This window comes from Pan troglodytes, chromosome 8 (genome assembly GCF_028858775.2).
Source record: "Pan troglodytes isolate AG18354 chromosome 8, NHGRI_mPanTro3-v2.0_pri, whole genome shotgun sequence".
Lineage (NCBI taxonomy): Eukaryota > Metazoa > Chordata > Mammalia > Primates > Hominidae > Pan > Pan troglodytes.
This window is the reverse complement of record NC_072406.2, coordinates 101,582,322-101,651,209: the sequence shown is the minus strand read 5'-3', so window position 1 is coordinate 101,651,209 and position 68,888 is coordinate 101,582,322. Positions and strand designations below refer to the sequence as shown.

General features: G+C 41.4%; 4 protein-coding genes across 5 annotated transcripts; all 4 read right to left on the bottom strand.

The window, feature by feature from the left end:
* Window positions 1-9,769: 9,769 nt before the first annotated feature.
* IFIT5 (interferon induced protein with tetratricopeptide repeats 5) lies at window positions 9,770-15,979 on the bottom strand. The gene is made up of 2 exons (XM_003312756.6): window positions 14,900-15,979; window positions 9,770-12,490 (listed from the first exon to the last, which is right to left on the bottom strand). Exons 1-2 carry the CDS (start codon window positions 14,902-14,904, stop codon window positions 11,047-11,049), a joined length of 1,449 nt encoding a protein of 482 aa, XP_003312804.3. The 5' UTR covers window positions 14,905-15,979; the 3' UTR covers window positions 9,770-11,046.
* A 9,694-nt stretch (window positions 15,980-25,673) lies between these two features.
* Window positions 25,674-37,230, bottom strand: IFIT1 (interferon induced protein with tetratricopeptide repeats 1). 2 transcript variants are annotated; one of them, XM_009458875.3, is made up of 3 exons: window positions 37,059-37,166; window positions 29,663-29,771; window positions 25,675-27,387 (listed from the first exon to the last, which is right to left on the bottom strand). In XM_009458875.3, exon 3 carries the CDS (start codon window positions 27,297-27,299, stop codon window positions 25,956-25,958), a length of 1,344 nt encoding a protein of 447 aa, XP_009457150.1. In that variant the 5' UTR covers window positions 27,300-27,387; window positions 29,663-29,771; window positions 37,059-37,166; the 3' UTR covers window positions 25,675-25,955. The 2 variants fall into 2 exon arrangements, with proteins under 2 accessions (NP_001192276.1, XP_009457150.1); NM_001205347.1 differs by lacking the exon at window positions 29,663-29,771 and having other exon boundaries at window positions 25,674-27,387; window positions 37,059-37,230.
* Window positions 37,231-44,662: 7,432 nt separating this feature from the next.
* Window positions 44,663-54,474, bottom strand: IFIT1B (interferon induced protein with tetratricopeptide repeats 1B). The gene is given in 4 exon segments (XM_054660084.1): window positions 44,663-45,280; window positions 45,282-46,375; window positions 46,378-46,502; window positions 54,440-54,474. Coding segments are annotated over 4 exon segments (1,452 nt in total). The 3' UTR covers window positions 44,663-45,082.
* An 11,933-nt stretch (window positions 54,475-66,407) lies between these two features.
* Window positions 66,408-68,182, bottom strand: LOC101058893 (interferon-induced protein with tetratricopeptide repeats 1B-like). The gene is made up of 2 exons (XM_063780507.1): window positions 68,155-68,182; window positions 66,408-67,069 (listed from the first exon to the last, which is right to left on the bottom strand). The coding sequence occupies exons 1-2, from the start codon at window positions 68,180-68,182 to the stop codon at window positions 66,408-66,410; spliced, it is 690 nt and encodes a 229-aa protein (XP_063636577.1).
* Between the last annotated feature and the right edge of the window lie 706 nt (window positions 68,183-68,888).

Genomic DNA, 68,888 nt, shown 5'->3' with positions numbered 1-68,888 from the left:
GGGTGAATTGGGGAGCATATTTTGTCCCAAAAGTGAGCTAGTTCCACTGTCTGCTTTCCACATTACCAAAGTCAGGCTTTCTCAGTTAGGAGTTGAGTTCTTTTTGAAGTGCCTTCACCACTGCCAGTGATAATGAAAATGGTAATGTCTATTTGGCACTCCCCTTCCTGGTCCCAGTAGGTCTAATTCTGAAATTGTTTACTGAAATGAAATAGTACAAATTCAGGGTGGATATCTGAGTTTCTTTTCTCACACTTGAAAGTTTGAGTAAAAAAAAAAAAAAGTTTTTTTGTTGTTTTTTTTTTAACTCCGTCAAACAATAGATTTTTATATCTGTTGCCAGCGCAGCTACCAATGACAGATAACTGAGGTTTTGTCCCATAGCACAGAAAACTATTTGGCTGGGGAGTGGGAAGATATAAATAATGATAAAAGGACTGACATTTAAGACAAAACATTATGGTACTTTTCAAATATATACAAAAGTAGAATGAATAGTGTAAAGAACTTGAGGTACCTATCCCCCCACATCTACAATTATCTACCCATTATCCTCTCCCTTGAGAAGCAATTTGAAATATATTAACATGTGGGCAGCTCATGTTTCCTTCAGCTGCCAGGGAATGCCTGAACTTGGCAAGAATAATTTGTTCCTGCTAACGGGGACATGTGTGGTTAGTATCACCTATTAATGAGCCACATCATTACTTAGCTGATTGGGGCTCCTTTCTTGATATGGGCTTTGAGTGTCTCAATTGAAGATTAAAATTTTCTCCTTTTCTCCCCAGCCCCTAAGGATCTATCTACCTGAGGCCCAGGGCTGTATTAAATAAGTTAAAAGAGGCTTTTTTTTTGTTTTCTCTCCTGACCCAAGAAAGTCAAACCAGTGAAAAGGGATTTTGAGGTTTAGATGAGAGTGATCATTATTAGTCTCATTATTGCTCTTAATTGTTTAAGGGTCAGAAGTCTTTTTGAGGGATCTGGGACCTAAGATTGGTCTAGAATTAAGTAAAAAGCAGTTTATTTTTGAGTTGAGTTGGCACTAAAAGGCTTTAGAATTAGCATTTCAAATGCAGCCCTTTTCAAATTTTTCCATAAATATGTTTCTTTTGTGATGACAAGTTAGGCCTTTTCCCACTGACCAGTGTAATGATGGAAGAGTTCAAGGACCTTGTCCTACGAAAGGTGAAGACCTATGTTCATTCTTGGATAGCTTATTTTTGCAACTGTGGGCAGAGCAAGGTGCGGGTATAGGTCAAGGTAGGGAAGAGTTCGGGAGTGGGAGAAAGGTTGGGGGGCAGCTTCTGTGTGGTTACCTGAGGTTCCGGCCCACGTGCAGGTGGATGAATCCAGATTTCTGACCCTAAGCTCAAACAGGGAAGAGCAAACAGCTCAAACAGCTTTCTAAAGCTCAAACAGGGAAGAGCAAAGCCTTTTTCAGAATCGCAGAACTGACAGGGCTGGTGTGAGCATTCAGTGCCCACACTGGACCTACGAGGTCTCACAGGGTGTAGTTCCTGATGTTAGGCTACATCCCCCATCTTCTACTACAATCTAGCGCCCAGTTTTTCTATCAGTTCCTCCAAGTACCAAGCCTCCCCTTTATACCCCTGACCCTGGGGCATTTTGCATATGTTGATCCCTGTGATCACTCTCTTCTCATATTTTGGGTCTCAGTTTAAATGTCACTGCCCTAGAGAGTCCATCTTTAACCACTGCCCTTATCTAAATTATACATCCCTCCCCCGCCACTACCACCCACATTCTTCATGCTCATAGCATTCTGTTATTTTCCTTCAAAGAACATCTTTTAGTTATGATCATATATATTGATGTGTGTTTTTATTTTTAAATTTCATCTGCTCCACAAAACCACAGGCTTTCTGAGGATAGGGATCATACTGACTCATTCACTATTTAGAGCAGTGCCTGACCCAGAGTAGGCATTCAATGAATACTTGGTCAATGAATAAATGAGTGTAAAGAACAAATAAATGAAAAAACTGCTAAGGAGAATTGTAACATTAGCGAGGGTGGGGCGGATTGAAGGGTTGGGGTGCAGGTTTGTTTGGGTGCAAATTGCTCTTGTACCCAGAACAGACAGGATACATTAGATGTTCCTAATTTGGTGTGTCAAAATAGGGCACCTTGTTAGAAGTGTCACCAAAACAGTAGAAGCTCTGGAGCATTGACCATTATGGAGCAGGTTTTGGAAAGGGAATAAAAGTGGCAAAGTAAAGAGTTGATCAAAAGATATTAAATAACAAACTTTGGATTGAGGCCTGAATGTAAAAAATGATACTACTGTGTTCAACCCAGACAGGCTTAATTAAATAGCTGTTGTGCACAAATGAACGGAAACCCAAGGGAAGAGGAACTGTTCACACAAGGGAGCCCTGGAACGTTGGGAAAATGTGGATTGCACATGCCCCAAACCTGAAAAGACAGGGTTTCAGTTACAGGCACCACACAAACTGCTTTTACACAAAATATTTATGCCAGGGTTTTGCTAGGTGCAGGAGATGTTTCTGACTGAAATCTTTGTCCTGACCAGACCTATGGCTGCCCCTAACTCATAAAGCATTATTGAAAATTAGACAGTATGCTGGCAGACATTTTTAAGAGACGGTGAAAGGAGTTAATCAACCAACTATTTATCAAGCACCTCTTTGGAATCTGGAACCATGTTATATATGGTGGAGAATTAAAAATACACATAGGACCCCCTCCATGATCTCAAATTTACTACCTAATTGGTAAATTGAAACCAACTCAGGTTAGAACAACACCAAGAAGTTATTAAATGTTGACCTGAGGCTAAGGGCATGTGTAGTACTTTGAGGGTTAGGAGAGGAAGAATTCATTATGGGTTGAAGAAATTTGATTCTGGGGAATTTGAAGACAGGATTGAACAGATTGGAATCAGCCCTTACTTTTTTCAGGGCAAGAGGCTGGGAGTGAGGGAAAGAGATGTGAGGCAGCTGCTTTGTGTGGCTCCTTGAGGTTCCAGCAGGCATCTCAGGCCGGTGCAGAACCAAGCACACGTGGACATAAATGTTCCGATGACGGGTCCGTAAAGGTGTCTGGGACTTTTGAGGATTGCAGTTGCCTTCTTTAAGTACAAAGCAGGGATTTTCAAGGCATTCATCTCTCAACTGTAAAGAGTGTCATTCTCTTCTTAAGGATCCAAACTTTGGATCCTTAAGCACAGAAGAGTTTTAAAATTGACATATTATGCAGCACTGCCATCTGCTGGAATTAGCAAGAACACTTCCCAGGAGTAGGGGATCTCCAATTGTTCAACTCCCCAAGGCCTACCTTAAAGGCACAAACATTAAAGTTTGTTATTGTTTCCTCCTCTTCCAACTCCCCCTTGCTCGTTACCCATCCCACATTTATCCTGTTCCTCTTGCAAGTATAAACACGGGGATAAAGATGCTGTGTTGCAGTTTTCAGCTTTTGGTTACCTATATCAGTTCTGTAACATAGAGTATCAAAGTTAATATGAATGATGATTTTGACTGGCTTGACTAGGGATAGCCACTGGTAAAACATAACGTAAAAAAAATTTGAAGTCCTCTGCCTTTCTCTGGAACCCAGATTGTCAGCCTTCCATTCTTGTTCCCACTGTGACCCTTACTAATGTGTTAATTTATTTGATGTGAGTTGATGAAGGAGTTAAAGTGTGAGACACAGAATCTCAGTTATACCAGAAGCCAAATGTTAGAAAATGTTGAAACCAAATGATATAGAAGAATGGATTCCATGTCAATTTGAAAACATAAAATATCGGATTATACTGTACAGCAAACATGACAAAGTTAGTGATTAAATTTACTTTAAATGTGTAGTGCATGTGGAATCATGTGGGGATTCTATTTATTTATAACTGAAATTGCTTTCAAAGGAGAGTGGATCATGTTAAAATGAAAGTTCTTATGTAGAACTAAGAACTAAGCAACTCATAGTTGGGTTTGTGACTGAGTATGAGGATAAGAGTTAGAACTGAATTGCTCTGTTTAAGAAAAATGGAAGAACGGTTTTGAAGGGAGAAGAGACACAGGGAAACAGGCAAAGCTCAGAATCACAGAAAGAGGCAGGAATATCAATAAATGGTTGGGGATCTTTCCTTCTTTTCTTCTTTCTTTGCTCCCTCCATTCCTCTTTTTTGTTTCCTGTCTCCCCTCTCCCAATATCCCTCCCTCTCACTTCTCTCCCTTTTTCTTTCTGAAAAACAGAGATTACCTAATATTAACTTTAAAGTTGTAGATTCTTCTGTCTCCTAAGATCTTCTCAATAAAGGGTTTTTATATAGAAATGACCTGTAAGTGATTTTAGTTTTGGTGTTTTGGTTTTTATATTTGTTGTTGTTTGTTTGCTTTGGCGAGATTTGCTGGAGTTGATGTGGTATGGAAAGGAAAAGCATATGAAGAGAGATGAAGTTACTCTTGAACAAAATTAATATTTAATAGAATTAGGGACTCGCAGCCACATTCCAAAGTCCATGGCCTGGAGGCTCAAGGCAAACTCAGGGGATGTTAAAGCGCAGGTGACCCCAGCCCTAGTTGTTACATGTGTTCCAGCGCCCTCCACCCCTCCCCATCCCCTCCCCTCCCCTCCCCTTTCCTTTTTAAATTGACAAATAAAAATCATGTATATTTATCATGTACAACATGATGTTTTAAAATATGTATACATTGTGGAATGGCCATATCAAACTATCTCCTTGCCTTCTTATTTTGCTCTCCACACTGGGTGAGGGTCTGATGCTGGTTGGTGTGTGCACAAGGGATATATCCTTCCTTCCAAGGACAAAGGACTGGGTACGTGTTCTGGCTTCTAATTGTTTACTGGTTCTTCAGTCTTCCAAAATACGTGGCTTCCTTTTTTTGAGGAATTTATTCCAAATCTTTGAATTCCAAAATCCAATTCTGGAAACAAACCCTCACTTAGATGGAGTCCATCAGTTTCTTAGGTCATTCTCCCTGGGGTTTCAGAACAGCTTTTAATCCCAGCATCAAGAGGCAGCTAATGTACATAAATAGTTCCCTTTCCTAGTTCCTTCCAGGGAATTTCGGGGTTCTGTGTACAATAGTGTCTGGTGACCTATGATTGTAGAATGTGGGCTTGGTGTGATCCTCTAGAATCTCTCTCCTCTGGTCTGTAAAGATTTGGTCCTATCTTCCCATATCCTTCATTCCAAATTTTAAGACTATTTACAAAGTATTATATAGTAGTTAAGTGCTAGATTCTAGAACCAGACACCCAGAGTTTGAATCCTTTTCCCACCTCTTATTAGGTATGCGACCTTGGGCTTGCTTAATATGTCTAAATCCTAATTACTCATGTGCGAAAGGAAAGAATAAAAATGCCTATTTTAGGGGGGTTTGTAAGGATTTTACAAGATTACTACATGCCCTGCACTTAGAACAGCACCCGGCAGATATTGTGTACTATGTAAGAGTTAGCTATAACTATCATTGCATCACCGGAGTCAAGAACACTAGTGTTCTATGTTAAGTGTTCAATCCAAGTGGCTTCAGTCTATGCTTGCCCTTCAGAGTTTGTTGTCTGTGAGGCACCTGTGTGCTCCCATTGAGGCATGGCTTTCCCAAAGCTTATTCATGTCACCTTCATTATTTCTTTAGTTACTCAGCTAGGTGCCATCATGAAAGGAGGTATTGAGAAATCCAGTTCATCACTTACAGAGGAACCCCTCAGTTCAGACAGTTTTGGGAATATATACATGGCATTTCTAGTACATTTCTAGTAATTAGATGCTGTTTTATTCCTCAAAGTGAAATACAAAATGTTGAATGAACAAATTCAACTTAGTAGATATGAAGTTTCCGAAGAAGGGGGTAGTTGTGGTTGGGGTGGGATCCAGTCTGTGTGGCTTGATCTTAGGAAAAGAGAAAGCTAAAGAAGAAGAAACCACATCCCAGTGAGGCAGGGAACTTTGGCTCAGAAGAGAAGTAGAGAGGAATGCGGAGGCTGGAGTCCTGGGAGAAAAGGGGATGTACAAGCAGAAAGAGAAGGGATGTATGAGCAGAAAGCTAAGTGATAAACTTGTTTTAAATATACACTTGCTATGTTGTTCTGAAGGGATAGAAAGAGGAAGAAAGTTAGTTTTGTGAGAAGGGGCTATCCCAATCTGTGATGGTATGTTTTACAATGTTATTTTTTGATCTGTTTAATATAGACTTTATCTATTGGTTTTCTGCTATGTTGTTAGGATTTAATTAACTGAATTTAAAGAACTCTTCTCATCCCACAACTCAATTTTTACTTAATTTGTTTTATAAGTTATACTAACATATTTAATTCTTACTCCATAAAACCTTAACTGTATCTTTTGAGTCTCTATTCTTCTGCTATGGTTTGAATGTTTTTGTCTCCTCCAAATTCATAGATTGGAAGCTTAATCTCCAATGCAACAGTATTGAGAGGTGAGGCCTAAGGAGAGATGTTCCTGAGGGCTCTGCCCACATGACTAGACTAATGGTCTTATGAAAAGGGCTTGCAGGAGTGAGTTCTTGCTCTCTTCTGCTCTTCTGCCATGTGAGGAACAGAGTTCCTCCCTTCCAGAGGGTGCGGCATTCAAGGTGACATCTTGGAAGCAGAGACCAGGCCCTTACCAGACACCAAACCTGCCAGCTCCTTGATCTTGAACTTCCGGTCTCCAGAACTGTGAGAAATAAATTTCTGCTTGTTAAAATTACTCAGTCTTAGGTATTCTATTATAGCAGCACACCAGAAACTAAGACAATTTCCCTTACCTCTCTTCCCCATTCTCTTTTCCAAATCAAATATTATAACATTGGAAAGATTTATTTATTTATTTATTAGACAGAGTCTCACTCTTGTCGCCCAGGTTGGAGGAGTGCAATGATGTGATCTTGGCTCACTGCAACCTCTGCCTCTTGGGTTCAAGTGATTCATGTGCCTCAGCCTCCCAAGTAGCTGGGATTACAGGTATGTGCCACCATGCCTTCCTAAGTTTTGTAATTTTAGTAGAGATGGGGTTTTGCCATGTCGGCCAGACTGGTCTTGAACTCCTGCCTCAAGCAACCTGTCCGCCTTAGCCTCACAAAGTGCTGGGATTACAGGCATGCGTCACCACATCCAGCCATGTTTTGTTCTTTAATCATAATTACTCATTCAGAAAGTTGAAGAACAATAAATGACATTTATATTATGTAAACATTATTCACCTACTGCCAATTAGAGTCCTCTAATTAAATTTCTTTCACTAGATGTGTCAGTTTGATCCAAGATGGGATGTTGAACATGCAAGAAATGTAATGGAAACACCTCTGAGAAAAAACGGGAAGAGAGCAGACAGAGGCTGGGAGAGCCATCCAACTGTGACGCAGGTCTGACCCCATATGTAGGAGAGACAGAAGGAATAAAAGTTGGGTAAAAACATCTTAGATTACAGTATTGTTTTAAGGAATATTTGGCAAGGCTGGTGGGGAGTCCTTGAGTTTAAATTGCTCATCAGAGGAGTACTGCATCTCTCAGGAGAGGACATGACTTAGTAACCTTGCCACACTGGGAAGCATGGCCTCAGTGTAAATGTAGTGATAGATTTCAATGTGTAGAGATGGGACCTTCAGACAATTATAATCCTTGTAGCTAGAGATCTGAGAGGTGCTTCTCATTGCTACCACATTAGGGTTACAATGTTATTACACTTGAACTACTCAAAGGAGACTGTTCTAATTGTCAAGGCTAAATGGATTTTCATTTCTTGTAATTCACCAATTATATAAAAACATGCCACATTGTTTTATAGTTCTGTCATGTACCTTAATCTCAGTAATGAACATATTCCATAAAAGGACTATCCTTGGGCCTGCCTGTGTTGTAGGTGATGTCACATAAGCATAGTCACATCATGGCCAGATAAACTCTGTCAATTGAGTTTGACAGACTCCAACAAATGGAGTCTGTTGCCTCCAACAAATGATTATCGGTAGAAACTGTAAAATGGGCATGAGTGCTACTGAACCAGCAGCCAAGAGAAAGAAATTATGGTCCACAAATTAGTTGTGAAACCTTAAGTCATATCACCAGTCCTGGTCTCAATCTTCATATCAATAAAGTTGGTTGGAGTAGGGATTTTCTCAAGGTCCTCCTGATTTTAAAGCTCTGTGTTGTCTACAAGGTTGTTCCTGAACTGAAGTAATCAGCATCGTTGACTCAATCTAGAAAGGAATAGTAACAGCTTATATTGCTTTTGAAACTGGCTGATAGCATGTGATCAACTGGTAAGACTATTTCTGCACCCAGAAAGGAAGCAAATATCTTTAAGAGCTCCATGACTGGGAAGCCAGTTTTTCTGCCAGCTGATTTATCATTTGTTGAAAGGGCTTTTCTCAGCTTTTGTGAGTCAGGGAGCGTACCTTTAGTGCTGAATGAAGTAGTTTCCAAGAGCACCTTCAAGATTTGGAGAGGCAGCACTTCTTTTCCGGAAGGGTCAAATTACCCTGAAGAGCAATCACAGCCACTTTTCTGGGCATATTTATGAGTTTGTCTAATAGGCAACAAAACAACTTGGGCCTGGCATCATAGGATTCTTATCAGGCTTGACAGGATGAGTTCATCTAACTAAGTACGATTTGGACCCATTTCAGAGACTTTGAGTCAGTTGGTAAGGGCAGTTTTCAGAGGTAGGTGCAGGACAATATACAATTCAACTCAGGCAGCCTTTATTAGAGTATTATATACCAAGTATATGATGAGGAGTCCAAATGCAAACTGGATATTCAAGGAACTTAGGATTTCCTGGGTTAAGCCTACTAGCCTAATTAATTTTATTCCATTTATACTTACTTTTCACATGTACATCAGTAGCTCCCAAACTTTGCTGCACAAGTTCCAACTGGGAAATCTAAAAATCATGATGCCTGGACTGCACCCCATGCCAATTAAGTCATTCTCTATGGGGCGGGACCCAGACATCCATGTTTTGTTTTAACTTTTTAGGTGATTCCAATATGTAGCCAAGTTTGAGGAACAATGCTGTAGACCTTACAACTCAAAATGTAATTAGAACAGCCACAGCATCCTCACCTAGGAGGAGCTTGTTTAAAGTGCAGAAATCTCAGGCCCCTTCTGTGTATGAACACAGCCCTGATTTATAAAAACAAGTTAACTGATGAAGCAAATAATCTTTTCTATGAACTGATGAAGCAAATAATCTTTTCTATGATTAACTGTCTGAGTAACCGCTTAATGTGAGTTTTTTTAATTATGTGGCAAGTGATAGAAGTTATGTACTTTCAGGTGGGAGAAATGGCCTGCTTTGCTAGAATATCCTAAAATATTTGAAAGGGACAAATGTGTCTACTGACAGGTCAGGACTTCAGTGCTGACTTTCTGAAATTCTTGAGTAAAGATCATTCCCTTCCTTGTTCTTCCTTAATAGATCAAACAAAATAATAATAATAATAATAAAAACAGAATTAAGTAAAACAAAAGATTTTTAAAAATTAATACGTGAGATACACTGCAGTATATATGTATGTCTGATTACGTATAGAAAAAAGATCTGGAAGGATACATATCAAATTATAAGTTATAAGTTTACCTTGAGGGTGTGGAACTGTGGTAGGGTGAGGGGACTGCTCTCATTTTTAAATTCACATACTTTTGTAATTTTTTTTTGAAATTTACAGTGAGAATTCATTATTTTTATAATAATCAAACCATAATAGAAATTTTAAAGATGATAACAAAAAGTAAAACACACACACATACATAATAATTTTAAGAGTTACATTGGAGGAATGGAGAATTAAATCACATGGTACTTTTCCACTAATACTGTGATGGTACATAATTGTGTAGTCGGTAATCAAAGAAACAACATTAGAGAAGCCACATTAAGTAACATCCGAATTAAAAGGTCCCCTGGGATAAGAGCCCTCAAGCAGCGACCCCTCAAGGTGGATATTAAAACTGAAAGCAGTGCTTAACTCTTCCTGGAGTATCTACATGAAAAAAACAACATTCTGAAAATTTCACATTAAAAAAAAAGCTTCATAGAAGTCACTTTGAAATGCTAAAATAGCCAAAGGCCAGAAATTAAGGGTATAAAAACTCCATTCAGAACAGATTCAAAACTAGTACACTGAAACCTTGGTAATCTATGGGTGTAGGTTAGGGACATCTTCTTTTTCCATTTGTTTATCATTTCTCCCAATTTCCCAATGGCTGCTTTATATCTCAATAATTTTAACCTAAAAATATTGTAATTTTAGTTGGAAGGAATAAAATTAATTGCATCTAGATTCATTGCAGATTTGTTTTAGTTAAAAAAAAAAAGAGAACAATTTGAGACTCACTATTTTCCATTATTCATTTTTTTCCACATAATTATTTCTAGCTACTTAATAAACATCTGGAGATTGAATCCCTGAAGTTACATATTTAAAATTTGAGGAAATCCTTTTTCTCCTCTTCTAGTTTTTCTTTTATTGAAGTCACTAGAAATGACAAACTTTTTTATTATAAACTTTTTTCCAACAAAAAAGATATTTTAGGTGACTATTAGATTGATAGCTAAATATCCTCATCAAAGTCAAAACATCTGTAACTAAAAAGTGCTGTCTTTTGCAAGCTACACAATTAAGAGCTTAACTATCAATAATGTAATTTTGTACTCCTGGAAGAATATTCCTGATCTAGGTATCAAAGGTTTACGTAGGAATATATTTACTATATAATATGAGAAATTTAAAGAGCAGAGATAAAAAGCACAGATCTAATGGCCATACCATTTTTAGAAGTTACAATAGCTAGAATATTGCTATTTCTCAATGGATTATAGTATTTTAATTAAAAAGAAAAAAAGAAAGAAAACCGCACAAGATTCATCATAATGCATATAAAGTATTTAGCACAATGCTTGGTACACAATAACTATTCAATAAATATTAGCTCTATAATAAACAAGGGATTAAAACAATAAAAAAAAAACAAAACAGGAGAACCCAAAATGGAGGGAAAAACTTAGAGCTAATTTCCTAGAGTATGTATTTAAATGGAAAGTCGGAGCTCACAGAGAGCAGTCAGGAATTCTGCATTTTCTGGATCTATCTTTTGTGCCTTCTCATAGTACTCAGCAGCTTGCCTCTTTTCTCCTTCCAGCTTGTAAACAAACCCTAGGGCACTTAAACTCTGCACATCTAAAGCATTGTGACAAAGTCTCTTGGTAGACAATTTCTTCAGAGCACTTGTCAGTTTGGTGCGAAGGGGTGATCTGTCTTTGACCTTTAAGGCTTCTAAATAATGATGGATGGCAGTATTTTCTGATTTACGGTGAAATTCCTGAAAGCGGCCATAGTGGTAATGGATCTGATGTTTGTGATCATCGGTTATGTTCTCCAGACGAAGAGCTTTCTGGAAAATGTCCTCAGCATTGCTATACTGGCCTCCTTCAGCATACATGTTGGCCAGGTCTGTGTAGGCAAATGCAAACATAGAGTCTCGTTCCATGGCTGCTTTGAAATGAAATATAGCAGATGAAATCAGCTCATCAACCTTTAGTTTATCCTTTCCTTTAGGTCTGTTATGTGTGGCCTTCTTGATTTGGATCATTTGTGCCCTGTAGCAAAGTCCCATCTGGTGATGCAGGAAAGAAGAAGTTGGTGTCACCTCCAAGGCCTTTTTTAAAAGTTCGAGAGCTTTGTTCCAGGAATTTTTTCTCCTATAGAACTTGGCTGCATAACGAAGGACGTAAGGCTGGGATGATATTTGGTCCAGGATTTCTTCAATATACTTTTCCCCTTCAGCTTCTGCATGTACATCTTGAAGCTTCAGTGCCAGAAAAACCTTAATGTAGCTGTTATCTGGGTTCAGGGTAACAGCCTTTCTCAAAGGCCCCAGAGAAAAGCTCTTTACAGACCCTTCTCTATCAGAATCATCCAGCCGATACACTGTGATAGCATAGCCGATGTTAAATTCTGGATTGTCAGGCTCCACTTCCAGAGCCTTCTCAAAAGCCGCTTTAGCCTTTTGATAATACTTTCCTCCAAATTTCAAGAGTGCCCAGCCTTTCTCACAGTCAGTCTCAGGACACTCCAACTTGTAGTTAGAAGGACTGGACAATTTCTTACAGACATTCCCTATCTTACCTGTATATTTCTGGGCTTCTTCAAGCTGGTCCATGTGATAATACACCCAGGCATAGTTTCCCCAAGTGACCAGGCTTCGTACTTCTTCTTTGTCTGAGTGTTCTTGCTGGATTATTTCTTCTGCTTGTTCCAAGCACTCAAGGGCGTCTTTATTTTGGCCTTTTAGGTGTTTCACATAGGCCAATAGGTTATAAAGAGCAAGTCTAGATTTTGTGGTAAGAAATTCAAGCTGTTGCCCAATTGTATCTTCTACCTCAAACAGATCAATGTCTTCCTTAAGTAAATTCCACGTAAAATGACATTCTAACTCCAACAGAATGGCCTTCAAGGTGTCCTTAGGAATTTCACTGTCAAAAATAAAATACTTTTTAATTTTTGAAGAAATACAAGAAATAATTTTCTAAACCTTAAATATTGTTCTTTGCATAACAACTAATTTTATCCCTATTTGATCTTACAGTTAAAACATTAGGTTCCCATAACTTTATACTAGTTTCTTCTATATACAGTTATGTCCTAGAAATATTTCATTTAAATTCTCACTATTTATTGCAAAAACAGTTCTGGAGAGATGACAGAGCTTTCTGTATTACATGTATCTATTTCCTTTTGGCAATCACTAAACCATTGAAAATTAGGAATGAATATATACATATTCAATAATTAATATGAAAATTCCATTTTTGTATTATGAGTACTGATCCTGACTAGGAAACCTGGTAAAATTGCTCCTTGGTAATTGTTCCTTTCTCTAGTGTAATTGTACCAAAAATATGGGCAAGATATGCCATGTCCTTACAGCCTGCTTAAATCCACAACAACATGGCTTTACCAGCCCCCTGCCTAAAACAAACACCTGTTTTGAAGGTCTCTACCAGCCCAGCCCAAGGAGGATGAGGAGGGCTGCTCAGGTATTATGGATATGGTTGTAAGATCTCAAAGGGACATTCAATCAGGTACTGACGTGGTTTGTCCAGGCTCTGGAATTTATGCACAACTGGACACCATGAGAATTTTTATTGTTTAAACTTTGTCTACTTAATTTTGTAACTTTGTCTTTGGGAAGCTGATAAGAGAGAAGCTATTGCATCAGAAGAGGTAACACGTATCTTTCGGTAATTCTGTTCTTCTGCTAGGAAGAAGCAGTCTTTCATTGTCCTTGGGAGACAGTCCCCAATGGGGCTGAGCCCTTTTCCTCCCCATCCTGCATATATACGGTGCACGCCACCGTCTTTTTCTGTTTTTTTTGTTGTTGTTGTTGTTGTTGTTGTTTTTTATTGTTGTTGTTGTTTTCAAGCCCCTTCCTGATAGCACTCTCCTTTCTTACAAATGTTAGATGTGGCCAGGCGTTGTGGCTCACGCCTGTAATCCCAGCACTTTGGGAGGCTGAGGCGGGTGGACCACGAGGTCAGGAATTCGAGACCAGCCCGGTCAACATGGTGAAACCCGCGTCTCTACTAAAGATACAAAAAATTAGCCAGGCGTGGTGGCACACGCCTGTAATCCCAGCTACACGGGAAGCTGAGGCAGGAGAATCGCTTGAACCCGGGAGGCGGAGGTTGCAGTGAGCCGAGATGGAGCCATTACACTACAGCCTGGGTGACAGGGCGAGACTCCGTATCAAAAATAAAGTTAGATGTGTGGGTGGCACTTAAACTTTTTTTTAAACTTATAATGGGAATAATTAACATTTATTGTGCAAGTATTATGTGCTAAGCAGTCAACTGATAGGATTTATTACTGTCCTTTTCCACAGTCCCAAGAGATGGCCACCATTAATTTTTACAAATAAGGAACAGACTCACAGAGTTTGAGAAACTTTGGGATCACTCAACTAGTAGGAGTTCAGTCGGGATTTAGAACAAGGGACTCTCTGCTTTTAGAGCCCAAGACCTTAACATCTCATTCCTCAACTCATTAAATGCGGAAGGTTCACTAACCACGTGCAGGGCGGGGTGCTAGCCCCTGGGGATACAAAATGATCAAGAAAAGGACGCCATCATACTAAATCAGTAAAGGAGACAGATAAAGAAATCCTCATAAAACAGCGGATTGGGTGGGACGATAACAATCTGCTTGGTACAGAGGTAGCTCCCGGGAAGGGAAGAACTCAGACCCAGAAATCAGAAACACAAACTGGCAGTGGCAGGCGAATGTGACGCCTGGAGGGTTGCCGCGAAACCGCGTATGCCACACCGAGGGAATGGCAGCTGGAAAGAGAGGCACGCGACAGGCCTAAGGAGACCCGTGGCACGTAGCAGCTGCCCCCGGAACAGCGCCTGGGGGCTCTGCAGGCGCTGACCAGTTTCCCGGAGGCGGCGGCCGCGGGCCCAGCACGGTCACCGTCGCCGCTGCCGAGAAGAGCCGTCGGGTCGCGATGGGTGGACAGGCCTCCCGGGGGAGCGTCGCCCGGCACATACCCTGACAGTCCCGACCGCAGACGCCAGGGATGGGACAGGCTCCCGAGGAGCATCTCCTGTTCCTCCTCCCTGACCGGCCTTCTTAGGCGCTCGGGAGGGACCGGACTCCGGAGAAGCGTCCACTCGGCCACCTTCCCCGACAGGCCCGACTTCAGACGCCGCGCGCCGGGACAGAGCGCCCGGGGAGGGTCCCCAACGCAGATGCCCGGTTGCTGGGCGCGAGGGGCTTGGCCCCTGAAAAGGCCGCAGAACTGCGCTGGAAATGAATAAAAGAAGCCCGGTTTGAAACAAAGGCCGACGCAGGGCTTGGGAGGAGAGGCAGAGGAAAACCCTTACCTCATGATGGCAGCGCTCTGCAGGCCGTCCGGACGGCGCAGTCCCTCCGCTCTCTCTCTCCTCAGCACGGGGGACCGCGGGAAGCCGCGCGGTGGGCGTGCGCGTGCGCGCGCGCGCGCCAGGCCTCTGCAGCCCTGGGACTGGGCCGCGCCGCGTGTCTTTGTTAAAAGAGAGACCCCAGCCCCAGCAAGAACAGGAAACTGGAAATTGAATCAGATGCCGAGCGCTCAGAAACTGAAACTTAAGAAATCGAAACTAAACGTAAGCTTCAGAAACCGAAACTTAATAGAAAAGCTCAAGAGCCGCGGCCAGACGTTTGCGGAGTCCAGGGTCTTTCGGAGTTGAATTTGCAGCTGTGCTCCCTCACTTTGGTCTCGGCTTTTATCTGCCTCTCTGAGTACGCTGAGTTCGCATGCTGCCCGTTTAACTGTTTGTTTGTTTGTTTGTTTGAGATAGCGTCTCACTGTGTCACCCAGCCGTGATCTCAAGGGATGCGCCCGCCTCTGCCTCCCAAGGTGCTGGGATTACAGGCGGAAACTGAAGTCCCTGCTTCCACTCCAGTCTTTTGATTCAACAAGCAACACTGCAATGCTATACATCTATGCTGTTATTTCTGTTGGGTGTAAACCGAGAAATTTGGAGCTAAAATCTATATACATTTTAAGTTTTGACGGATATTGCCAAATAGCTTTAAAAATCCACTCTTACCCACAATTGTAGGAGACTGCTTCTCTTCCATACCTTCGCCAATGGTGCTTTGTGTAATAAAGACCCAATAAAGACAAGAGTGGTATTGGGGATCTAGGCAGAAAATGTCAAACACCCATACCTTAAACATTTTGTCCCCTTTGAATTCATTCAGCAAATATTAACAAACAACTGTAAGAGCCAGACTTTGTTCAAAGTACTGTCAATATAACAATAAAGAAAACAGACACGGGCCTTACCCTTATTGAGTTAATGTCTGTATTCAAAACCTCAATATCTGTCCATAATTCATCTTTTGCATTGATTTTGATTTTTTTTTTTTTTTTTTTTTTGAGACAGGGTCTCACTCTGTCGCTCAGGTTGGAGTGCAGTGGTGAGATGACAGCTCACTGCAGCCTCAACCTTCAGGGCTCAAGCGATTCTCCCACCTCAGCCTCCTGAGTGGCTGGGACTATATGCATGCACCACCCTGTCGGGCTAATTAATTTTTTGTAGAGGCGGGGTTTTGCCATGTTGCCCAGGCTGGTCTCCAACACCTGGGCACAAATATTTTTCTAAACTTTAAATATTGTTCCGCCCATTGTGGCCTCCCAAAATGCTGGGATTACAGGCATGAGCCACTATGCTTGGCCTGATTTTGAATTTTTAAAAACATATTGCATTGAAATATTGTCTACCTTGATCACTGAGCTTCTGGCACCCCACCCCCCAAGACTTAGTGCCTGAAGCGAGTGTCTCATTTAAAGCAATCACTTCTAACAGTTGTACTGTCTTATACAGAAACTGCTGGTCACATGTGGCTATTAAGAACCTGATTTTTAATTTAATATAAATTTAAAAACTGATAATAGAAAACTTACATTTGGAAAAACTTAGGTATACGAATCTGCTTTTTTTAAGTTGCAAATTTTATGAAATCTAAATACAGAGCAAGTATTTCCAATGATTATCCTCAGCAAACTAATGCAGGAACAGAAACCAAACACTGCATGTTCCCACTTGTAAGTGGGAGCTGAATGATGAGAACACATGGACACAGTGGGGAACAACACACACTGGGGCTTGTTGGAGTTGGGGGTGGTGGGAGGGAGAGCATCAAGAAGTATAGCTAAGTGATGCTGAGCTTAATACCTAGGTGATGGTGTGTCCGGAATTGGTTCCTTCCAGTAGGTTCTTGGTCTTGCTGACTTCAAGAATGAAGCTGCGGACCCTCGTGGTGAGTGCTACAGTTCTTAAAAATGGCGTGTCCGGAGTTTGTTCCTTTCGATGTTCAGATGTGTCCGGAGTTTCTTCCTTCTGGTGAGTTCGTGGTCTTGCTGACTTCAGGAGTGCAGCCACAGACCTTCACAGTGAGTGTTACAGGTCTTAAAGGTGGCGCGTCCGGAGTTGTTCGTTCCTCCCGGTGAGTTCATGGTCTCACTGACTTCAGGAGTGTCTCACTGACTTCAGGAGTGAAGCCGTAAACCTTTGCGGTGAGTGTTACAGCTCATAAAGGCAGCATGGACCCAAAGAGTGAGCAGCAGCAAGATTTATTGCGAAGAGTGAAACAACAAAACTTCCACAGCATGGAAGGGGACCCGAGTGGGTTGCTGCTGCCAGCTGGGGGTGGCCTGCTTTTATTCCCTTATTTGGCTCCACCCATATCCTGCTGATTGGTCCATTTTACAGAGAGCTGATTGGTCCACTTTACAAAGTGCTGATTGGTCCATTTTACAGAGTGCTGATTGGTCCATTTTACAGAGTGCTGATTGGTCCATTTTGACAGAGTGCTGATTGGTGCGTTTACAAACCTTTAGCTATACACAGAGTGCTGATTGGTGCATTTACAATCCTTTAGCTAGACAGAAAAGTTCTCTAAGTCCCCACCTGACCCGGAAGCCCAGCCAGCTTCACCTCTCAATCCCCTCTCTAAACAGGACACCCCAATTGCTGATGGGAATTTGGCCAATGACCGCTCTAGCTACTTTCTGCTGGATAGGGGCGAAGAAGGGGCCCTGCAGGTGTATTGTCCTCCAGAGGGGAACTCTTTCAGCCAGTGGAAGGGCCAGCAGGTCAGTCCAGGGGTCCTCGGTAGAAGTTGTTAGTTGAACTCATTTGGGGTTCCATTTGTAAGACCATCTGTAGCTTGAGGGCCTCAATTCTAGAGGAAACAAATTTGACAAGAAGGTTAAAAACACAGGGCCCAAAGGCAAGTAACAGCAAGATGGCTGCCACAGGACTTAGAAAGGGGAGAAGCCATGTTGCCCAACTCTAGAGGTTGGTATAAGAGTTTGAAAGGTGTTGTCTGATTTCAGAAGCCTTTTCCTGTAAACACCAGGCGGCATCTCATGCTATCCCTGACTGGTTAGTGTAAAAACAACACTCTTCCCCTAAGAAGCTGCACAGTCCTCCTTTCTCAGCAGTGAGGAGATCTAGGCCTTGGCGATTTTGGAGAGTCACTGCTGCCAAAGAGTCTGTTTGGGATTGTAGAGTGAGGATAGATTTCGTTATTTCATGCGAACCTTTGAGAGTGTGTGGTGGTAGGATAATGCATGTTACACTGTTAACTTTTAGCAAACTTTACGTTAGTTGAAAACCTTGTAAGTTTGGGATTTCAATTATTCTTTGCTATTAATACGACCTCGTTCAGTCCATATTAACTTAGAATTGGTATAGATGGCTCCTTCCTCATTCTGTAAGTATTTTAAGGTTTGGCTGAGTGCAAACAGCTGGCACATTTGAGCAGACCAATTATTAGGCAATTTTCCTAACTCTGCTTCTACAAGAGTTTCCTTATTATTTACTGAATACCCATTGTTTTTTTTTTTCCTTAGTTGCCCAGGAGGAACCATCTATCCGTCCTGTCCTGAAGGGAGTTCCTCCTAGATCTGGTGGGACCTTTGTATGGGAATTAATTAAGATTTAGATCCCCTGTTAGGAAACCTGCTGGGTAAGGATTTTTGATAGGAAGGCTACTGGTTGTCAGTGGCCTCAGTGCTTTCGGGCTATGCCCTTGTTTACACTGACAGCAAGGTGGTATTGGAGTGTTATAGGGTTACTGAGAAGACCTTCAGTTATCAATTATAGGTTTTAAATTTACCCTGGCTTTTAAAGGAATAGGGTACACTGTTTTCTCTTTACTACTTCTATCTCTCTTTCTCTTTGACTTCTTCGTCTCTCTCTTCCTCTCTCTGTCTCTCTCTCTCTCTGACTTTCTGTCTCTTTCTCGCTTTCCTTTCTGCTGGTGTTTCCCTGCCTCTGCCAGTGGCTTATGCTGCTGTTCTCCCCTCTCCTTAACCTTTTGATGGCTTCGGCAGTGTAAGACTGCCACCTCCTTGGGTTTTTGCACTGCGTGCAATAACTCCATGGTTTCCTTGTGTTACTTAATGGGGATTCCCCCAGAGGTTAGGAACTCCCTTTCTTTCCATATTGCAGCATGGGCATGTAGGATTAGATAAGCATGGTTGCTCTCTGTATACACATTTATTGCTTTTTCCTTTCCCAGTTCTAAGGCTCGGGTAAGTGCCACTAGTTCTCCTAACTGGGTGCTGGTCCCTGGGGGAAGAGGCTTACTTTCAAGTATGGTTACATCGCTAAATATGGCATAATCTGTCCTTTGTATCCCATTCTCCACAGATGAACTTCCATCGGTATATAGGTTAAGGTCAGGATTAGCTAAGGGGACTTCTAAGAGATCATCTCGGGCAGCATAAGTCTGGACTAATTTGTTGGCAGTCATGCTCAATTGGTTCCCCGTCCTCTGGGAGAAAAGTGGCGGGTTGAGGGCCACACACATAGGTATTTGAAGCACCGGTCCCTCAAGGAGTAGCGCCTGGTATCTAAGTAGGCAGTTGTCTGATAGCCATAAACTTCCTTTGGCACCTAGTATGCCATTTACATCATGAGTATCCAGACAGTGAGACCCTTTCCTTATATTATTTTGATAGCCTCTGACACTAAGATGGCCACTGCCACAACTACCCTTAAACAGTGAGGCCAGCCTTTTGCTACTATATCAGTTTCCTTACTTAGGTATGCCACTGGTTGTGGGGTTGTCCCACGAGTCTGAGTAAGGACCCCAGGAGCTATTTCTGCTTTCTCTGTGATGTTTAAAGAAGAGTTTCATCCTTTGGGAAGGCTTAAGGCTAGAGCTTCAGTTTGTTTCTTCCAATGCCCAGATTTCAGGGTTGATTCCCCTCTCAAGTAGGGGACAACAAATGGGTAACTTATTCCTCATATTCATGTAGATAATAGCTCCAGCTTTGGCTAATATATCCCTCCCTAATAAGGGTGTGGGACTTTCAGGCATAACAAAAAAGACATGTGAAAAGAGCAAAGTCTCCCAATTACATCTGAGGAGGTGGGAGAAATACCTGGTTACAGGCTGTCCCAGGATTCCTTGGATGGTAATGGAACTTGAGGACAGCTGTCCAGGACAGGAGATTAACACTGAGAAACCTGCACCAGTGTCCAGGAGGAAGTCAATTTCCTGCCCCTCAGTGGTTATACAAATACCTGGGGCTCAGTGAGAGTGATGACATGAGCTGGCGCTTGCCCCAGGCACCCTCAGTCCTGTTGTTGGATCATCTGGTTGGGGGCTTCTGTCCCAGAGAACCTTTGTCCTCTGGGGCAGTGTGCCTTCCAGTGATTGCTTTGGCATAGTGGACATGGGTGAAGGGGCAGCTTGTTTCTCATAGGACAGTCTTTTTTAAAGCGTCCTTGTAAACCACACTGATAACAAGCCCTACTGGGTGATTGGCATGCTCCATTTTCTGTCCTCTCTGAACCACCAAGGTTTGTTTGTCTGAGGGCCGTGACTAAGGCTGCGGTCTTTCTCTGATCTCGCTTTTCCTTTTCGGCCTGTTCCTCTTGGTCCCTATTATAGAACACCAATGTTGCCAGGTTTAATAATGCCTCCAAATTTTGTTCAGGGCCCAGGGCTTGCTTATGGAGCTTTCTCCTGATATCTGTGGCTGATTGGGTAATAAACTTATATTTTAGAATCAATTGACCCTCTAGTGATTCAGATGACAGGGGAGCATATTTTCTTAAGGCCTCCCGTAGCCGCTCAAGGAAGGCAGAAGGATTTTCTTCCTTTCCCTTAGTTATGATGGACATCACTGAATAATTCGTGGGCTTTTTCCTAATTCTCCTTAGTCCTTCTAGAACACAGGTCAACAGATGTTTACGACTCCAGTCCCCATGATCTGAGTTGAGGTCCCAGTGGGGATCCATAATGGGGATGGCTTGCTGACCAGTAGGGAATTTGTCCCTTTCTTGGGCTGTCATTCTATCATTTACCTGACTAAGATACCAGGTATCTCCAAACTCTCAGGCTGCAGCTAAAACCACATTCTTTTCATTAAAGGCCAGGGTTTGATCTACCACTAGCATGACATCTCTCTAAGCGAGATCGAAGGTTCCCCCTAGGCCCTGTAGGACATCTGTGTACCTATCAGGATCATCTGAAAACTTCTCCAGGTCTGCCTTGATCTGCTTTAAATCAGAGAGGGAGCAGGGGACATGTACCCAGGTTGGGCCAAATTCCCCTCCCCCTACAGCTTGAAGGGTACCTAACCAATAGCCCTTGGGTTTTTGTGGTCCTTTGGAGATTTCTTTGCTTATTTCCTTCTGGGCAGGGAAGATTAGAGGAGGCTTATCATTAATAGGAAGGGGAGCTATAGGAAGGCTAGGATATGGGGATAAGCTGAAAGGTCCTCCTGTGGGATGTAAATTGCAAGCTTTGCATAGTTGTGTATTTTCCTTCAATGAAAAGAAAGCTTGGACATAAGGTATTTCACTCCATTTGCCTTCCCTCTTACAGAAAATGTCAAGCTGAAGGATAGAATTGTAATTTATACTTCCCTCAGGTGGCCATTTTTCCCCATCAGAGAGAGAATATTGGGGCCAGGCCATAGCGCAGAAAAAAATGAGCCACCTCTTTTTCAGGGTTTGCAGGTCAAATTGGTCCCAATGGCTTAGGATGCATTTCAAGGGTGAGCCTGTTGATACCTGAGTGTTTTCCATCTGAAAGACAAAACCGCCCATGGTTTTGGTTTGTTTGTTTCTCCCCCTGCCCAAGAACCCGCAATGGTCCCTGGACCCTGCTGATCAGAATAGTTGCACTCACTGATGCAGCAGCAGAAACACCTCTTGCCCAAGAACCCTCAATGGTCCCTGGACCCTGCTGATTGGAATAGTTGCACTCACCAATGCAGCATCAGAAACACTAGTTTTCCTCCTAGACCACAAGGAGGACTGAGGAAGTTTGGATTTAGTGGCCCTTACCTACACATTCTCGAAAACCTGCACCCTTGCCTGTCCTCCTAGACCACAAAGAGGACCAAGAAAAATCGGACTTAGCGGCCCTTACTGACGCATTCTCTAAAACCTGTTAGAGTCCTAAGCATTCTCTTGTTGGTATTGGGACCTTACCCGTGTCCTATAAAGATGTTATGCCCCAAAAATGAAGTAGAGGGCCATACCCTGAGGGAGGGAAGGGAGCTTCAGAGTTGGAAGCGTAATGCCTTTTGTCTTCATTTATATAAATAGGAAGGATATAATTTCTGAGGCTCCCCATATTCTAGCTTCAGGAATAGCTTTTGTTAGGCCTGCTTGTCTGAGGAGGCATCCTAAAATTCCAGATAGTCCCCCATACGATGGGGCTTTGGGCAAAAATTATGTCTTTCTCATTGGTGAGCCTAGGTGCCTAAAGATGGTAACAGAGTCCGGAAGTTTATACTAGAAATCATTCTTATAGGGGAAACTAGAAAAGCACCAGAGACAGGGAGTGGTTTTTAGAAGCGGGACTAGCCTCGGAGAAGAGAGGCAAGAGGAAGTTTGTCTGGCAGGCATTAGGACCCAGGAGGCAAGGGTTAGGGTAGATAGAATAGATGGGCGAGTCTCACTTGGGCGACATGACTTTGAGAGTTCCACTCATGGCCACAGGGTCAATGAACTTGCTGTCAGGACCCTGGAGCTGAATGGCTTTCCTCCCTGTCAACCCTTGGTTCAGCCTGGAAGTACAGGAATAATGGAAGCTGGTTCCAGGCAAACCAATGCTCCCAACTCCGAAGAGTCGGGGGTTGTTAGAGAGCCCTTTCCCAGAAAGCCTGACACCCGTGTCTTTAGTCTGGCGGCTGCACTAGTCACTTTTAACTGGTCGACAGGTGCCCAGTATTTAGCCCCCAAATTCTAAGGAAAAATAGGATGAATAGCAAGTGAAAGGGGTCTGATGGTACTCACTGCTTGGCGATAGGCGATAGTCCCTTCGTGGTCACCAAAATTTGTCTGGAATTGGTTCCTTCCAGTGGGTTCTTGGTCTCGCTGACTTCAAGAATGAAGCTGCGGACCCTCACAGTGAGTGTTGCAGTTCTTAAAGATGGTGTGTCCAGAGTTTGTTCCTTTCAATGTTCAGATGCATCCAGAGTTTCTTCCTTCTGGTGGGTTCGTGGTCTTGCTGACTTCAGGAGCGAAACCGCAGACCTTTGCAGTGAGCGTTACAGGTCTTAAAGGTGGTGTGTCAGGGAGTTGTTTGTTCCTCCCGGTGGGTTTGTGGTCTCGCTGGCTTCAGGAGTGAAGCCATAGACCTTTGCGGTGAGTGTTACAGCTCATAAAAGCAGTGCGGACCCAAAGAGTGAGCAGCAGCAAGATTTATTGAAAGAGCGAAAGAACAAAACTTCCACAGCATGGAAGGGGACCCGAGCGGGTTGCCGCTGCCAGCTCGGGTGGCCTGCTTTTATTCCCTTACTTGGCCCCACCCACATCCTGCTGATTGGCCCATTTTACAGAGTGTTGATTGGTCCATTTTACAATCCTTTAGCTAGACAGAAAAGTTCTCCAAGTCCCCACCCAACCCAGAAGCCCAGCCAGCTTCACTTCTCAATGGGATGATCTGTTGGTGATGGGATGATCTGTTCAGCAAACCGCCACGGCACATGTTTACCTATGTAACAAACCTGAACATCCTGCACATGTACCCTTGAATTTAAAATAAAAGTTGAAGCAAAAAATGTATTTCCAATGAAAATATAGCATTTAATGTGAGAGGTGCCATAATCTCTGTCCTACCTTCTTAAGGGCAATGGATGAAATCAATATCTACTGGAAGGAGTAAAAATATTAAATAATTGAAGCAAAATGGATTGGAAGCCCAAAATTTGGAGATTTTTTGGGGTGCTCTGTGGTAAGAATAATGCCCCCCTCAATCGTATCCATGGCCAAGTCTCCAGAACCTGTGAACATGCTACTTTACATAGCAAAAGGGACTTTGCAGATGTTATTAAATTAAGGATTTGCAGATGGGGCAATTATTCTGGATTATGCAGGTGGACCTGGTGCGTCCTTAGAAGAAAGAGGCAAAAGAGTCAGAGGAGAGAAGGAGATGTGAAGAAGAAAGCAGAGAGAGAGATTTGAGGCTACTACACTGTTGGTTTTTAAGATGGATGAAAGAATTCAGGCAGCCTCTGGAAGCTGGAAAAGGCTATCTGCCTAGAGCCTCCGGAGGAGTGTAGCATCATCAATACCTTGACTTTGGCTCATTGAAACCCATTTCAGACTTCTGACCTCCAGAACTGTAAGAAAATAAATCTGTGAAATTTTAAGTCACCAAGTTTGTGGTAATTTGTTACAGCCACTAAAAGAAACTAGTATATTCTCCCCTAAAACATATACAAGAATGAAAGATCAATAACATTGCTTCTTTATTTTTTCCTTCTTATAATATTATTTGTTGTGCCTTGCCTTTCAATAAAATGTGATTATTCATAATCAAAGGTGATTGTTACCCATGATCTCTGATTTAGCAACATTTTCATGTAATATTTCTTGATTTAACTAGATTAATATCAGCAAATGACTTAGTAAGTAGTACTTCAAATAAAATGGCATAAAACAAGATAAACTCCTTGGAACCCTTTCACATTGAATTAAACTTAAAACATCTTCATGAAGAAAACTAACCTTTAATTGACTCCATACTGCTATCTGTGTCTCTCACTAGATTGTAAACTGCATGAGGTTTGGGAAGAATATGTGCCTGTTTATTACAGTATTTTTGGTTTCTTGCGCTGAAAGCTATTTATTGATAGTGTTGACATAAAATCACAAGCTATATACAATTGGAGATAACTTTTTTTTTTTTTTGAGACGGGGTCTCGTTCTATCATCCAGAATGGAGTGCAGTGGCAAGATCTCGACACTGCAGCCTCGAACTCCCTGGCTCCAGCAGTCCACTCACCTCAGCCTCCTGAGTAGCTGGAACTGAAGCTACAGGTGCATGCCACCACACCCAGCTAAGTTTTTGCATTTTTTGTAGAGACGGTTGGTTTTGCCATTGCCCAGGCTGCTCTTGAACTGCCTGCCTCGTCCCATCGAAGTGCTGAGATTACAGGCGTGAGCCACTGCAGCCTCCTCTCCCGCAACCTGCAGCCTGGGAAGCAGAGCCTACCACAGCAACCAAAAGCAGGCTCTTGGAGGAAGGGAGGGTATTACAGAAGTTTTATGGTTGGTGGATTGGCTAGACACACATATTTAACAGGTTATGGGGGGCTATTAATATTCATGAGGGGCAGTCACACAATAGTGGTACGTAAACATGTATGTCACATGCATTCTGTGTTCACTTTGTGGTGGAGACTTAACATTAAAATACAGCAAAATTAGTCTTTCTATGTCAAAAGGTGAAACAAAGGACATAGAGGCACCCTGTGTGCAGCCTCCATGGACTGGCCAGAACCAGTCTGTGGGCAGTGGTCACTTATCAGGAGGGAAGGCTGATCAGTTGTCATGTGGAAACTGCAAGAGGGGAGGGGAGTCTGGCTGTGACGCTAGGTGGAGTGAGCTAGGTGAAGTCAGCCAAGGAGTGAGTCTTCTGTTCTTTGTTTTCCATGGGTTTCTGTTTAACTCAGTGGAAAAAGTCCAATGGCAGTTAGCAAGGGAGGGAATATAATGAGGTGTGAATGATCTCTCATCTTGTCATGGTTGGGAAACTTAGTTTTTAAGGTTTCTGGGGTCTCCTTGGCCTGTTCAGTTGGTGGAGGAGCTAAGGATTTTATTTTTATTTCACAATAAAATGAATGAATTAAACATTTAGTGTAAGTCCAATGTTTTATTTCCTACAAAGTTAACTAACATTTTTTCTCTACTACATAGCACTCATACAAATGATTTCTCTTTCTTACATGCACACGCACATTCTGTTTCACTAATTGTTGAACACAACTAATATTTTATCAGATTTGAGTAATTATTCAAGAATTACATCATTACAGTGAATTATAATGTTTCTGAAAACAGTAAGCAGAAAAGATGATTAGTAAATGTTAGCATAAAATGAAATGAAATGTGAAAGTGGCTGATATCTGGGTGCCTAAGGACCTTGTCTCACAGAGTTCTCGAAGTCAGCAGCCAGTCTCAGGGCCCGCTCATAGTACTCCAGGGCTTCATTCATATTTCCTTCCAATTTGTAGACGAACCCAAGGAGGCTCAAGCTTTCCAGATCTAATGCCTTTCTCCGAAGTTTCCTTAAAACCAATTTCTTCAAAGAATTGATACTTTTATCCCTTGCTAATGATGCCTGTTCTATTTTTATAGCTTTTAAATAATGGATAATTGCATTGACGTCAGATTTCTTTTGAAATTCCTGAAACCGACCATAGTGGAAATGTATGTCTTGCATTGTTTCTTCTACCACTGGTTTCATGCATAACATTTTTCGAAAACTCTCTTCAGCTTTTCTGTGATTGCCTGCTTCTATATACATTCTTGCCAGGTCTAGATGAGCCACCTCAAATGTGGGCTTTTTTTCCACTGCAGATTCAAAATGAAATATGGCTGATCTTATCATTTTGTCTAGCTTTTCTCTGTTCTGCCCTCTAGGCTGCCCTTTTGTAGCCTCCTTGATTTGGATCATTTGTGCCTTGTAGCAAAGCCCTATCTGGTGATGCAGTAAGACAGAAGTGGGTGTTTCCTGCAAGGCCTTTTCTAATAACTCAAGAGCTTTATCCACAGAGCCTTTTCTTCGGTAAAACTTGGCTGCATATCGAAAGACATAGGTCTGTGAGGACATGTTGGCTAGAGCTTCTTCAATGTACTTTTCTCCTTCAGCTTCCTGTCCTTCATCCTGAAGCTTCAGGGCAAGGAGAACCTTCATATATCCATTGTCCGGATTTAAACGGACAGCCTGCCTTAGGGGAAGCAAAGAAAATGGTATGTGATTTTTTGTGGCTAATTTAAAGCCATCCAGGCGATAGGCAGAGATCGCATACCCAGCGCTGGATTCAGGGTTTTCAGGGTCCACTTCAAGCACCTTTTCAAAGCAGGCCTTGGCCCGTTCATAATTCTTTCCTCCACACTTCAGCAAGGCCCATCCTTCCTCACAGTCTATTTCTGGACACTCCATTCTATAGCGGAAGGGATTTGAAAGCTTCTTGCAAATGTTCTCCACCTTGTCCAGGTAAGTCTGGGCTTCTGCCAGTCTGCCCATGTGGTAATACATCCAGGCAAAGTTGCCCCAGGTCACCAGACTCCTCACATTTGCTTGGTTGTCATGTTCTTCCTGCATTAAGTTTTCAGCTTCTTTTAAGCTCTTCAGGGCTTCCTCATTCTGGCCTTTCAGGTGTTTCACATAGGCTAGTAGGTTGTGTATTCCCACATTGTATTTGGTGTCTAGGAATTCAATCTGATCCAAGACTCTGTTTTCTAAATCAGGCATTTCATCGTCATCAATGGATAACTCCCATGTAAAGTGACATCTCAATTGCTCCAGACTATCCTTGACCTGATGATCATCACCATTTGTACTGTAAAAACAAAAACAGATTTTCTTTGTTAGGTGAGGAACAGCTAAAAGAAAAAAGTCAGATAAAATACCTTGTATTTTAGTGCTTATCCTTGAAAGGATCAACTTACTTAGGTTTCATTAAAGTTAATGTATTTTTAAGTTATTCATGGACTGTTGATATTGTTTGCTTGGCTTCATATGCTGGCTAGAGCAATTTCCAGCCAAGTAACTATTCTGTACTTATGAGTCCTATTTGTAGAATGGAGATAATGATAGTATTTATCACACTGGGTTTGGTGAGGATTAATAAACTTATATGTGTCAAGCACTTAGAGCATATTATATGCTATATAAGAGTTTCTTATTTTAATATTAAGATAATTAGGACAGAGGTCAGTTAGAAATGCAGAACCTTAGGAAACATTGACTTTAGGACCTTACTCTGCATGTAATGCAACAAATTAAGACCACATGAAACAGATAATATTTGACCAGGGTTTTTTTTTTTTCATTTTTTTTTTTACTTGGAAATAATTACAGATTCACGGAAAGTTGCAAAGACAGTACAGAGATCCAGTGTATCCTTCACCCACTTTCTCCAATGATTATATCTTACACAACTATAATACAGTAGTTCAAAACTAGAAAATTGACATTGGTACAACAATGCTTTTGTATAGTGCTATGTCATTTTTTTCACGTGAGCCTATGAGACCACCACTTTGATAAAGAAACGAAACTCCTCTTCACTACCACATCTCCCTCATATTACCCCTTTATGGTCACATCTGTCACCTCCTCACCTGTACTCCCCTAACCCTTGGTAACCACTAATTTGTTCTTCATCTCTGTAATTTTGTCATTTCAAGAATGTCATATAGGCTGGGTGCGGTGGCTCACACCTGTAATCCCAGAACTTTGGGAGGCCGAGGCAGGTGGATCATTTGAGGTCAGGAGTTTGAGACCAGCTGACCAACATGGTGAAATCCTGTCTCTACTAAAAATACAAAAAAAAAATTAGGTGGGCATGGTGGTGCATGCCTGTAGTCCCAGCTATTTGGGAGGCTGAGGCAGGAGAATCGCTTGAGTCTGAGAGGCAGAGGTTGCAGTGAGCTGAGATCGCGCCACTGCACTCTGGCCTAGGTAACAGAGAGAAACTCAGTCTCAAAAAAAAAAAAAAAGTCATCTAAATGGAGACCTTCATATAAAAGGATAGTTCAATATACAAAAATTAATCAATGTAATATACCACATTAACAGAATGAAGGGAAAAAATACATGACCATCTCAATTGATGCAGGAAAAGCATTTGACAAAATTCAACACCCTTTATGAAAAAAACAACAGACTACAGACTACTAATACAGGGGAACTATCTCAGCACAATTAAAGCCATATATGAAAAACCTATAGCTAGTATCATATTCAATGGTGAAAAAGGGAAAGCTTTTCCTCCACGATCAGGAATGAGGTAAGATGCTCCTTTCACCAGTTCTATTCAACATGGTACTGGAAATTCTAGTCAGAGCAATTAGGAATGAAAAAGAAATACAAGACATCCAAGTTGGAAAGGAAGAAGTAAGATTATCTCTGTTCACAAATGGCATAATTTTATATGTAGAAAATTCTAAGGATTCTACACATTAACAAATACATTCAGCAAAATTGCAGGATACAAAATCTACATGAAAAATCAGTCATATTTCTATATAGTAACAATTTAAAAATCCCAAAAGGAAATTAAGAAAACAATCCCATTTACAATAGCATCAAAAAGAATATAATATTTAGCAATAAACTTAACCTAGGAGGCAAAAGACTTGTACACTGGAAACTGTAAGACTGCTGAAAGAAATTAAAGAAGCAATAAATAAATAGAAGGACATCCTTTGTTCGTGGATTAGAAGACATAATATTAAGATGTCAATACTACCCAAAGTGATCTACAAATTCAATGCAATCTTAATAAAAATCCCAATGACATTTTTTGCAGAAATAGAAAAATTCAACCTAAAATTCATATGAAATGTCAAGGGATCTCAAATAGCCAAAGCAATTTTGAAAAAGAAGAACAAAGTTGGATGTCTCACACTTTCTGATTTCAAAACTTACTACACAGCTACAGTAATCACAATATTACAGCATTGGTATAAAGACAGATGTATAGACCAGTGAAATAGAATAGAAAGCCCTGAAAAAAACCCTTACTTATCTGACTGTATTAGTTAGCTCAGACTGTCATAACTCAATATAACAGAGTGGGTGTCTTAAACAACAGAAATTTATTTTCTTACAGTTCTCGAGGCTAGAAGTCCTAGATGAAGGTGACAACCAATTTGGTTCCTGGCAAGGAATTTCTTCCAGGATTGCAGATGGCTCCTTCTTGCTGCATCCTTAAGTGGCCTTTCCTCAGTGGCACAGAGAGAGAGAGAGTGAGCTTTGGTGTCTAAGGACACCCGCTCTGTTGGATTAAGGCCTCACTCTTACAATTTTATTTAACCTTTATTACCTCTTTTTAGACTCTATCTCCAAACAACAGTTCACCATAAGAGGGTTAAGGCTTCAACTTAAGAATTTGGGGCAGGGGTGGGTGGGAAGTGCACAATTCAGTCCATAACAATGGTGGAATGATTTTCAATAAGAATGACAAGACCATCTAATGGGGAAAGGATGGTCTTTTCAACAAATGGTGTGGGAAAGCTGGATATATGATGAAAAAGGGTAAAGTTGGACCCTTACTTTATGCCATATACAAAAATTAACTCAAAATGGATGAAAGACCTAAATGTAAGACCTAAAATTATAAAACTCAGAAGAAAGGAAAAAGCTTTGTAACATTGGATTTGGCAATTGGCAGTGATTCATTAGATATGATACCAAAATCACAGGCAATAACAGTAAAAATAATTAAGCTGGACTCACCAAAATTAAAAACTTTTATGCATGGAAGGATACTATCAACAGAGTGATAAGACAAATCACAGAATGAAGGAAAATATTTGCAAATCTGGTACCTGATAGGGGATTAATATACAGAATAGATAAAGAACCTCTACAACTCAGCAACAAAAAACAAACAACTGATTAAGAAATGGGCAAAGGACTTAAATAGACATTTCCCAAAAGAAAATATACAAATGGCCAATAAACATATGCAAAGATGCTCAATATCACTAATCATTAGTGAAATGCAAATAAAAACCACAATGAGATACCACTTCATGTCTGTTAGGTTGGCTATTATTTAAAAAAAAAGCAGGATATAACAATTATTGGTGAGAATCTAGAGAAATGTGCACTGCTAGTAGGAATGTAAAAGGGGGCAAGTGCTGTGAAAAATGGTATGGTAATTCCTCAGAAAAATTAACCATAGAATTACCATTTGATCCAGCAATTCCACTGTTGGTTTTATACCCAAAAAGAAGTGAAAGCAGAGACTCAAGCAGATTATTTATTTGTCCATATTCATAGCAGCATTATTCACATAGCAAAAGGTAGGAGCAACTTAACTGTCCATTGATGGATGAATGGATAAACAAAATGTGGTATATACATACAATGGAATATTCAGCCTTAAAAAAGAAAAGACATTCTGATACATGTTACAACATGGATAAACTTTGAAGGTATTATGTTAAGTGAAATAAGCCAGTCACAAAAGGACAATATTGTATGATTCAATTTATATAAGCCACCTAGAGTAGGCACATTCATAAAGACAGAAAGTAAAATAGTGATTAACAGGGACTAGGGTGCCGGGTCTGTCCCACAGACCCTGGCTGATGGATGAAATGAGTACTCAGACACAGGTATGCAGTGTAAGAGCAGCTAGGTGACTGCCTGGCTCTAGCGGCCAGAGAACATCCCCGAGAAGCTGGAGCTGCTTACTTTTATTCAGTGCAGGCACAATGCCGAAAACCTGGAGCCAACACAACCTGTAGGGAATTAACATTTATTGTTCCCCTTTCAGGGAACATCACGCATGTGGATGATCAAAGGTCAGTTCCTGGTCAACATAAATAAACAAGCCTGTTTAAGATACATTCCCCCACACTCCCTTGTACCTACTCCTTGCCCTCTGCCTCAGAGTTATAGAACAGCTGCCTTCAGCTGTTCTCCCCCAGGGCTCTGCAGAACCTTCTGACCTTTCAGAAGGCTTGCATTCTTTCCCTATAGTTTTTCCCATCACTCTGACTGATCCTCCACACTGGGGGAGGAGGGAATAGGAAATTATTGTTTAATGAGTACAGAATTTCAGTTTAGGAAGATGAAAAATTTCTGGAGATGGATGGTGGTCATGGTTGCACAATAAAGTGAATGTATTTAATGTCATAGAACTGTACACTTAAAAATGGTTAAAATGGTGGATTTTATGTTATATATGTTTTACCATAATAAAACAATTTATGATTTATTTATGGCAAAGGTACTCCAAACAAAGTAAACAGAAAAATAACAAAAACGTGGAAAATGTTTGTAATACAGAGAAGATTCTCATCTGTAATATACAAAGTGTTTTTGTAAATTGGTATAGTTCAACAGACCACTGGAAATCTATGTGAATAGATAATTTGTAGAAGAGCAAATATAAATGGCCAATAAATATGAAAAAAAAATGCTCTGGATCAAGACAATGACTCATGCCTATAATCTTAGCACTTTGGGAGGCCAAGGCAGGAGATTTGCTTGAGGCCAGAAGTTTAAGATCAGTCTGGGCAACATAGTAAGACCCTGTCTCTATAAAAAGAAAAAAGATGCCCTAAGCCTCTAGCCATTAGAGAAATGCAAATTAAAGAAGCAATAATTTATAACTTTATTCCACTCAGATTGGCAAGAGTTTAAATGGATGAGGACACAATTTCTGAAGCCATGTATTATTATGGCCTTCAAGATCAATCTGATGACAGCCATGAAAATTGATAGTAATTAAAATTAAAATTTTAATTTTAAAATCGTAATTAAAATTAAAATTTTAATTTTAAAATCAAAATTAAAATTTTAATTTTAAAATCAAAATTAAAATTTTAATTTTAAAATCAAAATTAAAATTTTAATTTTAAAATCAAAATTAAAATTAATGGTAGTCATTAAAATTACATTTCCTTCAACAAAGTAATCCCACTCCTCAGAATCTATCTCCCAGAAAAAAATAGCCAGTACATAAGGATGTATACTCAAGAATATTCATTACCAACACTGTATATATTAGCAACAAACTGGAAATATTAATAGGGAATGGTTAGATAAAGGTATATCTATACCATAGAATATTATGTAGCCACTAGACTACATGAATTAGATCAAAACTAGTTGAGTTTGATGGACTTTCATAATATGAGTTTGATGGACTTTCATATATATCAAGAAAAGTGAATTGTAAAGAAGTGTCCAAAACACGACCCTATTTTATAAAGAACCAAATCCTTATATATTTGTACGTATGTGATTACTCATGCATGGAGAAATATATGTAAGTATACTTACAGCTCATCAACAAAAAGATAAGCAACCCAATTTAAAAATGGGCAAAGGACTTGAGTAGACAATTCTCCAAAGAAGAATCACAAAGGACTAGCAAACAAATGAAAAGATGCTCAACATCATTAGCCACTAGAAAAATGCTAACCCAAACCATGAGCTATCACTTCTCACCCAGTAAGTTGGCTACAATAATAATTTTAGAAAAGGAGAATAGGTGAACAAGTATTGACAAGTGCTATGGTTTGGATACAGTTTGATTGTCCCCACCAAATCTCCTACGGAAATTTGATCTCTAGTGTCACAATTTTGGAGGTAGGGTCTAGTGGGATGTGTTTGCATCACAGAGGTAGGTCTCTCATGAATGACCTGGTGCCATTCTAGTAGTAGTGAGTGAATTCTCATTCTTGTGAGACTGGATTGGTTCTTGGGGGAATGGATTAATCCTTTGAGAATGGGTTGTTATAATGTGAGGATGCCCCCTGGGTTTAGACCCTCTTTGTATGTGCTTCCCCTTTGACCTTCTCCAGTGTATTTTGACACAGCACCAAAGCCCTCACCAGAAGCTGAGAAGATGCCAGCACCATACTTCTTGTATGGGCTGTGGAACTGTGAGCTAAATAAACCTTTTTTCTTTAGAAATTGCCCAGCCTTAGAAATTGTTGCTTATTCTTCTATAGCAACACAAAAAGGACTAAGGCAATAAGGATGTGGAGAAATTGAAACCCTCATACATTGCTGGTGGGAATGTAAAATGATGCAGCTGCTGTGGAAAACAATGTGGTGGTTCCTCAATAAGTTAAACATAATATTACCATATGACACATTCCTGGGTATACATTCCTGGATGTTCCACATCTGGATATATACTTAAGATACTTAAAAACAGGTGTTCAAATAAAAACTTGCACACAGATGTTGATAGCAGCACTATTCATAATGGCCAAAAAATGGAAACAACCCAAATGTTCACCAACTGATAGATAAAAAAATGTAATATATCCATAAAGTGGAATATTATGTAGCCATAAAAAGGAATGAAGTACTGATACATGACACAACATGGATAAACCTTGACAACACTACACTAAATGAAAAAAACTGATCCAAAAGGTCACTGTTGTATTTTTTTTTTTTTCCTAATTTTGTCTTGAGGTCTCTCCTGTGAGAGTGGCTACAATCTACAGCCCTGCCTTGAAAGAGCTTCAGGGTATTTGGTCATGGATATTTACAATGTGCCTTTCTTGAGATACTTCTTTATTTTGATGAACAGCCTAATGCCTAAGCGTCTGATCTATGTCTAGGTGTCCCCTTTTATAGGAAACTTGTTTATATCGGGCAGATGCCCTTGTGGCTCTTGCCTGACCTGTGTTTAGTTTACTTCTACTGAGACAGCCACTCTCTCGGAAAGCCATGACCAGTAAAGAAGAGTTGGAGTGTGTTGGTCAGGTGAAATACAAAGGAGGCAATGAAAAAAATAGTATGTGAAATAACAGAAGCAGCTTATTACTTACAGATCCAGAGAGAAGAGGGTAATATGCCTTGCAGGGCCAATGGGAAAAGGGGAGCCATTGAGGACATGCCTGCTCAACCAGCGAGTGGGGAATGTGGGCCCAAGCCTTTATGGGAGGCCAGGGTGTTACCTAGGTGGGTTTCCTACAGAGAGTTCTATTTGGTGGGTTTAGAGCAAGCAGGTGCAAGTTTTGCCAAGGGGTCATGCTGTGACCGAGAGGTGGTCACTGCAGCACATCTGTCTGGTCCATGTGGGGTGGGGGTGGGGTCAGTGGGGGCAAGTCAAATAGGTCATACCCTGCTATGCTATAGGGAAGTGGTCACCAGGAGGTAGTTATATAAAGCAGATATCTGGATCAATCACATTGAGGAACTGGAAAAAGGTGGAGAACTAGAAATTGTCTCAAGGGTGACTGAGCCCTGCTTCTGGAATGAGAAAGTCCAACTTAATATTCAAAAAGGGATGCTTAGGAAATATAAAATTATAAAAATTCAATATAGCCACATAGTATGTGTTTCCATTTATATGAAATATCCACAATAGGCAAATCCATAGAGACAGAAAGCAGATTAACAGTTGCTGGGGCCTGGGGAAAGAGGCAAGTAGGGAGTGACTGCTTAATGGCTATGCAGTTTCTCCACATAGCGAGAAAAATGTTCTTGAACTAGATAGTGATGATGATTGCACAGTAGTATCATGAATATACTAAATACTACTAAATTGTATACTTTAATTAAAATGATAAATTTTATTTTACATGTATTTTATCACAATAAAAAATCACATTGCTAACCTGAATAAAATTCTACAAATTATATATGTATATATTTTTTTCCTGTAGTACATGTTGACATAAACATAAAAGCAGGAAAACATAAAAGCAAATGAGTTTGCCATCTGAAATAATCAGATGAGCCCCCACTGACACCCTTTGGGAAACATTGATTTAAAGGTTTAATGAAATATCATTGAATGTAGAGATCCTGATCCATATCTCAAAGCTACCACTTATTGTCTGTGTGATCTTAACATTTCTAAATCTAAGATTACTTATTGTAAAATCAGGATCATACAGCCATGCACTGCATAATGATATTTTAGTCTACAAAGGACCACTTATTTGGCGGTGGTCCTATAAGATTTTAATGCCACATTTTTGCTGTACTATTTCTATGTTTAAATATGTTTAGATAAACAAATACTTGCCATTGTATTGCAGTTGCCTACAGTATTCAGTACAGTAACATGCTGCACAGGTTTATAGCCTAGGTGTGTAGTAGGCTATACCGTCTAGGTTTGATGTTTGCATAATGATGAAATTGCCTAACAGCTACATTTCTCAGAGTGTATCCCCATTGTTACACGATGCATGACTGTGTAAGTACCTGCCTTATAAGTATCTTTTGAGAATTAAATGGAATAATTTACATAACACTTTTAGAAGCCAGGCTGTCACTTAATACGAATTCAGGAAGTGATAACTACCTTTATAACATTTAATATTATTATTATTTTAATTATCAGAACCAACTCCATCTGTTTACAGAGGAGGGTTCATCATAGGCCTGTAATGTGCATTTTCTGGAATTTTTACCTCTTCAAAATTTTGCCAACTGGAGCACTGAGGGGAAAATTTACAAATCAGTATTAAGTAATGGATTTTTTGTTTGTTTGTTTGTTTGTTTTTGAGACGGAATCTCGCTCTGTTGCCCAGGCTGGAGTGCAGTGGTACAATCTCAGCTCACTGCAACTTACGCCTCCCAGGTTCAAGTGATTCTCCTGCCTCAGCCTCCCAAGTAGCTGGGACTACAGGCATGTGCCACCATGCCCAAATTTTTGTATTTTTAGTAGAGATGGGGTTTCACCATGTTGGCCAGGATGGTCTCCAACTCCTGACCTCAGGCCATCTGCTCACCTTGGCCTCCCAAAGTGCTGGGATTACAAGCATGAGCCCCCTTGCCCGGCCTAAGTAATGGTTTTTAAATCAGCTGAGAAATTCCCACATTAGGCCCTTTAGGTAAGGAAGACACGGATCTTCCCAAGCAGATGTGGATCATCTTCAGTCAAGGATGTACCAAGAGCCTGGATTTTCCAGGGAGGAGGCAATCTGTTTATCTTAAGCTCAGCCTGATTGCGAAAACCTGTTGTAAGAGGCCAGCAGTGCAGAAAGTGAGACCAGAAGCCTATGGAGGAAGGCTGTGAGCTTTTCCTACCACATCTCCACTGTATTACCCACAAGACATCAGAGAGGCTGCAAGACTGAGGCTTTCACATTCTTGTGGGTCCTGCTTTTTCTCTGTGGTAAAGAACCTGCAGAAAGCAATGCCTCTACTCAGACAAGCTGTCCATTCCTTCCCCAGATCAGACAGAAGTGAATCTGATGGGAAAGAATCTCTCAGATTGGGATCATTTTCTCCCTTCCTGCAAAACCCTTTTCCCATTTCCCTCCCCTTCTTTGGGCTATAGCATGAGGTAAGCTTCCTCAAGTTCATGCTAACAAACATAAAAATGCATTAAACAATTTATGTATGTGTGAACGTGCACACACATGCATGCACACATTCAGTCCATAAGCAGATACTCGAATTGAGGAATTAGAAAACCTGACCTCACTGAGATCTAACCTGTTGAAATAGTATTTAATTACCATTTTTTCAAAAACTTTAGACATTATGGCAGAGGAGCAAAGAAATCCTTACCTCATGGTTGCTGTAAATTAGGCAGCCGTTCTGCAGGGTTTTGCTTAGCCAGGCTCCTCTGAGATCTGGCTATTCTGTCTTGTGGATTTTCAGTTACGTTTAAACCCCAAGACAGTGTTATATAAGGGAGCTAAATAGCAGCCAATGGTGTAAGCTGTGGGTGTGTCCTTGCAAGTTGGAAACCTAGGGAAACCGAAAGGGGAAAGTGAAACTAAAGCTAGCTGAATTCCTGCTGACGGGGCGGGGCGGGGGGGGGAAATGAAACTTTGTTTCTATTTTAAAACAGATAAACTGCAGACCTGCAACCATAGATGTTTCTAGTGCTGCAGAAACCCAATGACTGGCCAGCATTTGGAACGAGATTCGCGTCCTCCCTAAAGAACATCAGTCCATTGCTGCCTATTGTGGCAGTTGGTGGCTGGATTCTGGATGAATACACAGAAAACGGAGAATTGAAGGAGATAGCTCTATTTTCAGTTTCTATATTTAGAAGGAACCTACTATCAAATATAAAAATCTACTCTTAATTAATTGAGTAACAAGGCTTTTGTTTGCTTGTTGCTTTTTGGTTGCTTACTTTTGGTTTCAGCTTGACGGAAATAAGCAACCAATCTGGTTTAGGAATGAAGGAAAGAGGCCAATACCTGGAAAGCCTTCTAACCCCTGATGACTTAGGCAGGAGGTAAAAGCAAGGAGGTATGGTTTGAAATAGAGAGCCCTCTATTGCTCCATCATGGACACTGTCATTCTGAATCAAATTCCAGTACAACCTCCACTACAGTTCATGGAATTTGAGTTTAAATAGTTAGCAACTACCTGGCACATAGAAGCATGCAAATAAGTGGTAACTATTATTATTATTATTTTCAGTCATCAAGTTAAAAATAATGATTCTTGGCTGGGTGCGGTGGCTCATGCCTGTAATCCCAGCACTTTGGGAGGCCAAGGTGGGCGGATGACAAGGTCAGGAGATGGAGACCATCGTGGCCAACATGGTGAAACCCCCTCTCTACTAAAATACAAAAAATTAGCTGGGCGTGGTGGTGCGCACCTGTAGTCCCACCTACTCGAGAGGCTGAGGCAGGGGAATTGCTGGAACCTGGGAGGCAGAGGTTGCAGTGAGCCGAGATCGCACCACTGTACTCCAGTCTGGCGACAGAGCGAGACTCCGTCTAAAAAAATTAATAAATAAAAAATAAAAAATTGTTGTCCAGGTGCATTGGCTCAGGCCTGTAAGTCCCAGTATTTTGGAAGGCAAGGTGGGAGGATCACTTGAGCCCAGGAATTGTAGACCAGCCTGGACAACATAGGGAGACCCCAACTCTACAAAAAAAACTGAAAAAAAAAAAGCTGGGTGTGGTGATGTATGCCTGTGGTCTCAGCTACTCAGGAGGCTGAGGTGGGAGGCTCACCTGAGCCCAGGAGGTAGAGGCTGCAGTGAGCCATGGTCACACCACTGCACTCCAGCCTGGGCAACAGAGTGAGCCCCTGTCTCAAATAATCATAACAATATATAAAAACAATGCTTCCTTTAAAAAAAGCTACCTACTTTGTCTTTTAAAATAAGAAGCAGAAGAGGAGCAGGTGCAAGAGTATTTTCCTTTTGGAAACACTTAACTGGGCACACTGCCAGATCTAAACAGTTTCTGCTCAACTCCCTGCCAGACTCATCTCCCATGTCAGCTCTCACCAATTCTATAAGCTTCCACAGAGAGTTCAACAACTAGTTAGAAAGTTCTACACAAATAAGAATTTCTGAATTAATAGGACAGGTTTTGTCTTGCACTAAGATACATGATCAGGCCATAAGCAAATGCTGAAACAGATGAGTTAGAAAACATCTCCTTTTGGGGAGCAAGATGTCTTTGGAATTCTTATGGGAAAAAAATGGGTTTTCAATTTGCCAATGCACTAGATAGCATGCAGAGATATGAACAAAAAGTTTATCTTGCCATTGCTGTGAATTTGGCAGCAGTTTTGGTTCTACGGGGCTATGGCCCAGGCTGATTAGGTATTCAGAATCTTGCTTAGTGTCTCTTTGGGATAAATGAACCCATGAGGGACACAGGATAGAACAGCATTAAGAAAAGAAAAGCCAATTGCGCGCGCGTGTGTGTGTGTTTACAGATAAAAAGAAAATGGGAACCAGAGAGGATCAAACATTTAGAAAATGAAATTTCAGCACTAGGTTGTGAGTTCATTCCCAGGAGTCTAAGCTGGGCTCTGCAAGGGACTGACCAGTTATGATAAACTGCTTCACCTCTATAAATCTCAATTTCCTCAGCTGAGAAGTCATTTGGAATAGGTTGGCAGATCTCAACCCTCACTGCACATTAGAATCAGCCAGGTAAATCTCAAAAATAATGCTAACTATGCCCATTCCAGAACAATTGAACATATCCTTAGGTACAGGCCTCTGGCTCAGTATTAAAAAGAAATCTTCAGCCTGGGCACAGTGGCTCACGCCTGTAATCCCAGCATTTTGGGAGGCCAAGACGGGCGGATCACCTGAGGTTGGGAGTTCGAGACCAGCCTGACTAACATGGAGAAACCCCGTCTCTACTAAAAATACATAATTAGCCGGGTGTGGTGGCACATGCCTGTAATCCCAGCTACTCGGGAGGCTGAGGCAGGAGAATCGCTTGAACCCGGGAGGCGGAGGTTGTGGTGAGCCGAGATCGTGCCATTTCATTGCACTCCAGCCTGGGCAACAAGAGTGAAACTCCATCTCAAAAAAAAAAAAAGAAAAAAAGAAAGAAATCTTCAGGTGATTTTGATGTAGACCTGCGCCCTGCACCGGGAACCAGGGCCTCAATTATCCCTAATGTCTATTGTATGTCTGAAATTCTCTGACTGAGAGATATGGGACTCAATCCCTGGACCCACTTCCTGTTCTGTGAGGGCCAGATTCAGTATTTTACTACTCAGTGCCTTGTTTCCTCACCTACACAATGGGTAATGAATTCCTTAGTCTCTTCTTCATTCATAGGATGATATGGAAAAAGAATGTTATTCTGAGTGTATTTTTTAAAAATTATAATATGATAATATGGACAAATGCTAAGCCATTTCTGCTGAAGGTTCCCAAATATCCAATCACAACTTATTAAGGAATGGGCTCCATAGAAATTTCCCCTATCTTTTCCAGGGTCATCTCTTGTAGTCTAAAATCTCTTATCGGCTTGCTAATGGCCAGGTAGAATAGGATCTAGTGACCTGGTTACCTAATGAAAAGCTGATTTCTTGTTAGAAACAAATTCAGCCCCTAGGTGGTACTACTTCCTTGGGCTTCTCTGTCTCCTCAGCAGTACTTTCCATCAGTTTGTACTGCAGAAGTTGCTACTGTACTTGTTTTTTGGTAATCATAGTTAAATGAAGGCATTGTAGTGACATGAAAGACACACAAGATGCTTTCATGCTAGAATCATAAAAACCAAAGGCTTAACTGAAGCGATCAATCCATTTCCATGTTCCTGCATCTTTGATTTTCCTCACGTTTTTCATTTAATTATAAAAGTCAGGTTTCTAGATATTTCTCTTTTTAATTTATAATTTAACATTTAACAATTGGAATATCTCTGCTAATTACATGTTATATACTCTTTCGAATGTATTCAATCACAAAGATATTTTTAGCTATAGCCTATTTTCTGAGGAATGTAATTCTCAGTGTTCTGACCACTGTATGAAAACTATTTTCTTGGCTTCTGAGATTTTTCCTAAACTACTTCCAGTCGCATCCATGGAGAAAGGACTTGGACTCCAGGAATTCTTCGTTGTAAATGATTTGGTGATTTACATATCTTCTCATGAAACTTCAAGAGACCTCTCAGCCCATGATATCACTCAGCCCACCTTGACCCACAGTTTGGTTTAGTGCAACCTATTCAAGTACTACTAGAATTTTTATTAGCTCTTTTTTTTTTTTTTTTTTTTTTTTTTTTTACATTTCAGGCATATTTTGAAACAACTATAGAAACAAGAAATTTCAGAAAAGATCCTGTGTACTTTTCATCCAAATTCCCCAAATAGTGACATCTTATATAACTGTAGTACAATATTAAAACCAGGAAAATGACATGGATACTGTGTATATATTTTGAAGATAAAATATGACATGAATCTTACAAACCCAGGTACACTGGATTTTTTTACTTAACATAAAAAATCTTACGTACGTATTTTTCCTCCCAAACTAAACATTCCTTTTCTAAGTGATGCCAGTTTAATTATTCATGTGATCTATTATATAATACACCAACAACCGTCTCTGAATAACAAAATTAACAGAACACCTCCCGAATGGTGCTAAGTAGAGTTTAAGAATTTTTTTCGGCCAGGCACGGTGATTCACACCTGTAATCCCAGCACTGGGAGGCCAAGATGGGCGGATCACCTGAGGTCAGGGGTTCGAGACCAGGCTGGCCAACATGGCAAAACCCTGTCTCTACTAAAAATACAAAAATTAGCTGGGTGTGGTGGCACCCACCTGTAATCCCAGCTACTCAGGAGGCGGAGGCAGGAGAATCACTTGAACCCAGGAGGCGGAGATTGCAGTGAGCTGAGATCATGCCACTGCACTCTAGCCTGGGTGACAGAGCGAGACACTGTCTCAAAAAAAAAAAAAAAGAATTTTTTTCCATGTTAGTTTTGTTTATAAGCTATATCCTATTAAAAATGTAGAGTCAAATTACAGCGCATTTAAAAATCACTTGGAATCCTTCCTTCCTATGTGATTTTATCCACCATTCCCTACATATTTTGGATCATTTGTCTCAGTTTGCTATACTTTTTAGATACTGCTATTTGCCCTTTTTATCCAAACATTTTATTATTATACATGGTCAAGCAGAGAGAAAAGTTGAGAGTATTTTACAATGAACACTTGTATAACTAGATTCTACAGTTAACATTTTACTATATTTACCTTATTACATATCTATTCATCCACTCATTTCTCTATCCACCCATCCATTTATTTTATATTTTCTTTTGCATAAAAGGGCCTTCAGTACAATTAATTGATAAAACATTTAGCATACATATGTGGATTGCTTTTCTAAATATAAATTTGGTTTTATAATTAGGCAAAATATTGACATGGTTGCAAAAACAAACACAGAGAAGTCTGGCTCCTATTGCTGTCCCTTTCCTTTTTCCTCTCTTTCTTATTGGTAACCATTACAAAATTTCATTTATCCATCCACTGTTTTCATTTTAGTACAAGCAGGTAGATAAGTTTTATATACCCTCCAATTTTTTCTCTTTTCTTCGCTGGCCCATATTGCATGTAGAAGCCACTGATAAAAGCAGCACTTTAGATGATATTCAGCCAACGAATCCATAATTGTTTATTGATTCCCTCTTACGTTCCCAGGGTATGGTGAATTGATGTTGTTAAAATAGATTTTTTTTTTTTTTTGAGACGGAGTCTTGCTCTGTCGCCCAGACTGGAGTACAGTGGCGGGATCTCTCGGCTCACTGCAAGCTCCACCTCCTGAGTTCACGCCATTCTCCTGCCTCAGCCTCCGGAGTAGCTGGGACTACAGGCGCCCGCCACCACGCCCGGCTAATTTTTTGTATTTTTAGTAGAGGCAGGGTTTCACTGTGTTAGCCAGGATGGTCTCGATCTCCTGACCTCATGATCTGCCCACCTCGGCCTCCCAAAGTGCTGGGATTACAGGCGTGAGCCACGGCGCCCAGCCTAAAATAGTTTTAAGACTTACTTGGTGCTCATCCAAACACATACACACACACACACACACACACACAAACACACACACTCACACACACACACACACACACACACTCATATACCCACAGACTCATAAACTCTATTAAGTAGATGCAGTTGCAAAAGGTTTTGGTTCCAGTACCTGGAGTGGTGGGAAGGTTTCAATATTAATTAATGAGTGAATTTGATTCAATAAAACCTAATTTCCTGACAACTTACTAACTAGCTGAGTAATTTTATTTCATTTGTGATGAATTCAGCCAAGAGGACTGTAAATCTCTTGTTACTTCTTTTTGCCAAGAGTAACCAGTAGCTAAGGAGCAAATAGCCGTCAGTTTACTAACAATTATAGAACTGAGTCAAACCAAAAGCTTAGAGTTGTCCAGGTAGAAGAACATTGTCTCTGTGTTTTCTAATTAGTAGAGATATGTCCTCAGATGTCTCATTTAGATTAATTCCATGAATGGAGGCAAATCTCCCCTACAAGAAGCTCTGTGGCAGTTACAAGTAAGGAATTCGGAGGCCAGGTGAGCCTGAATCACACCTTGTTTACAGGGAAAAGTCAATAGTAGTTTCCTCTGGTTAAATTGAATAAGTACGTTCTTTGTTTAGTATCAACAAAGTTGAAAAAGGTGTTACTCCTGGGCTTTCCAGGTGTCATCTAAATGACTCCACCCCCCTGCCTCCCCACTCTCCCAAATCTCCATCACTGGTCACTCCCCGCTTTCAAGGATCCAAGTAACATAAGTCAATCTTAAAATTCCATGGCCTGTAGTAGTAAATGCCTCCCTAGTTTTTTGAAAAATTCTTGGTAGGAAGTGGTACATGGTGGCATGCACTTATGGTTTTGGCTACTCAGGTGGGTGAGGAGGGAAGATCTCTTGAGGCCAGGAGTTTAAGGCTACAGCGTGCTATGACTGTGCTTGTAAATAGCCACTGAACTCCAGCCTGAGCAACATCACAAGACCCTGCCTCTAATAAATAAATCAAAATTATAAAAATTCTTGGTCAGGTTTCTATTCCATCACTTCCTCTGCTTCAGGACTTCTAATGCTGTGTAAGTTGGTTCTACATTTTTCTATTTGAAATCAAACACAAAATACACTTGTTTTTGAATATCACTAATAAAATACACTCCAAGAATTTGTGATCTTAGCAAAGCTCTTAGGTGTAATCTTAGATGTGTGATTTTAGGTGTGATCTCAGGTGTGAATAAATGTCCAGCAGTGTGTTTGGGTCACGTAGATCCCTTGTGATTGCCAGCAGCTGGACACATGTAAACAAAAATTTGAATTTATTATAAGGTTATAGGCTTGGCTCACTGACCAGCAGGTCCCAGCTACAGTAGGGCCTTGGGAAATAGAACTCCAGCTAGATTGCTGTAGAACTCCTGAAATTCCCTCCTTTCTAACTCTTGTCTTTGCTCATTTATTTTACTCTTAGGTTTTGTTGCAGGTCAGTGACCCTGGCCACATGGAACAGAAACCTTCCCTGTTTAGGTCTCCTTTGTTTGGGAGACTGAGGATGAAAACTGTTCATTCCAAAGGCAAAATTTTAAGGAAAATGATTCTTATTGTCCCAGCAGATGTAGGTGCCTAAAACAGCATTAATAAGCCTTGGTCAATGAATGCAGGGATGTGTTGTGGAAGAATAGATGCTCCTGCCGCAGCCACATGGATTGAAGAGGAAAAAATGAGGGGGGTGGCCAGGCAATAGAGTATGTGTTATACCAAAGTATTTTGTATTTCATCAGATTATACATTTTTGAAGGCAGCAATTGGGAAAGACTGTTGTCTCAATCTCAAATAATGGAATTCAGAAACTATGATTAAGTATAGAGTTTATTTGAGCACAAAGCTTGAGGGTAACCACTCAGGAAATACAGACACCTAATGATTGGAGTCAGCATTCCAAAATGGGGAAGTTAAGATTTCACTTACATAGGCAGTAAACAGGGTTGCAGCATTTTCCACATAAGGTCAGTACACACATTATAGCAATTTGATCGGTTACTACTTGCTATGTTCCAAGAAAGATTGCTTTACCATTCCATCAGGAGGGATGATACTTTCAGGGGGTCTTATGTCTGGTGCCACAAGGCCTTTCCTGATCACTTACAGGAAAAAGCAGAAGTTGCAGTTGCATGCTACATAACTCAGGCCACACAGCCACATTCCTCTCAAGGCTCAAAATAAGGTAAATTTCCAACAGCTTTAAGTTTGCATTATTTAATTTCATAGTCATTCTATTTAGTTATAAGACCATTAAATGGATAATGGTGACCTCTATGTTAAAATATAGGGTTCAGGTCAGCAGCCAGCCTCAGAGCCCTCTCATAGCACAGCAAAGCGTCACTTACTTCTCCTTTCAATTTGTGGATAAGCCCAAGAAGGCTGACACTTTCCACAACCCGTACATTCTGGTGAATACATCTTTTAGCCAATTTCTCTAAAGCATTGAGAAGTTTTTCCCTGGAATGGGACATTTTTTTCTATTTTCAAACCTTTTAAATAATGGGTAATTGCTTTATCTTCAGATTTCCCATGATGTTCTTGGAAACAGCCGTAGCGGTAATGAATCTCTTGCTTTAGCTGATCTTCAAAGATCTTCATGCGTAACCCTTTCTGAAAATGTTCCTCAGCCTTTCTGTGGTGGCCTATTTCTGCATACGTTTCAGCCAGGTCAACATAGGCCATCTCAAATGTTTGCTTTAACATTATAGTCTTTTCAAATTTGCATATAGCCAATTGAACCAATCTGTCCACAGTTTCCCTATCTTGCCCTCTAGGCTGCCAGTTTGTAGCTTCCTTGATTTGGATCATTTGTGCCCTGTAGCAAAGCCCCATTTGGTGATGCAGGAAGGCAGAAGTGGGTGTTGTCTCCAAGGCCATTTTTAAGAGCTCAAGAGCTTTATCCACAGACCCTTTTCTTCGATAAAACTTGGCTGCATATTGAAAGACATAGGCCTGTGAAGATATACTGGTCAGAGCTTCTTCAATGTACTTTTCTCCTTCAGCTTCCTGTCCTTCATCCTGAAGCTTCAGGGCAAGGAGAACCCTAATATATACATCATCTGGATTTAGCCTGACAGCTCATTTTAGGACGTGCAGAGAAAATATCTTATTCCTCCCTGATGCTATGTTAAATTTATCCAGGCGATAGACGGTGATTGCATACCCAGTATTGAATTCAGGGTTTTCAGGGTTCCCTTCCAGAGCCTTTTCAAAGCAGGTCTTGGCCCGTTCATAATTCTTTCCTCCACACTTCGCCAAGGCCCATCCTTCCTCACAGTCCACCTCTGGACACTCCATTCTATAGCGGGAAGGATTTGCAAACTTCTTGCAAGTGTTCTCCACCTTGTCCAGGTAAGTCTGGGCTTCTGCCAATCTGCCCATGTGGTAATACACCCAGGCAAAGTTGCCCCAGGTCACCAGACTTCTAATATCTGCTTGGTTGGCATGTTCTTTCTGAATTAAGTCTTCAGCCTTTTTCAAGCTGACCAGGGCTTCCTCATTCTGGCCTTTCAGGTGTTTCACATAGGCTAGTAGGTTGTGTATTCCCACATTGTATTTGGTGTCCAGGACTGAATCTCTTCCCAGATCCTGTTTTCTAAATCAGGAATTTCAGGAGCTTCAATTAACAACTTCCATGTAAAGTGACATCTCAGCTGAATCAGGCTGTCTTCAATAAGCTTTCCATCAGATTCTTCACTGTAAAAATAGGCAGCAATTAATTACATTTTGAGAAAGTATTTGGTCCACTGAAAATGAAGCCAGCACTTCAAATAGTCAAATATGCTCTATCCTAATTTCCCTGCCTCCATTATCTGGTGCCCCTCTGGGTTCTACAGTCATGTCATTAGGAAAGAGAACAGGTTGACATAAAAACCAAGGGGAAATGCTAATCATCTTGTAGTGCCAACAGATAGGTTACATGAAGTCTAAAAGTCAATTCAAAAGAGGTTAATTCTGCTAACATCAAAATAATCTCAGCACCACCCTCAACACTGCAAAACCTGTCTTCTTTCTGCTTCCTCCCGACTTTGCAGTCCATGACTAATGCTGTCAGAAGAAATGTGGAGAGAGGGTTCACAGGAAGGTGGGTTCCTTACTCATCTTTTTCATGTTCTCAACACGTAAACACATTTTGGTTTTCTCTCCTCCCATGAAGGGTTCTGAGTAAAATATGAGAGCCAAATACGGTTTCAAATGCAGGACTTCATGAATGCTCAAGCCAGGTTGGAGAATGTGGTAGGGTTTCTAACTCCTTTGCCTGTGTGAACTTACTCAACCAATCCTAAATGGAGGGGTTCCAAGTGGGTGGAACCACCTCACAAGGGCAGCCTTACTGATGGGGACAGAAGAAGAGGCATGAATGAACATTACATAGGTAAGATGTGTCTCTTTGAAGAAGTGGCAAGTCCCACTTTTGTAAGTCAGTGCTCCTGACATCAAGTAACCCTGAAGCCTAGTGGAGGACAGGCTATAAAATCTCAACAATTGTAGTAATCTCTCAGCCACTCATGAGGAAGAGAGAATAATATGAAGTCAGTGGGACCAGAAGGGTTTTTTTCCCCAATAGTTCACGCTCCTCTGAGGTGGAACTGAAGTCCTAGTCTCCCTATAAGAACATGAAGGAAGAAAAAGGAATTTGTCCTTAATAGTTGAAAAAGTGGTCCTCACATCCTATGTAAGTATATTTACCTCTGTGTTCTAAACTAATTACTTTACAGTCTATACTTGACATGTTTTCTATCCATTAGGCCCAAGGAATGATTTCAGAGAGGACCATTATGAAATTTTCTCTTACTCTCTATATGGCAATGTATAGCAAAAACAATTTTTATATAAATCCCGACTCAATATAACCATAATATAATATAATCATAATCTAATCACAAAAAATGGATGATGAAACATTCTTTTTTGAAAATAAAGGGAAAGAAAAAGTTCACGGCCAGGTGTGGTGGCTCACACCTGTAATCCTAGCACTTTGGGAGGCCGAGGTAGGCAGATTGCCTGAGCTCAGGAGTTCAAAACTAGCCTGGGCACCATCAGAGCCAGACTCTGTCTCAAAAAAATTAATAATAAAGAAAATAAAGGAAAGGAAAGAAAGGAAGAAAGGAAAGGATTCACAAGATAATGAATAGCACCACAAAGTTGGGCAGAGGATACTCAGGCTTATGACTGCTGCTTTGAGCACAGCTGGCAGCTCAACACAGCCCTCACTTTTCCCTCAGAGTCTCCATCTAAAAAACTCCCTACTATGCTTAGACCCTCCTTGAGTGCATTCCTGCCCACAATCCCAAGCCATCTTCTCCATCCTTGAGTCTGTGGAATATGAGAGTCCTGGCATATTGCTTTAGGATAGGACTGTATAGTTGACTGCTGAGATGAGGAGTCCCAGAAATCTTCCTTCCAGCTGTGGCCCAGGAAGATTACCCAATGAAACCTGTGTGTGGGTGTGTGTGTGGGACATATGCTGGGTGGGTCAGGAGTAAGTAAAATCAATATTGTGCTGAAGAATGCTCACTGAAAATAGTCACCACCCCTACAGAAGATGGAATCAGGAAGAGTTTTTGACCCAAATCGTCCACTCATACCCAGTGGAGCTTGTGCTATGATGAGAACAGACACTACCCAGGGAAAATAATCCACACAGACTTCCATTACTCTAGAGCTGCTGGAATATTTGAAGATAAGCCATTCCAAGCTTTCTAAATATGTACCCAATCTCAGCATCTCAGCTGCTAGCCCACCCAGCACATTTGTGAGCAGTAGAAAGAGATCAGTCTTCCTCTGAGTGATCTAATCATGGCCATGCATTGATAGGTGGAAAAAAGTATACTAGATTTTTGCTTTCACTGAGATTGTAGAATTTCAAGTGCACAATTTACACAATCTTACAAGGCTGCCCTGCCAAGTTCCAGAAGAGAATTATTGCTCTTTCTTATAGGTGGTTGTTCATCAACATGTATCTTCTTGACTTGGGCCCTGGGAAGACTACGGAGTAGAATATCACCCTAGAGGTGTCCTCACTCTCTAAAATGGAAATGCTGAGAGCCTAAAGTCCTCCTTTTATCTGGTGAGCATACAGAAAGTGCTGTTATTAGTAGTATACATATTATCATTAAATTAGGCCCCAGCGTGGTGGCTAATGCCTGTAATCCCAACACTTTGAGAGTCCAAGGCAGGTGAATTGCTTGAGCCCAGGAGTTCACGACCAGCATGGGCAACATAGCGAAACCATGTCTCTCAAAAAATACAAAAATTAGCAGGGCCTGGTGATGCACACCAGTAGTCCCAGCGACTTGGGCTGAGGTGGGAGGATCACCTGAGCCCGGGCAGGTGGAGGCTGCAGTGAGCTGTGATCATGCCACTGCACTCCAGACTGGGTGACAGAGGGAGGCCCTGTCTGGAAAAAAAAAAAAAAAGATGAGTTTGTGCATGTATGTAGTGACCTAATCCCTGTATGCCTGTGGCAGACAGGGACTCGTCACCATATTTTGTCAGGCATTTCCCTGGATCTTGTCCACTTAAGCTCCACTTAAGCTGTCTTGATCAATAAGCATGAATGGAAGGAGGAGCTCAATCTGCTCCTCTGTCCCTGAACCAGTGGGATCAGGAGGATTTTGATGTGGGCATTATTCAGTCTGGGACAGTCCAGATTCCCCTTAGGCCACCTCAGGTCAGTGGCTTCTAGAAACATATGCACAGGCCATTGCAAAACCTCTCACATAGACTAGCTACCAAGGCAGCAGGGAATGAAAGGCTTGCTTTTTGTCAACTCCACAGATGCAGACACAACTAATACCTTCTGTTTTTTGTTTTTTTTTTGAGACGGAGTCTCACTCTGTTGCCCAGGCTGGAGTGCAGTGGTGCAATCTCGGCTCACTTCAAGCTCCGCCTCCCAGGTTCACGCCATTCTCCTGCCTCAGCCTCCTGAGTAGCTGGGACTACAGGCGCCCGCCACCACTCCCGGCTAATTTTTTGTATTTTTTAGTAGAGGTGGGGTTTCACCTTGTTAGTCAGGATGGTCTTGATCTCCTGACCTCATGATCTGCCCATCTCGGCCTCCCAAAGTGCTGGGATTACAGGCGTGAGCCACCATGCCCAGCCACAACTAACATCTTATGACCAGGAGCCCGTTATATTAAAAAGAGAGACTTGGGTTCTCTTGTGGTGAATTTTTTTGCAATCCTTCATTTATAATTTCTTCTCAAGACAGGTCTACATGTTTGCTAGAAAGGGATCTCAAAAGAGCAGCCCCTTTTTCTGTAAAGTTCTTCCTCTCCCACTGACTGCCACATCAGATGGGAGAACTCTAGCAGGTCAGAATACTTTTGAGTGAAAGCATTTTCTTCAGGTCACCAGTTCTAACTACACCAGGAAAAAAAGAAATATATATTTTGTGGAACAAACATATCACAATGCCTACAAAATTTCTTATTTTCTAACATCTAGTATAGTGTTTTTTCAAATTTTAGCAGGCAACATGATCACCTGGAAAACTTATAACACACAGATTGATGGGCCCCACCCTAGAGTTTCTGAGTCAGCAGGTTTAGGGTAGGGCCTGAGAATTTGCATTTCTGCTACCTTCCCAAGTGATGCTGATGTTGCTAGTCAGGGGACCACACTTTGAGAACAGTTAATTCAGTGAAAAGCAAATTTCATAGTAATCACAATTTCATAGTTTCACAGTAATCACAAAATTTGACTTGGTATCCAAAACAAACAAACAACAGAAAAACGGCCATCTCTGAAAGTAGCTTCTTTTTCCCACGTGAATTTAACCAAATTATCAAATAAAAATAGCTTCTTCTTCTCACCTGGATGCCTAAAAGAGTATTTTGTATATTAAAAGGATCTCAATGCTCTTGCCCTGACTGGTCCCTGTGCCAGTCTCCTCTCTAGGCTCAGGCCTCTGTTCCCTGGTGAACAGTCTTTAAGTGTTGCCTGGGTAATTGTCCCTCTATTAGAAAGTGCTACAGAAATGACATCTTTGGAAATAAGATTGCTTTCTCGTTTATTTCCTTAAGAGCATTGCTGCTTTTATTAAGCCAGCTACCCTTACTAAGCGAGCTCTGTAACAGGAGTTAGGAAACGCCTCTACATATATTCTCATCTTGCCCCTCTGGATCTACTTTCCTACATTCTTCACCATGTTTTGTGCTTGGAAGCTGACTCTATGGACTTTATTAACTCCAAAACTCTTTTATTTTTTACTTTCTTCTGGGGTTGGCCCACTGGGGAGCACCAGCCAGATATTAAATTGCAGGAGGAGGTGAAGGTCATGGAATTAATTCCTAAGCTCCCACTGTGCTCTGCTTGAGGTTGTCAGTGATTTTTTCACCAAAGGCCTCTTGAGAAGCCCCTCCCTTACAGCTATAGCTTAGAGTCTCCTTGGGTCTGGTTCTCTCCTCTTGCTCCTGTAGGCCCAGGGTTATCATGTTACCACTGTTGTAAACCAACACGCCTCTTCCCGCTGCCCTGCAACCAACAAGCACCATTTCCTGTTGATTTCCCTAAACTTTGCCCATATCGTCTTAAATAGCCCCCTTATTAAACTCTTCTTGGTTATCATGTTGAGGGTGCCTATCAGGGTCAGAACCACCAGTGGGACAGCTCCCTTAGGAGAAGGCCTGTCAAAAAATTGGCCCTTAAGGGAAGTTTTAGAATTTCAAAGTGTGCAGAAATAAGGTCAGTGAAGCAGAGAAAGCCTTTACCTCATGGTGCTATGAAGATAGCAGGTGATCTGTAGGGCTTTGGTTCAGGCTTGGAGGCTCCTTCAAGGTTCGTCCACAGAGTTCTAGGGCTTCTCAGATAAGCATGGTGCTTATATATGGGAGGTATATCCAGGCAGTTTTTTACACCCTTGATGCCTAGTGAATTGGCAGGGTGAAAATGATACAGAGAAATAGGGCTGTCTCTGCTTTGATTACAAATACATGCTGAGTTTTGGCAGCTAAGAGGATGGGTGTGTGAGAAGCAGTTTTGATACGCAAATTCCCTTGCTGGAGTCAATGTGGTGTAGGAGATAGAGGATAACTGGACTTTATGATGACATTCAGTGTTGTGGAAAAACCAGTGGCAGACAGGAACGTATATTTTTGTGAATCATGTCAGACTCTGTTGTCAAACTTGTTACTATCACATGTATCCAGCCAGGTGGTCCCAAGGACGTCTACAATGGAAGCTCCTTAGACCAGAGTCAGTGGTTTGTGCCTAAAAGAATACTGTAGAAAGTCATTGTCAATTTGTGGAAGAATGAGGTTGCAGATGGTTAGGTCTTCTTCTGTGGGGCTGTGTTAGGCAAAACAACTCCTCAATTTTGAGATATTGGTCTATAAGAAGGGTCCCATACTGGTTACATCCTCCAGCAGCATTTGCATTACTGCCAACCCTGGCTATAGTGGAGCCTATTCAAGCATATTGACTGTTTTGATGATCTTTACTGTTCACCATTAGTGGTTCAAACAACAATGTTTGAGCTTGTCAGTAGAGAAACATATGCAATGTAGTCAGAGAATGTGATGGGGTCATGGGGGTTAAAAATCTAAATCCAAATTCACATAGTTCTTCTGAGTTGTCCTTATGTTTCTTCTGTTTCTACTATTTTGAAGATTATCTGTTACAAAGCAACAACCATCAGAGAGTCAATCAAACAATGTTCACATGTTTAATGAAAAATTTATATGATCCCAAGGCTGATGTAATTGCCCACACAATTAGCAGAGAAAAAGGAAAATTTGGAAAGCTGCTATTCTGAATTCCTCTTGTGAATTGTTACAATGTCATCCTGTACGTTTCTGGATCTTGGTTTTGTAGGGGTAGTGCACCAAGATAAGCAAAAGGGCAAAGACTGAGAGCGATTTCCCTCTGAGTGAGCATTTCAAGGTAGGGTTATTAACTTCATTACAGTCTTCTCATAATTACCAAATGAAACTGTAGCCTCGCTGTGCTATTTCTTCTTTGTCCTGGGCCTGTAACTAGACTATATTTCCCAGGCTCCCATGTGGTAAGGTGTGGTCATGGGCATGGGATGGGAGGCTGTCAGGAAGCAGAAATGATTCTATAATTGGGTATCTTAAATTGTGTCTGGAAAAAGAGAAGACTAGACCAAGGTGACAGATGTAATTTGAAAGGAAGCAGCAGTCATTCGTATTGGCCAGTTTAAGGGGCTGCTTGATTATTTTTGAATCCAGTTGGAAAATATTCGTATTTTTGTCTGCACTCAGACCTGATTACAGAGTGGCCTTGTATTTTGTCTTGACCCATCATGGTCACAGGTGTTAATGATGCTCTCAGATGTCTGGGGCAGCTCTTCTCTTTCTTTTCAGGGAACTTCTGAGTTACTGCTCCTGACCTTTCTAAAGCCAAAAATTATATAGACAAGAAGGACTACCCAGAAAAGGAACGTCAAATAAGATCTTATGCATTCACAGTTGAAATGAGAGCAGATATCTTAGGAAAAGAATATGCTTAAGAAAGAGTATAGTATATAATCTCTCTCTCTATGTGAATTAAAAACCCATCTCCACGTCTATTCAAGGAAGGATTTAGGCAACTTGAGATAGACCACATCTCCCCATTCGCATGAGACGAGTTCCTAGAAGAATGTGCTGGACCTCTTGACTTCTTCTTCTTTTTTTTTTTTTTTTTTTTTTAAGATAGAGTCTCGCTGTATCACCCAGGCTGGAGTACAGTGGCACTATCTCTGCTCACTGCAACCTCTGCCTCCCAGGTTCAAGTGATTCTCATGCCTCAGCCTCCAGAGTAGCTGGCACTACAGGTGTGCACCACCATACCCAGCTATTTTTTTGTATTTTTAGTAGAGATGGGGTTTCACCATGTTGGCCATCCTGGTTTCGAACTCCTGACCTCAGGTGATGCACCTGTGTTGGCCTCCTAAAGTGTGGGATTACAGGTGTGAGCCACTGCACCTGGCCCGTCTTGACATCTTACAAGCACAGGATATCATTTAGATCCATGTATTCTTCCATAAACCCACCAAATCTCAACATTACTTAAGTAATGAGAATCCCCATTTTATTCCTTGAGTATACTCTAATAATAAAAGTAGGCAGAAAAATTCTCTAAGCATAATGACAGCACAGAAATGGAGGTTAGAACCATTCAGGGGAATGAGGGAAAGGAAACTAGGCCCACGTAGCCCTGCTGTGGAAGACCAAGTTTGCTGAAAGGGAAGAATGATTGTTAGTCAAACATTGTTTCATCTGGGGTTGAGCAAACCAAGGCCATTAGAAAAAACCTTCTACACCTGTCAGGTGACAGAATCACCTGATGGAGGGGGTTCTGCACAGATATTTGCCATCTTGTTTATTTTGGGGCTGTGTACTCTGAGTATAAGACAATAGCACCCCATCATAGAACAACCATTATTCTATATTTGGGGCCAATGGGATGTTTTCTTCTGAGGTTTCCTTTCTTGCTCTGCAGCTTGGGCATAATGAGAACTATTAAAACCCTTTACCTTTACTTGTCTTTGTGCGCACAAGATGATGTTGCTCAGTAGTGAAGGCCACCTGGAATCAGACTACCTGGGGTCATTAATGGACTTTGCTGCTTACTGGACATGTGATCTTGGGATAGTTGGTTCACATTTCTAAGCCACATTTACTTACCCATGGAATCGGAATAGCACTAGGACGTTCGTCATGGGGTTATGTTGAGATGAAGTGGGATATTGCATGGAAAGCATGTCTCATTTAACAGCATTCAGTAATTGTGAGTGTTGCTTTCACAGTGTGGGACAAGTCCCCTTATCTGTGCAGTCTGTGCTGACCTTTAGCTGGAGCCCTTCCCGACTACAATTTTTCCCAGTGGGCACTGAGAGAGAGGTGTTTCATGTCATATCTGACTGTGCAGCTGCTGAGATAGGGGTGTCCTGTTCTGAGCTTCAGGCCAGGGCAATCTACATATTCCCATCTCAGGCTCAGGTCAGGGAGCCCTGGCCATATCTACACATAGAGCCCAGCAGTACCTCTTGGGAAGCAGGCATTCAACCTCTCCCTAGTGAGGATGGACCTGTGTAGGGGGAGAAGAGATTTTGGAATGGGACTCATTTCCTCTCAGCTCTCTCTCTCCAGTTCTGTATCAGATGGGAAGCTTCTAGGAGACCAATTGTGTTTTCAGATACAAATATCTTCTGTAAGGCACTAGCCCTGACTCAACTCTAAAAGGGATAGAAACATAAGCAAATACTGAAATGAACATTAGGAGAGCTGCTTACACTAAGAGTAGTATGACTTTGGAATTTTCATGCATAAAATTATTGCTAGTAACAGCGTGTCAGAGAAACAGAGTGAGTGTTTGTCATGTGGTCACTGAATTTGGCAGCAGTCCTGGTTCTGTGAGGCTCTGGTTCAACTGATTAGGTATTCAGGATCTGGCCCATTGTGTCCTTGGATAAATACAGCCATGAACCACACAGGACAGAGCAACAATAAGGAAACAGCCAACACATTGTGTAAGAGAGAGAGAGAGTGTGTGTGTGTGTGTGTGTGTGTGTGTGTCTACGAATAGGAAAAAAACAATGGAAACTAGAGAGGGAAACTCATTTCTAATGGGCAGGATGCCTACTTGTAGAAATGAAACTTAAGCATTGGAGAAATAAAACTTAACCACTATCAACATTCCACAACCAGCTCTGTGTTCAACGAACTAGCAGAGTGAACTTGATTTCACTTAAACACTGAGTTTCCTCATCAGGTATAGAAAAAGGTTGGCCTTGAACAGTGGTTTACAACCTTGGGCTGCAAGGTTGTAAAATTCCTTGGAAGTCTTTTAAAAATGCAGATGCCTGAGCCAATCTCCCGCCCAATCAATCAGAATCTCTGGAAGTGAAGCCCAGGCATGAGTATTATCAGTAAGTTTTCTGAAAAAAGTAATCCCAAAGCGATTTTTTTGTGCATGGTTTAAAACCACTAGACTAGATTTTTGCTACTCAGGATATGGTCTGTTACAGTGGCATCCTCATCTACTAAAAGCCCAGAAATGCAGAATATCAGGCCCCTCCACAGATCTCCTGAATGAGAACTTGCCTTTTAACATGTCCAGATGATTTGTTGGTACATTAAACTTTCACAGATACTTTTCCAAATGATCCCTGGATCCCTTTCAGGTCCAAATGCTTTGGATCAGAGACTAATTCCTAATAAATACCTATCTTTCTATGAGGCTCTGAGTCTAGAACTTTATTTTTCTATGCTTTGGTTTCCCCTTGTGCACCTTAATAATCCATGCAATACCAGAAAGGATGTAGGTCAAAGTGCACTGATCTCTACAGAGAGTGTCTGATGTTTGCTTTTGAGACTACTCATGTTTGCAAACTTGCACCAATCATGTCCACAGAGAAAATACTCAGCTACTAGGAACTTCTCTGCTCTGAAAGTCCTGGTAATCTTCAGACCACCTCAGGGGCCTTGATGGCTATCTTTGGGCTACTCTGATTTACTTTTCTGGCTGACTCCCACGTGTTCCAGTTTTTTGGTTTTTGTTTTGTTTTGTTTTTGAGAGGGAGTCTCGCTCTGTCGCCCAGGCTGGAGTGCAGTGGTGCAATCTTGGCTCACTGTAAGCTCTGCCTCCCGGGTTCACGCCATTCCCCTGCCTCAGCCTCCCGAGTAGCTGGGATTACAGGCACCCACCACCACGCCTGGCAAATGTTTTTTGTATTTTTAGTAGAGACGGGGTTTCACTGTGTTAGCCAGGATGGTCTCGATCTCCTGACCTCATGATCCGCCCGCCTCTGCCTCCCAAAGTGCTGGGATTACAGGCGTGAGCCACCGCGTCCGGCCCCACGTGTTCCAATTCTAACTGAATTTCTGTGCTTTCATTGTTTTACATGTCAAATATTCATTCACCTGGAATTGTCTATATAAATTGTAGGAAACATTTACATCACTGAACTAGACTCAAGATATTTCATAGATCCTATAGTGTCTATTGGAAAAGTCCTCAGGTTCCCGGAAAGCAAGTTGTTTTTAGACTGTCTGAAGTATCTTGGGACTTGAAAAGTCCATGTCTATAAAGGAAATGAGAAGAGGTGAAGATGTTTTCTAGATGCAATTGAAATTTAGGATTATAAATTGAGCTGAAAAAAGAAGTTCAATGCCATTCCCATGGTTCTGGGAAACCCACAGAGGTTTAAGGAACCTGCGATCCAAACATATTGTTAGCATGGCCAAGGCAGACTTCATTGCTCTAAGCTCCTTGTCCATTTCTATAATCAGCAAGCTATGAATTATCATTAGGCCAGGTACTCTGTTGGGACACATAGGGCATGTTTCCTCTTCTCAAGTGACCTGTCATGTAGCAGGAGACAGATTGATAAGCGCTTAATTTGCTTTTAATAAAAACAGTACACATTGGTTGCTTTGAAATAACAGAGAATTGGATGTTTATCTCTTCCTGAGGTTCATGAAAAACTTCCTCAGTTAACTTTTGGTCTTTAACCTGAAGTGTTTGGCAAAATCATAATCCTGTTGTCTCCCCCACTGGAAGAATACTTCCAAGACTGTCTAGTCTATGAGCAGGTCTGACCCCAAAGGGTCCCTGTGGCTACTCTTGCAGTGTGCAGTGATGCTGGCTGCACACACTAGGGGAAAGGCTTTGGTCTAGGACCATAAACCTGTTCTTGTATCTCAAGTCATGGTAATCCTGCAAAAGCAGATAAGACGGAATGTGCAATGGTGAAACTGCCAGCTGACTACCAAATTAGTACACCGGAGATGGGAAGTTTTCTGTGATAGGGGCCTCTATGAGGGGCTTCCTCCTACTCTCTACCCTCAAGTAGGTCCCATATTTGTGTTGTTCCCTTCTTTGTGTCCACATGTACTCAGTGTTTAGCTCCCACTGGTGAGTGAGAACATGCAGTATCTTGTTTTCTGTTTCCATGTTAGTTGACTTAGGATAATGGCCTCCAGCTCCATCCATGTTGCTGCAAAGGACACGATCTTGTCCTTTGGCTGCGTAGTATTCATGCAACCAAAATTTAGAATCTTAAATTAGATGGGCTAAAAAGAACATAGATCAACACCCATGTTATTCCTATAGCTCTGAGAATTCCAAGGATGTTTAAGGTTCCAACGGTAAAAATAACTGGTCAGATGGTAGGCGATCTTTACAAGTAGTACTCACAAGCTCCAAAGCAACATTCATTGTCAGGGGCTTCTCATCAGTTCAAACGTTCAGCAAACCAGTAATGCTTACCTGTGTTATGCCTGGCATTCTGAGAACACCAATTGGTAAAACGATGGAGATGCCTCTTCTTCCTCTCCATCACTAGTGGTTTGCTGTCTCGTGGGAGACAGAGACAGATTAGAACATATTTGATTTTATTGTACTAAAACATGTACAGTTTAGATGCTGTGTAAGCACAGAGAAAAGAAATACTACTTTGTGAGGCTCATAGAAGACATTTTGGATCATGTTATTGATCTCCAGCCCTAAGATAAATAAAGAGTTGTAGTTCTGATGTGAACTAAAATGGAGAGTCATGGAATTATCAAGATTCCCCATCTGTAAGCAGGCCACAAGCTTAGCCTTGTTAACCCATATGTCTTAAGCCATATGCATTAAGATCATGAAGTGGCAATGGCACATGATGTAGGAGTGGCTGGTCTTTCATTAGATACTCTTACCCACCAACTTATCCAGGCTGTCTGTATGAGTTCTGTGATATCTCCTTTTGGTGGGATCTGGCCAGTGCCTACTTAGGCTGATTACTGCTTTAAACGAACAGTTCTCAAATGGGGGCAATTTTGCCCCTGGGGGCATCTGGCAATACTTGGAGAAAATTTTTTGTTTGTTTGTTTGTTTTTTTGAGACAGAGTCTCACTCTGTCACCCAGGCTGGAGTGCAGTGGTGCGATGTCGGGTCCCTGCAGTCTCTGCCTCCTGGGTTCAAGCAATTCTTCTGTCTCAGCCTCCCGAGTAGCTGGGAGTACAGGTGCCCACCAGCATGCCCAGCTAATTTTTGTACTTTTTCAGTAGAGATAGGGTTTTCCATGTTGGCCAGGCTAGTCTTGAACTCCTGACCTCAGGTGACCTGCCTGCCTCAGCCTCCCAAAGTGCTGGATTACAGGCATGAGCCACCACACTTGGCCCCTGGAGACACTTTGGATGATCACAACTGGAGATGTGGGTGCTACTGACATCCAGAGGTCATTGCTGATGCTAAACATCCTATAATGTACAGAACAGCCCCTCACAGCAAAGAGTTATCTGGCCCCAAATGGCAATAGTGCTTAGACTGAAAAACCCTACATTAGTTCCAAAAGGACTTTCTGCAATGTTCAAAATGTTCTAGGGTGGGTTGGGTGGCTCACACCTGTAATCCCAGCACTTTGCAAGGCCAATTGGGAAGATCACTTGAGCGTGGGAGTTTGAGACCAGCCTGGGCAACATGGAGAGACCCTGTCTCTACAAAAAATAAAATTAAAAAAAAAACTTAGCCCGATGTGGTGGTGTGAGCCTGTAGTCCTAGTTAGTTGGAAGGCTGAAGCGGCAGGATTGCTTGAGCCCAGGTGTTTGAGGCTGCAGTAAGCCATGACTGTGTTGCAGCACTCCAGCCTGGGCAACAGAGACAGATCCTGTCTCAAAAACAAACAAACAAAAAAAGAAAACATTCTAAATCTGTGCCACCGCTAGCTATATATTACTATTGAGCACTGCAAGTGTAACTAGTGCATCTGAAGAACTGAGTTTTAGATTTTATTTTAATTAATTTAAATATAAATTGAAATAGCTGCGTAGTGGCTTCATATCAGACCACTCAGCTCTACATAAAAGCCTGCAGTGTCAGATGCTGGGGGTTCCCCCACACACCTGATGGAAGTAGCACTTGCCTTCGGTAGCACATACCAGTTTCTTGAGCTGCAGCTTTTATAGCTTTAATATAGTTCATTAAGAAACTTCCTACATTTTCTGGGCACAGTGACCTTTGGCTGTATGTGGGGAATATAGTATGCATTCCTGCTCCACAGGAGACTAGGAATGCCATTCTCTCTGCCTTTCCTTCCATCCATATATACTGATGAATCTCCTTTTTAAAAAACTCAAAAGATCTGTGTGTTAGTATCTAAGACTTTATATTCGGGGGATAATTTGCTGAGAAGTAGCAGCTGAAGGCAGTAGAGGGCGCAAATACCTCTATATAGGAAACACTTCTATTTAGGAAAAACTCATTAAAAAGCATTATCTGTTGTCCATAGAATATTCTTTTATGACTCTCTTCATTAATCTTCCTCCATCAGCTATTTCATGAACTTTTTGAAGTTTCTTGATAAAGATAACTCCAACATACCGGTTTTCAGAACTTAGCTCAATGGCTTGGTTCCCAGGGTGGAGAGAGACCACTTCTTGGCTCCTCACTGCCATCCCCTCCCCAGCTGCCCGAAATGAAAGGGCACAGAGATAACTTTTAATCAGTGTCCAGTAGAATAGGCACAGTCCAGGAGCCCATCCTGGCAACTGAATCTAGATGCTTGCAGAGGGAAGACGTGGCCTGTGGTCAGTGGTTTCCTCAGCCCAGTGTCTCATTTACCAAGCACTAGTTGGAAGGGCACTTAAGAGACATTCTGGGGCCCCAGAAAGGCAGGAGACTGAGTTTCTCTTCCCTGAGCTTGGAGTGAATGCTTCTTTTGTATGTACAAGAAGAATGTACAAGTAGAATGCTTCTGTTGTGTGTACAAGTCATTCTAAGGAGTTTTTCCTTTGCCGTAGACTGTGGAGAAGGCCGTGGAGTCAGCACTGCCCATGGAAAAAGATTGACATTGAGCTTAATGAATATAAATAATCCAATCCCTGTGGTAGACACCTGGCAGCTCCAAAGAGTTCCAGAGCCGGGGAGAGCAGATTCGGATGCCTTCTAACCATTTGTGTGTGTGTGTGTGTGTGTGTGTGTTTTGTGTTTGTGTTTGTGAGTGTGTGAGTTTGTGTGTGTAAGTTTATATGTTTGTGTGTAGTTAAAGTGATGCTCTGGGGGTATGTCTTTCTCTGTCTACTTTGGAATCCTCCAAATTTTTTTCTCCATCCTTAGTAACTTGAACCTGAGTTATAACTAGCACCAAGCCAGGGCCACAGCAGGAAAAGTGGACAACTTACCTGATGTGTTAGACCTGGCTATTCCTTTTTTCTCTCACCATCTTAATTTTAATTTGCTTTTTGTCACCATGTTTATATCTTACATACATTGAGAGCTCAATAAGTACATTTTAAAGCAAATATTAAATATGTATATATTTTCTATAACCCACTTAAGACAATGGTCCCAAGAGAGCAGTAAGCCCATGAAATCCATCAGCAGAAGAGAGAGCAGAGTTGGTGGGTGGAGAGGCTGGAGAGGAAGAAGGTGATGAATATCTGCTGAGCATGTTTGTGGAAGTCCTCTTTGGAATGCTTGAGACAGCTGGGGACCCTTTCTGGTATTCTGATCTGTTTGGGCTAAAGCTATCATAATTTAGGCCTAACACACAAATGTGATGTAGCCAAAGGCTTGTGAGGTGTGGTGCATATGGATTATACATAGAAGTGTAGCCAGAGTTTACAATAGGATCACTGGGGAAGATTCAATAGCTCTGTGCTAGTGGAATATGAATTCACAAGTTCACCACACTATTTTCATTCTTCCCTCCTTTCCTCCAGGTCGTGTGCCCCGTAGAAAGCACTTGTATGCAGCTCAATGTCAAGAGAGTCAATCGATGACATTTCAAAATGAACTTTGTTTAATAGTTTCTTCCCAGAGCTTTGACAGGCCAAAGCAGGAGGACTGCTTGAGGCCAGGAGTTTGAGACTAGCCTGGGCATAGTGAGACCTAACTCTACAAAAAATTAAAAAAAGAAAATCAGCCAGGCATGGTGGTGCACACCTGTAGTTCTAGCTAATTGGAAGGCTGGGGTGGAACGATTGCTTGAACCCAAGAGTTCGAGGCTGCATTGAGCTATGATCATGCTACTGCAGTCCAGCTTTGGTGACAGAGTGAGGCCCTGTCTCTGGAAAAAAAAAATAGTTTCTGTTTCTGGCACAAAAAAAGTTCATGCTGTACTGAAAACCTCAGTCAGCAGTAATTACCCAAATACACACACAAACGCTCAAAACTCACAGTCACAGTTCTCTCACACATAATAGGTGCTGGTTACTAGGGAAACCAGCTTTGGTTTCCAGCACCAGGGGAAGGTGTGAAGGAGCACAAAGAGATTCAGACTCTCCCCATCAGATTTATGCGAATGAACTTGCCTGTTAGCCAACCCCCGTAAACAATGCCATCTAACTTTTAGTAAATTTTCTATGTAACTTTTAACCAAGAAGGAACAATATGTCCTTTGGTTTCTATAGGCCTAGATGAGCCAGTAATGGGAAACTATAGCCATCTTGTTTACAAGAATAAGAGGTGGTTTAGAAACAATTGCAGGACAGAGCTAGAAGCCAGAAGCTAAGAGCTGTCTGATTGGAGAAGTGTTGTCTTTACAATCTCTAATCAGCAGATCTCTGTCTTTTTTTTTAAATTATTATACTTTAAGTTCTAGGGTACATGTGCACAACGTGCAGGTTTGTTACATATGTATTCATGTGCCACGTTGGTGTGCTGCACCAATTAACTTGTCATTTACATTAGGTATATCTCCTAATGCTATCCCTGCCCCTCCCCCCACCCCACGACAGGCCCCGGTGTGTGATGTTCCCTTTCCTGTGTCCAAGTGTTCTCATTGTTCAATTCCCACCTATGAGTGAGAACAGGCGGTGTTTGGTTTTTTGTCCTTGAGATAGTTTGCTGAGAATGATGGCTTCCAGCTTCATCCATGTCCCTAAGAAGGACATGAGCTCATCCATTTTTATGGCTGCATAGTATTCCATGGTGTATATGTGCCACATTTTCTTAATCCAGTCTATCATTGATGGACATTTGGATTGGTTCCAAGTCTTTGCTATTGTGAATAGTGCTGCAATAAACATACGTGTGCATGTGTCTTTATAGCAGCATGATTTATAATCCTTTGGGTATATACCCAGTAATGGGATGGCTGGGTCAAATGGTATTTCTAGTTCTAGATCCTTGAGGAATGGCCACACTGACTTCCACAGTGGTTGAACTGGTTTACAGTCCCACCAACGGTGTAAAAGTGTTCCTATTTCTCTACATCCTCTCCAGCACCTGTTGTTTCCTGACTTTTTAATGATGGCCATTCTAACTGGTGTGAGATAGTATCTCACTGTGGTTTTGATTTGCATTTCTCTGATGGCCAGTGATGATGAGCATTTTTTCATGTGTCTGTTGGCTGCATAAATGTCTTCTTTTGAGAAGTGTCTGTTTTTTTCTTGTAAATTTGTAAAAAAAATTTTTCTTATAAATTTGTAAAAAGTTCTGGCCAGGGCAATCAGGCAGGAGAAAGAAATAAAGGATATTCAATTAGGAAAAGAGGAAGCCAAATTGTCCCTGTTTGCAGATGACATGATTGTATATTTAGAAAACCCCATGGTCTCAGCCCAAAAGCTCCTTAAGCTGATAAGCAACTTCAGCAAAGTCTCAGGATACAAAATCAATGTACAAAAATCACAAGCATTCCTATACACCAATAACAGACAGAGAGCCAAATCATGAGTGAACTCCCATTCACAACTGCTTCAAAGAGAATAAAATACCCAGGAATCCAACTTACAAGGGATGTGAAGGACCTCTTCAAGCAGAACTACAAACCACTGCTCAACGAAATAAAAGAGGACACAAACAAATGGAAGAACATTCCATGCTCATGGGTAGGAAGAATCAATATCATGAAAATGGCCATACTGCCCAAGGTAATTTATAGATTCAATGCCATCCCCATCAAGCTACCAATGACTTTCTTCACAGAATTGGAAGAAACTACTTTAAAGTTCATATGGAACCAAAAAAGAGCCCGCATTGCCAAGACAATCCTAAGCCAAAAGAACAAAGCTGGAGGCTTCATGCTACCTGACTTCAAACTATACTACAAGGCTACAGTAACCAAAACAGCATGGTACTTGTACCAAAACAGAGATATACACCAATGGAACAGAACAGACCCCTCAGAAATAATACCACACATCTACAACCATCTGATCTTTGACAAACCTGACAAAAACAAGCAATGGGGAAAGGATTTCCTATTTAATAAATGGTGCTGGCAAAACTGGCTAGCCATATGTAGAAAGCTGAAACTGGATCACTTCCTTACACCTTATACAAAAATTAATTCAAGATGGATTAAAGATTTAAATGTTAGACCTGAAACCATAAAAACCCTAGAAGAAAACCTAGGCAATACCATTCAGGACATACGCATGGGCAAGGATTTCATGTCTAAAACTCCAAAAACAATGGCAACAAAAGCCAAAATTGACAAATGGGATCTAATTAAACTAAAGAGCTTCTGCACAGCAAAAGAAACTACCATCAGAGTGAACAGGCAACCTACAGAATGGGAGAAAAGTTTTGCAAGTACTCATCTGACAAAGGGCTAATACCCAGAATCTACAAAGAACTCAAACAAATTTACAAGATCTCTGTCTTTAGATTTTATCTTTAGCTGTGTTCCAGAAGGAAAGTCAAATCTGCCCCTACACAGAGGTCTGTAGTGGTATTAGGTAAGGAATTCAAGGAGAGGCCAGGAGAGCTCCTTGGAAACCCCATGCACTGGTAATGTTCTTTTGAATAAAACTAATAAATCTCCTCACCAAAATTAGAAAGGAATTCTACACCCATGTCAGCTACATGAAGGGCTCCATATCCTTTCCCAGCCCTTAAATATCTGTGAAATTTGTCAACACTCTCCAATTCTGTGCAATTCATGGAAGGCTAAATGCTTCCTTGATGTGTCTTTTATTTGTAGGTAGATGTTATGGCTTCTTCTGCCTCTTATTTCTGCACAGACAGTTTTAGTTTTCTTGCTTCCCACTCAGACATGTAAATTCACAGCTTCTTAGAGTTTGCAACAATTTAAAACTCTACTCACAAATTTGTTATCTTGGTTAATTTTACTATAGATTTTTGGATACAGAGAAAGAGCAAAGAGTATATTACACACTACCTAGCACTACTTGTGCATCTCAAATAGGGGGACTTTTTTCACTTTCTCTTTTTGTGATGCAACTTAACTTCCCTTAGGTCAGAATGACTAATTATATATATTATATATATATACATATATATTATATGTATACATATATATGAATACTTTAGAACTATTTCGCTTTCAAGGACTGAGAACTATCTTAAACAAAGGATTGGATTTGTTATAAAGCTATAATAATTTATATTATAAGGTATCTCAATAGTCTGAAAGTATAGGAGAGAGATGGGCCTTAAGAAGTGAAAATGGAGCCGAGATACTGTGGTGCACACAAGAATCTTTTCTCTCTTTCTGCCCATGTGCTTTGTTTGTAGATCTTCTTGTGGGTCAACATCTTTGCCCATATGAAAAAGTTGACTTCCTGTACTCCCTGAATATAAATCTCCTTTGAACAGCTGACCTAGTAGACTGAAAATGGAAGTTGTCAGTTCCAATTGCAAATTCTCAGAAGTCTGATTGGTCTGGCAGGTGACAAGTACCTAACACAAGACATATCAAGAGCGACAAAGGGGTGCAGTGATAAAGGAGAAGTGCTGATATTGCTGCCACAACCACGTGGATAGGTGTTCATTAGCCAAAAAGTGGGAGTTGAGCTGATGATGCGATGTGTGCCACCAAACACTTTTATGTTGCTTCCTGTCATGCCTTTTTGAAAGCAGCGATCAGGGAAGATTTATCTGATATTTAGATTTAGATATGATAACATTTAACATCTCAAAAGACAGGGTTCAGGCCAGTAGCCCGTCTCAGGCTATCTCATAGGACAGCACCGCTTCACTTTCTTTTCCCCTTTCAATGTGTGAAGGAGCACAGTGAGATTCAAACTCTCCCCATCAGATTTAAGCAAATGAACTTGCCTGTTAGCCAATTCAGTAAAGCACTAAAATTTTTTTCCTCTAGCACTTGACTGAATTTCTATATTTAGCTGCACCCCACCCCCTCGCTTTTTTTTTTTTTTTTTGATGGAGTCTCGCTCTGTTGCCCAGGCTGGAGTGCAGTGGCATGATCTTAGCTCACTGCAAGCTCCGCCTCTCGGGTTCACGCCATTCTCCTGCCTCAGCCTCCCGAGTAGCTGGGACTACAGGTGCCTGCCACCACACCCGGCTAATTTTTTGTATTTTTAGTAGAGACAGGGTTTCACTGTGTTAGCCAGGATGATCTCCATCTCCTGACCTTGTGATCCTCCCATCTTGGCCTCCCAAAGTGCTGGGATTACAGGCGAGAGCCACCGCGCCCAGCCCAGCTCTTTTTAATATTAGTCAATTGTGTTAGCTTCAGACTTCCCACGACATTCCTGAAAGGGGCCATAACGATAATAAATCTCTTGCAACAGCTTTTATTAATATCATGCAGGCTGAGTGCTTTCTGGTAAATGTCCTCAACTTTTTGGTGTTCACCTCCCTCTGCATACCTGTTGGCTAGGTCCACATAAACCATTGCAAATGTGGGCCTTTGCTCTACAGCAAATTCAACATGAGATATAACTAACCTTATTATTTTGTCTACAGTTTCTCTATCCTGCCTTTAGCTTTTTTTGTCTGTTTCCTGCAGCAAAGCCCTATCTGGTGATGCAGGAAGGCAGAAGTGGGTGTTCCCTGCAAGGCCATTTTTAAGAGCAGAAGAGCTTTATCTATATTGCCTTTTCTTTGATAAAACTGGGCTGCATATCGAAAAACATAGGTCTGTGAAGACATACTGATTAGAGCTTTTTCAATGTGCTTTTCTCCTTCAGCTTCCTGTCCTTCATCCTGAAGCTTCAGGGCAAGGATAACCTTAATGTGTGCATCTTTTGGATTTAGACTGACAGCCCATTTTAGGGGGTGCAGAGAAAATGTCTCATTACTGTCTGTTGTGTTAAAACCGTCCAGGCAATAGGCAGTGATGACATACCCAGTGCTGAATTCAGGATTTTCAGGGCCCACCTCTCGAGCCTTTTCAAAGCAGGCCTTGGCCTGTTCATAATTCTTTCCTCCACACTTCGCCAAGGCCCATCCTTCCTCACAGTTCATCTCAGGACACTCCATTCTATAGCGGGAAGCATTTGCAAACTTCTTGCAAATGTTCTCTACCTTATCCAGGTAAGTCTGGGCTTCTGCCAGTCTCCCTATGTGGTGATACGCCCAGGCAAATTTGCCCCAGCCCAGGCAAAGTTGCCCCAGGTCACCTGCCCATGTGATGATACTGGTCACTCATGTCTGCTTGGTTGGTGTGTTCTCATTGAACTTCTTTCTCTAGTGCTTTCTCATTCTGGCCCTTCCAGTGTTTCACATAAGCTAGTATGTTGTGCATTCCCACACTGTATTTTGTGTCCATGAACTGAATCTCTTCCAAGACCCTGTTTTCTAAATCAGAAATTTCAAGGGCTTCAATTAGCAACCCCCATGTAAAGTGACATCTCAACTGCTCAAGCCTATCTTTGACTCCATGATAATCAGCATTTTTACTGTGAAAATAAACAGGAAGTATTTGCGTGATTTTCTGATGGAAATGGAATGCTATCTAATGAAAAGATAGGTAGAAACATTGTTAAATAGTTGGGCACAGTGGCTCACACCTGCAATCCTAGTACTTTGGGAGGCCAAGGTGGGCAGATAGCTTAAGCTTAGGAGTTCAAGATCTGCCTGGGCAACATGGCAAAACTCTAGCTCTACAAAAAATGCAAAAAAAATTTATCTGGGCATGGTGGCACACACCTGTAGTCCCAGCTACTCAGGGAGGCTGAGGTAGGAGGATTGCTTGAGCCCAGGAGGTTGAGGCTGCAGTGAGCTGTGATCATACCACTGCCCTCCAGCCAGGGTGACACACACAATGAGATCCTGTCTCCAAAAAAAAAAAAGGCGGGTGGAGGGTGGGGGGTGGATTTTTTTTTTTCCCATAGCTGTTTTCCAGGAGCATAAGGCTTAGGTAAAGCTTAACATTGTCAACGTCATTCCATATTGCCAAGTGTTTGGTGCTGCCCCTGCAATATCCTAAGGAGGAACCATACTAGGCTGTGAAGCCTTAGTTAAAAATTATCAACATCATGATATCAGCAAATGCATTTTGTCTGCTTGAATACTGGCTGAAAGGGATTAAATCTGCCAGTGACTTAGATTAGTTCGAAAACTAATGCAGTTAGATAGGTTTTGAACTCCTCAATGCTACATGACACTTTCGTTTCTCAGGATGCCATAGCAGATGACATGCATCAAAAAAGCAATAATGCTGTCAGGAGAAATGAACCTGGGGCAAGGAGAAGCTCTTTCTCACCTTTCTCTAGGTTTCCAACTTGGTCCATTAAGATTTGAAAACAACTACTTCTTTCCCCAAGGCAGAAACAGTGAAATAAACATTTCTAGTTTTATTCTTCCCCCTAAAACAAGACGGTGGGCAAAGTGACTTTTCTGAATAAACTCAGTGTCAGGCATGGTCTTCTCCTTTTTCTTACAAAGAATTATTTCTTAGAGTCATCAACATGCCAAAAGAGAATTGGTTAGGAGCAGCTTTTGAGCCAACTACTCCTTTATGCCCAGTCCTATCTATGACATATTGGAGGGTTGAATTGTGTCCACCAAAAAGATGCTCTGAAGTCCTAGCTCCCAGTACCTGTAAATGTGACCTTATTTAGAAATAGGGTCTTTGCAGATATAATCAAGTAAAGATGAGCACATTGGGAGGATGCTAACCCAATGTGACTGATGTCCTCATAAGGAGAGGAAATGAGACAGAGTCAGGCACACACGGAGGGAAGATATAAAAACACAAGGAAGGATGCCATGTGAAGAGAGAGCATGGCACCTAAGAGGAGGCAAGGAAGGATGCTGCGGGGAGTTTCAAAGGGAGCATGGCTCTGCTGATACCTTGATTTTAGGCTCTTGGGCTCCAAAACTGAGAGAGAACAAATTTCTGTGGTTTTAAGCCACCCAATTTGTGGTACTATGTTATGGCAGCCCTAGGAAATTAATACACAGAGAAAACATTGAAGCAGGAAAGATCATTGAGAT

Excerpts from the sequence above, each read along its gene's own strand:
- LOC101058893 (XM_063780507.1), bottom strand. The coding sequence starts at position 68,182 with ATGGACCAAGTTGGAAACCTAGAGAAAG. Across the intron at positions 67,070-68,154 it reads AGTTGGAAACCTAGAGAAAG|GTGACCTGGGGCAACTTTGC; the intron begins GTGAGAAAGAGC and ends TCACATGGGCAG.